At 38.5% G+C, this 72,089-nt stretch overlaps 4 protein-coding genes across 4 annotated transcripts in view; 2 read left to right on the top strand and 2 right to left on the bottom strand.

Moving 5' to 3' along the window:
• Window positions 1–7,584, bottom strand: part of KLHL42 (kelch like family member 42) — a gene marked incomplete at its 5' end in the record, with an annotated part of 12,785 nt that extends 5,201 nt beyond the window's left edge. The window contains one exon of the mRNA XM_084306246.1: window positions 6,704–7,584. Coding sequence (XP_084162372.1) covers window positions 6,704–7,584 — 881 coding nt within the window. The remainder of the gene's footprint in view (window positions 1–6,703) is intronic.
• A 10,290-nt stretch (window positions 7,585–17,874) lies between these two features.
• Window positions 17,875–24,429, top strand: MANSC4 (MANSC domain containing 4; the record flags this gene model as incomplete). The annotated part of the gene is made up of 3 exons (XM_084286518.1): window positions 17,875–18,131; window positions 22,820–22,954; window positions 23,741–24,429. The coding sequence occupies exons 1-3, from the start codon at window positions 17,903–17,905 to the stop codon at window positions 24,427–24,429; spliced, it is 1,053 nt and encodes a 350-aa protein (XP_084142644.1). The 5' UTR covers window positions 17,875–17,902.
• A 10,613-nt stretch (window positions 24,430–35,042) lies between these two features.
• Window positions 35,043–59,529, bottom strand: MRPS35 (mitochondrial ribosomal protein S35). Its single transcript, XM_084283084.1, has 8 exons — window positions 59,354–59,529; window positions 57,677–57,720; window positions 56,620–56,787; window positions 56,041–56,101; window positions 53,566–53,705; window positions 50,968–51,077; window positions 49,435–49,504; window positions 35,043–35,547 (listed from the first exon to the last, which is right to left on the bottom strand). Exons 1-8 carry the CDS (start codon window positions 59,481–59,483, stop codon window positions 35,281–35,283), a joined length of 990 nt encoding a protein of 329 aa, XP_084139210.1. The 5' UTR covers window positions 59,484–59,529; the 3' UTR covers window positions 35,043–35,280.
• A 9,386-nt stretch (window positions 59,530–68,915) lies between these two features.
• LOC311215703 (potassium voltage-gated channel subfamily KQT member 1-like) overlaps window positions 68,916–72,089 on the top strand; it is a gene marked incomplete at both ends in the record, with an annotated part of 528,691 nt that continues 525,517 nt past the window's right edge. Inside the window, one exon of the mRNA XM_084297010.1 lies at window positions 68,916–69,298. Within this exon, the coding sequence (XP_084153136.1) occupies window positions 68,916–69,298 (383 nt within the window). The remainder of the gene's footprint in view (window positions 69,299–72,089) is intronic.

Here is a 72,089-nt window from a genome sequence, read left to right as displayed (position 1 = left end):
AAGAGGAAAAAGAATCCTGTACCTTATACAGCATTAGTTTAAACCACTAAATATACCCTCTATCCCTCTGAAGCAAGATGTATATGTAAATTAACATTCCATCCTGAGTTGCACAAAACACACTGCACTCTATAAGCAATGATCTGTTCTTTTATTTATTATTCTATTCAATTATGTTGTTGTGTTTCACAAAGGGTACCTTTCCACTTACCGAAGTACAAGAAGCCTCACATCTTAAACTTTTAAGATAATACAGGCAGAAGCAATTCAGAAACAAATGGCCTACGGATACTAGAGGTGCAAGTGTGTCGGAAGAACTAGAAAGGCTTGAAGTTGAAGGGCTTGCATGTTCATCTATTCCTTTTAGCTATGAAAGATAGTCTAATAAGAGATCAGCTTTTCCTCTGTTTAGGAAACAGTCCTACTTACAAGTCATTGTCTTTGCCTAGCAAGGTTATTACTTCTGTACTGCTCATTTTGAGCTAAATCAATGAAATTTTACCATGCAGTATCCTGATTAATTAAACGTACAATCATTGGTGTGCACTACATCAGCATAAAACCAAACAGGGAACTGCAGTTTTACTGACACAGTGAAGTAGTGCTTTAGCCTTGCATTGGCCTGCTGAGCAGTACAGTGAATTTCACTTTGCATGAATCCAAGATTCAAAACTTACCGCTAAGTAGTTTTGCAGGTTTTTGTCTGGACAAAATGAACCTTGCCTAGCAGCAGTCTGCCCTGCAAGTTCTTTTTATTAAATGTATTTGGAAAAATAATTTTTTTCCAGATGGAATCATTTTGTTCTTGATATAGCTTTGGAAACTAAAATGCTCCTTTGAAAGAATTCATTGCTTTTTTTTTTTTTTTTTTTGCTGACATTTACGATTAGGTCACTTTGTTCATCTCCTCTGTACAGCAGTTATGTTTTCCATCTTAGAGAATCCAGAATAACATGGCAATCAGTAGCGGGAATGAAATGAGGATAGTTACTCACAAAACATTATAATTTTCAAAGCAATATACCTGTTCTAAAAGTTATGGTGGAGGGAAAAAAAAAAAGACACAAATTAGCAGAGACAAAAAGAAATGTAAATTCATTTTCCAAACAATCTTTTAAAATAAAAATTAAACTAGAAAGTTTGTAACTCTGTGTCTATGATGGAGATAGTACAGGATTTTTGGCTTACAAAATGAGCTCATATGCACGTTGGTAAGTCTTTCATTAAGATCTCCTAGCCATATAAACTACACAAATATATTGTGTCAGAACATAAAAGAATTCAGGTTTCCTAATTCACACTTGCTTGACTAATTATCCAATTGTAACTACTATTTATCTGAATTGAGTTCATTTATACAGGTTTTGCTTGATTGCCTTTGCATCTCTGAATTGCTTCTGGCAGAAGCAGGAAAACTACCTGGTGAAAGACACAGGGCACAAATTTCAACTTCAATTATTCTAGAAGGCCACGTACTTGTGTGTCAGTTGGCTGAATCATTTAACCACTTCCAACACCTGTTAAAAGGAATGATATTTGGTGCAAGTATCTCAGATTTATGGAGCACATTAACTACATGATTCATTTTACTCAAAAGTAGCCACAAGTGCCCATTAGCACAGTTTATTTGAACGTTTGGACAACGGCTCAATATGTTATGAATAACTTCTTCTACCATTCACCTTTTCATGCCAGTAACAGCAGGTGTTTTTATGGAGAGTGAACATTAGGAAATATTTAGTGTATTTTTACACTCTTCTGATGTGTTGGAGCAGCTGGAAACAAGAAAACCAAACACGGAGCAACTAGCCAGCTCTCCACAACTAACAACTGTTCCATGGACTACAGCTTGGAAACAACTGAGCTTAACGGTATGCTAAGTTCAACTGAACTCCACTCACTTGATGTGAGTTACCTAAACTTGGGGATCTGAAATACTCTCCAAATGCCAGGTTGGTGTGAACTCTTCTTGGAGAGACAAGACCACATATGGGCTATGTCTTCTGAAGTCCTTCATTTCCTCTGAAAAGAACCCCAGGAATACAAGCAAGAACAAGCTGTGCAGTTTTACAATAGTTCAATTTACACCATTTTTCATTTAACAAAGGCAAGTGCGAAGCACTACGTGAAGGAAGGAAGGATGGATGTACAAAATGCAAAGGAACTAAGGGTCAGAGTGCATAACTTTCTGAATACAAGACAACATGCAAGAACTTCTGAAAAGCATAGCGAGTTCTAGATTGCATTAACAGACATATAACATACCAATAAGAGACCACTATTAAACTGGCTCTGAAGAGGACAGCAAGCATTTCCTTGTTCACTGACTCTGCTCATTTAGTATACAAAAACAAGTTAGTTTAGATATTAGACAGGACTTTCCTGATCAGAGAAGTAGATAAGCATGGAAACAAGGTACCTGGGGGGAAGAAGGTTGGAATTTGCATTGCTGGAGGGCTTAAAGAACAAGTTAAACACATTTGCAAGGTAAGCTTGGTCCTCTATAGAACGGGAGGGCTGGACTAACTAGCCTGTGTTTTCTTCATGCCAAATTAAACAACTTCATCCTTAAAAGTTTTCACAAATCAGATGACGTATTAACTCTAGATTTAAAGCATTTGCAACAAGGATCAAGAATCATGAAAGTACATTTACAAAGCATTTCCAAAACATTTTACATTTCTTGCATGAACCACTCTTTTTCAATCCCTTATATGAGTCTGCAGAGCACATTGCATCCAACCTTTAGCTTTGGAAGCATGGGTGATACATTTGTGATAAACTTGACATGGGTATTTCTAACTTAGACAACAGACTTTTTGAAGATTTATGTTTTTCCCCCAACACAGAGGATCTTTGAGTGGGAAAAAAATAATAATAATAATAAAAAAAACACAGAAAAAAACAAAACAAAACAAACAAACAAACAAAAAAAACAACAACAACAAAACAAGGAAAGATCTTCTAAAACAATACCATTCCCCAGGAACATCGCCTCTTGCATTTTTGTGAGAATCCTCAAAGTGGCAGCAGTTCAGGCACAGATTGCTGCTCACAAAAACCTTGTTCCACATGCATATGTATAATCTCAGCCAGGGGCTTATAAGGGTCTTCCAAGCCTGGAAGATTTACCTGCCATGACTGTGCTGAAAGAAAATAAAAATGGAACATACAGCTCTAACTGGCACATGCAGTAGAAATCTTATATTATTTTTAAATGGTAAATTTCAACTGTCAGCATCAATTTAAAGAACAGTATGGAAAGGTATTCAAGTATATGATTTGAATAGCCCTCAGATCTCCTTGGTACCTTCCTATCCCCAAAGACCACAAGTGGTCTTAAGCAACCTTTACATGAGGTTTCTTCTTCAAAGAAGTCCAGGTAGTTGTCTGAAGACACTATTCCAAGTACAGCAACACCTCTAGAATGAAAAAAATAATAATAATAGAGAAGTCTAGAAACTGTGATCTGCTGTGGACTACTTGTGACTGGTTCCAGATTCAGCTTGAGACAATGAGAAATTCCAGGCACAGACACAGGCTTCCTACATGAGCCTGAGCAAATTATTTTATCTACCTCTGTATGCATGAACAGGGAATAATAGTTTCTCAAATTTACGTGTTACCTATTGTGAACAAATTTGAAATGACAGTAATAAGATCTCTTTGCCTAGACAGAAAACCAACAGCTGCAGTGTAAGCCAGAATGACTAAGTATTCAGTCATTGGGAATACTTTATCTATGCTTGTGTATAGAATGCCAACATCCTGGGTTTCAATATAGTAATAATGCAAATAATCAAAGATAAAAATATCATGGGATTGTTTTTTTTTTTTTTTGACTGCAGAAGACTTCTTATATTAAATCAACAGAATTGTTTCCATAATTCCTCATTCTCCTCTTCAGATCAACACATGAATCCAGTCATATAGGCCAAATCTTGACAGTGTTAAAGTGTTGTCTGAAGTCAAAACAACTTCAATGGGAACTAGAACCGTCCCTCAAGGTATGTAAAAAATGCATTCATGGGATGTAATTACATCAGCTGACATCAACTCATTCGGCAGACAGACATGTGACCCTATTCCCTAAGTAGAGCTCTGGGCAACTACCCTGCTTATTTTACTACAGCACAACAAACTAAAAACACAATGCCAAGCAAACTGCAGTACATTTCATCCACACAGCAGAAAGGCATCAGTACTCTTGCAGTCAAATATGGACTCTCAGTCTAAGAATTCCCCTGCTCTTAGTTCCTACGGCACAGGCCATCCCTTCTGTGCTCTGGCCACAAAACGTTAAACTGGTCAATCCAGCATCAGACAGGTGAAATGTTATGTCAGATATAAAATAAATAAATAAACCAATAAATCAAACCTTCAGAGTTGAGACTCCATGAAGATGTTAAAGTCAACAAAGTGTTTTGTGAAGGTGTCAGAGTTTCCATGGGAAAAATTTCCTGTTTTGTTTTTCAGAGTGCCTCATATTCATTTGCTGCTCCCTTCTAGTCTAGAGACAAACAAAATTCTGGTCCTTTTTAACCTGCAATCACTATGGTGAAATATAAGACTAGAGACTATTCCAGAAATATCAGTTTGCATACCACTTTTCTGCCGTAACTTGCCAATATGAAATCCCATACTATGTAATGCCTTGCTGTCATCTGTGACGGACTTAAAGATTAAGTTGGTATGGCAACACAGATGAAAATAACATAAGGAGAAAATAACAACTTATTTATTTCAAATAACCTAGAGGGAAAAAAAAAAAAGCAAAGTGAGGGGGGGAAAGAGGCAGTTATGAGATTGAACAGAGGCTGTAAGGTAAAAAAAGGGCCATGAAAAAGCATTTAAAAAAAAACAAAAAAAAACACACAAACCTCTCCCCCCCTCATTTGCCACGCTGAAGAATCATTGCACACAGCAACATCTACCTTGCTATAGACATCACACAAACCAATACCGACATCTTCTAATTTGATCAATGTTGGATTTCTATGTTTAAGCACAATTCCATGGGAAACATTGTGTGGGCTGACCCCACCATCCTTTTTGACTGAGGACACTGTGCCTTCAACCATGCTCACACAGACAAGACCACAGAAGGCAGGTCTATCGAAACAGCTCAGTTCTCAAAGGTGCCTCAGTAAGGACCACTGATAGGGTCAGGCTCAAATGAATATGCATGTAAAAAGAAGCATTTATGATGTTTAAAAGCTGAAAAATTACAGCAGGTAATTTTTACGATATCTTTCCAACAAGACAGAAATGCCCTATGTTTCCAGTCAATTCCAATGACTGATTACAAAGGTGAAAATCTCACAGTAATACAGGAAGTAAAAAAAAAAAGGGTGAAGTAGGAAATTAATAATTTTAGGTCAAATCCCTGTTTTGAGGCATTTTAGCATGTAAACTCAAGTGGAATACAGACTACAGATTTACTACACCAATACAAAGCATTTATGCCAATGGCTGGGGTCTCTGGACGCTACTTGAATTTGCTGGATGGAGAAGAGAATTTCTGTTCTACAGCAAGCTCTGGCCTCCCTACTTGTTTTAGCTTTGATACAGACAGAGAAGACAACAATTTAAATATTTTCTCTAAAATGGAAACAATGAAAAAAAAAATCTTGGATAAACAGAAATATTTTGTTTCAGTGAAGTAAAAAGTTTTATTTTGATAACTCTGCAACATGAATAAGGTAGAGCAACCATAACCTTGGCCAGGGCGATGGACTCTTCTTGGGTACCACCCAAAGCTAAGCCCACTGTTATCCTTTCAAACACACAAATGTTTCTGGATACTAACTTATACACAAATGTCAAAAATTTCAAAAAATAGAAGAAAAAGCAAAATGGTCAAAATGCTGAATGTTTACTGGATTAAAATTTTCTCATGAAGTGAGAAGTTTCTGCAAATCTTCCTTCCATTTTTCTGTTACATATTTCACTGAAAGGCAGGCCTATATAACATTTGGATATTTATAAAAGTAAAAAACAATGTAAAACTGCTCCAACTTGAACATTTCACCCATCTCTAGCTCTGATAGACTGTACACCCCCAGAAGGAGCAGTAATACTTCTCATGACATAGAGTACTGGAGCTAAAACATATCTCAAAGTGATTTTTTTTTTTCCTCTTGGTCAATTTAAGGAGAATTTCTACTTACAGCAAAGTCAGCTGTTTGAAGAGACTGGCTTCACAGCCCTCCTAGAATAATACAATTTAAAGGAAAAGTGGTAGCCCACCACCATTTTACATGAGATGAACGATCACACATGGTAGAAGGTCATAGCATGGTGATCTCCTGATGCCTATCTCACATTCTCCTGCAGCTGAGGCCTTTATCACCAGCATTTACTCAACATAGTCCCATCCTCCTCATCCATCCCTTGCTACAGCAGCTCCCTGTGCAATGCACAGGGGCCAACATGCAGGAGAGCTGCTGCAGGGTTGTTCTGCAGTTGGAAGACGCTACCAGTACAAACAAGGTTTGCCAGGCCTTTTGGTGGCCCGCTGCTAAGCTATTGCCAAGCCCTTTGGCCTTTCCCATCACACGATGCATAAGACAGGTGATTTATGGCACAAAGACAGGTCTGAATCACTTCTTGCAACTCAAGCCCAGTCAACACCACGTTACTCAACAGGCTCTATTTTGACAACAGATGTGGACACACGTGCATATCAGGGAGTAGGGGTTACCTCTTCTGGTTCATTGAGGCCAGCTGACTCCATTCATTTAGGCAAGGATTGTAACAGTGGGCAGCTGATATCTCCTGGCTGGTGGTGATCCTGTAGCCCCCAACAATGAAGAGGTAGTTGTCCAGCATAGCCGACCCATAGCCTCGGACGTTCACCAGATCTGGGGGCAGGTTGTTGGCCAGGGGCAGCCACCTCTGTGCCTCCTCCTCATACCTCAGCATTGACCATGGGGCTTCTGCCTGAGGGTGACAGCCTGGAGGCAGGCCCAGAGAGGAGGCACCCATGAAGTCCCCAATGGCCACGAGGGTGGCGGTGCCCCTCATCCGTCTCTCCTTCAGGTGCTGCTGGAGAGCATGAGGCAGGTGGAGGTGCGGCCGGGCATCAGGCCTCCGCAGAACCTGATGGTAATGGGCAGCCATGAAGTCTAGACAAGCATCATGCAAGTCCTGGAGGCCGTAGACCTGAGCCAGGCGGTGCAGCTCCAGGCAGTTGCCCACCCTCACCTGGGAAAGGAGCAGGCGGAGCAAGGGGGTGACCTGCAGGTAGGAAGCAGCCTCCACCAGCTCCTCCAGCAGGGGGGGCTCGTCATCGCCCCCCTCCTCCTGCTCCAGCCTGGCCAGGCAGGAGGTGTTGATGAAGTCCAGCACCAGCTCCAGTCCCAGGGCGCTCAGCCCCCCGCGCAGCAGCTGCTCCTCCTGGCCCTGCCCTGCCTCCCTCATGCCCGAGCGGTAGAGGGCTCGGAAATAGTCACTCTGCTCAATCAGCTTCCTCTTGCACACCGGGTAGCACTTGTCCCCCAGCCGGATCTGCACCACCTCCTCCCCCGCGCCATCCCCTTCCCCCTCCTCTTCCTCCTGCCGCTGCCGCTCCGCCAGGGACATTGCGCTCCCCCTCCCCTGACCAAGCTCCGGCCCGGCCGCTGCCGGTGCGGGCTCCTCCTCCTGCTCTTCTTCCTCCTCCTCCTCTTCCTCCTCTTCTTCCTCCTCCTCCCTCCTCCGCCCCGTGCCGGCTGGGAGGAGCCGGGCCGAGCCGAGCCGGGCCGGCAGAGGGAGGGAGGAGGTGCTGCTCCGTCTCCGCGAGGAGAGAAGGGGGGGAAAAAAAAAAAAAAAAAAAAAAAAAAAAATCAGAGAGGGATTAAAAAAGAGTTCCTAAAAAGGCGATGTCGGAGCGGCCGTGCCCCCGCCTCCCCTCTCGCAGTGCCCGAATTGGGCCGGCAGCGCTGGGGCTCCGGCCCTGCCATAAACGCGGCGGGGCGGCCCCCCCGGGGGACTCGGCTCCCCTCCGGGGCGGTGTGAGGTCTGCGGCAGGGCTCCGACCGACCCCGGGGCGCTCCTCGGCACAGCCGCAGCGGCAAGGAGCGTCCCGCACGGCCGGCACAGCGCTAGGGTGTGGGGACGATTGGGACCCGTAATTCTGCTGGGACCTTCCCGACTCCTCCTGCACAAGCACTCGGTGTCTCAGCTCCTTCTTCGGCTTGTAGAGATACCACATAGCCTTTTCTGCTACTCTATCCTTTTTATTTAAACTAAGGTCCTGGAAAAGGAAATAAATGCTATTTACAAGTCACGTAGCAGGGCTCTGCTTTATTTGACGCGAGAAAGGAAAAAACTCAGATGCTCAGTAACGGATAACGTGGCTGTTCTGCAGTTTGCCCAATTACTTTTCTGAAGAATAATAATTCATTTCACATAATGAAAGTGATTTTTTTTTTTTAACTGATGAAACAGCCAAGGGAGTCTGCCATTGTATGTATTCTTATATGATGATGCTTAACATAGAGGACGGTACAATAAAAAGACTTTAGCAATCTTGCATTTTTATTTTATTTTATTTACTTTTATAAAGACTTACATCACCCCATGCTTTGCTAGATTATAGGAAGTCTTTCCCTTTAACAGTAATGTGACTCAGCTCCAGCTATTGCAGATAGCTTAGCTTTCAGACAACTCCCTGCTTCCTCTGCTCAGAAGGGATTGTTTCCCCTAATTAATAAAACTCTTCAGTTTGTTCTGGGGACAAGGGGTGTTTGTTGTTTCTTTTTTTTTTTCATTTGTTTTAGTAAAAGGTGTTGTTTGCTTCTTAGCATTTCCTCTGTGAAATGATCCTCTCTCAATTTTGTTGAACTTCAGCTTCTTAATTCTTGTCTATACAAATGACAGCAATGTCAACCTCAGAGTTGAACAGTCACTCAGAAAAGGTGTTCTTTTCTGCCAACTTCTATAAAAAACATTTGTTGAGGTGGGGTAGATTTCTCTGCATTTCTGTTTTATCACCTCTCTTCACAGCATCTTGCTTTTGAATCCTGTTTTCTGTTTTGAAATCCTTAGAAATAGGACTTCAAATGTTTCCAAAAAGCTCTCTTCAGCAGCTTCAGTCCCTAGCTAGGTCACTATCACCTCTCATTTTTTTCTTTCCTACTAATGAGTTCCACTGTCTGCTTGTTTTGTGTCCCTCTTTCATTCCCACTCAGTATTTCAGTTATTTTCATATACACTTTACTGTATTCTGGTCTTGGTGAAACACTGCATTATTTGGCTCTCCAAGCTTCTTACACCTAGCAGAAACCTGATTCTGACCACTGGCCATTTTTTATCTGCCTCAGGTTCAGCCTGAAAAGATGTCACACACAACAAACAAAGGTTCTACCACTTCTGTAAGACTCTAACCCATATGTCCTGTTTGCACTTTAATTCCCACAGCCAGACATTTCAAGTAACTGTAATAATTTATACTCCAGAAGTAAACAGAGAGCTCATGCTTGTCATGGCCATTAAGCTCCCCTGCTGGAATACAGTATGATTGCCAACACAGTGGTATGATTGCCATCTTTAGACATCTGTTTTGGAAGCTCATGTTTGATGTACTGGTAAGTTAGCTCCTAATTGGTGAGTGATTTTTTCCATGTAGTCAGTTATGATAAGTTCTGTTCCCTCAAAGCGTTGACACCACAACCTGGATAGTTAGAATATTTCTGCTGCTGCCTTAGTGCCTTCCTGTGGCCTATGTGCCTGCACCTGCCACACCACCAAGGATTTCAAATCCACCTTCATCACATTTCATGAGGTTTTTAATAGGCTACTAAAAACCGTTTTTCCCAACAGTAAACTTTTGAGAGTACTGACTTGTATAGCTCTCATCAGGAGCTGTCATAAGCACAAGGGGTCAGCAGTACTCTTTGTTGGATGGCCACTTTTGCAGAAAGCTTAAATCTGTTTCTTCATCCAATTGTTTTTACTAGACTGATTGTCAGCTATCTGTACTTTATCCAGGCTTAGGACTGGACAACTGTGTTAAGTCAGAGTATGCTGACAGGGCAGATCCATTGTTCTTTTACTATGCTAATCAGTCTGTATGCTGTGCTTACATTGTACTTACACTGCAAAAACACCAAGGCAAGGACTACCTTTTTGTTCCATATTTGTACAGATAATTTTGTACAGATAATCCCAGTCCACAGCTATACTGCGGTATATGCTAAGATACATATACATTATTATACTGGAGTCAAATAAAAGGTCTTGTGGTTTCACCAGCAGACATCTTAGTTGATCTTACGAGAGTAAGCAATATATTTTCCACAGCTGAAAATGGAAATATCTAGTGCTAGAGCTACTGTGTCAAAATCTGTAGGCAAGACCCATAAAAAAACTTGCACTTTGAAACAAATATGAAAAAAAATCTGCAACTCATTAAGAACATGATGCAGAATGGAAGAACACAAAAACAAGTTTGCATCATGGCAGGTATTAAACAAGTGTGTGTTAAAAGAACATACCCTGAAGAACAAGACATTTACATAGAGAGGAAAACAAAGGTAATGCTCTCAGCTTTTCAGTGCCTAGCTTCTCGATTTGGCTTCTGGAGTGAAATCTTCAAGCCTGTTTTAGATATATTTCAGGTTTCTCTCTATAGTGAAATTATTCTCGTGTGCCAGCAAATGGAACACAGCGGCACCAGAAAACGTCAGTAAGGGCTCTCTCGCTCTGGAGTTGAGATAGTCATTTCTGGTTGGGTTAGCCTTCTTCACAGGCTAGACACTTTTCCTTGTACCTAAACTATTCTCTTGTATTTAATGACTAAATTATTTCCAAGGCTGAAAAATGATCACTCTTTTCTTTTAGAAAACTTGGAAATGGAAGAAGCTTTTTTATACAGCAGCCACATTGTAACAGACCATTCAACCATGATAAGGAAAACCTAAGCTTCTGCCCCTTTCTCTGTCTAGGCATGCATTTCTGTAGCCCTTTGCATAGCAAAAGTGAGGAAACAGAGAGGGAGTCAGGAGGAGTTACTGCTGGAGAGGACAGAAGAGGGGAAGAGAAAGGAGAGGAGAGGAGTACTCTTTATGTTGTACATGGCATCTTGGTTATGCTTCCTGACTGGCGTTGCACAGAGCATGTAGGCAAGGAACAGCTAAAAGACTGATTCAAGGCTGCTCTGTGTGCTGAGGCTGAAGCCTGCTTAAACTATATAATCATCTCAAGTATATAACACTGTTTTAACTTAAGAAACTATGGCCATTTGTTTTTCCTCAGTGAACAACTTGATGGCTTAGCATGGCAAGCTGGCTGGGTTTCCAGTTTGATTCCCTGTACAGTCACAAGATGCAGCAAAGTGAGTAACAGAAGTACCAGTGACTGGGAATCAGAATGACAAATGCTTTTCCTGGCAGGAAACCTGATTTACATACACATGAAATACAGCCTGAATTTCTTTGTGGGTCTAACCCAAGATCATACAAAAAAAATATGCAGCAGCAGAGAACCAAACCCTTAAGCACCAGCAGAGTGTCTAAAAGAACACTGCAGTGGTTTTGTATTTGTTTTAGGCAAACCTTCCCTAGATTCAACACAGAGAAACTGGATAATATGTGGGCATCAGTAAGAAACATCAGTCTGACTGTTCTAAGGACCAGACCTCATAGAGGGCAAAAAACAATGGAATTTTTGAATTCCTTTCAGTTGTATTAGACTAAACCGTGAACTGAAACAGAATCGGGATACTTAAAATACACATGCTACTTAATATAAAATATAAAGTGCCACATTCTTCCCTCTGAGATGCCAGGGAATTGTACTGTTCTGCCAAGGGACTGTGTATTGGGTAATAGTGGAATTACTCAAGAGAGGAATTAGTCTTTTGGAAACGATTCACTAGCTGCTGCCATTGTTTAGTACTTTCCTTGTCACAGGATACAAAGTAAGCATCTGTGGAACATAGGAAATATTCTGCAGCATTTCAGCATTAAAAATATCAGTGTTCTAAAGGATCTTGGCATTTCTAAGAGCAACTGACTGGAGCATAGTTTTATTTCAACAATCTCTATCATTTGTGAAAGATGAGCTGCTAAACAAAGGTAATTTTTTTTTAAGAATCATAGCCAAACAAAGCACTTCTTACACAATACCATTAACAGTGCTATTCAAAAATAAGTACGTAAACCACTCCTATTTTTAATAGCACTTATTCCGACTTTATTCCCTATTTTCTGATTATTTTTTCTGCTCTTGATGCGCAATATAATATTTACTGCTTGCAACACAAGTATTTTGTAATACCACAGAAAAAATACTTGAAGTGGTATTTTTGGAATTTATTAACAAATACTTCTCCCCAATTTAGTCAAATTTAATGAGTGATTAATACTCAAGTGTGTTTCACCAAGCTCTCTTCAGGCAGCAAAGCGGCTGTTACAACTGTCTGTGTGTTAGTGGACATTCTCTGTGGATCACAAGAAAGTTCAGTCACCAGACAGCAGAATGGAGGCATGAGTGTGTAGTTACAATGACATTCAGTCTAGTCTGTTTTTTTACATGAGGAATTTCCTTAAAAACTCTCAGGTGAAGTAAGTGTTCCCTGATAAAACTTCAGTGGGGGTCTGGCTGCTGGAGCATCCTGCCTGCTGCTGAATCTCCTGTTCGGAATGTTTGTCCTGCACAAAAGCATTGTGCATGCCCAGGCCAGAATTTTCTTTTGTAGCATTGTCTAGAGGACAGTAAACTGGGAGCTTTTAAAACAGTGTATATTTTTAAATCCTTGTGCAAACAGGACTGAATATTAGTATGAAATAACTAGGTTAGATAAATGGTATCCCACATGGAAGTTTTTTCACTGAGTATCCAGCTGTATAAAATTCATCACAATATTGAAACTCTATCTCTCTGCCTAGTCTTAACTTCTGTCATAAATCAACATTCATACATTAAAGTGTTTGCTAAACACTGTACCCTGTTGTCATAAATCTCATCTCAAGTTTATACATATGTCAGTAGATTTATATTTGTATAATCTAATCTGTTCAAGCCTTCTGTTACTCTTTGCTTGAATACAAAGACTCCAGCAATCATATATAAGTTTTACCAGAATTAGTTTGAGGCCGAAGTCTGAGAGAATCTTTGGGCCTGCTAGCATCTTTGAAACAATGGTTTGAAAATGTTTTTTTTTCACAATGTCTCAGGAACAGGAACAGTAAAGTTTTACTTCTTTTTACTGTGTCCATGGGTCTGGAAGAAGAATTTTTAATCCAACTGTCCGAAGATATGGAGAAATTCAGATTTATTAAAAATTCAATTTATTGTTCCAAACCAAAATTTTATCACCAATAGCTGTATTTAAGAAAACAATTCTCCCTCTCTCTCTCAAAAAAAATAAAAAATAAAATAAAATAAAATAACACCACAAGAATGTTTTGATTTCAAGGAAATACTAAAGGAGAAAGTGAACAAGTGAACACTATTTCAATAATAGAAAGATTTACTTTGATAAGTGTCATAGCACTTATATTTCATTATTTCATGGTCTACTATTTTAGTATTTTACAACTTTTATACTGTAATAGGGTCACAGTGACATATTCTGGCATTATCAAAACATTTAGGATTAGGTAAAATTGTGATCTAAGACAAATGAGACGAAGATTTCAGCAAAGACATGCAATTTATTCACATAAAGTGCAACAGAGGCACTGAGGTACACTGACTTCAGCAGACTACTAGTGTTGATGTTACATGGGATTATGCTGCACATGTTTGGTTAAATAAGCTTATTGATGGTTGTATGAGGACAGACATGTTCATAACTCATCTGGGAATCTGCAGGCTTTGGTCTTGCTTCTCAGCTGGCAATTGCCAACTTCCAGTTGCTCTGATGGTCAGCCTAAAAGTCAGATGGTTTAAGCTAACCTGTTACTAACCTGACTTTAACTGTAGCAGAGAAGTGCTTTATACAGCTGTGGTCTCTTCCCCTTTCTGAGACAGGCTGGATCTGTGTTAAGAAGCAATCATTTTCTGTATACTTCTACATCATCATAGCAGCATCAAGAACTGCTTTGCCACATCTGGGCCACAGGAGTATGTCTTACTTATCTCCTGTAATCTGCTTGGGAAATGGAAGACCCAGACATGATTTCCAGCTGTCCTCTCTTGTCTAGTCTGCATTCATATGAGGGACGTATCCGTCTCTGATCATACCGGCTTAACCACGGTTGACAGAACAGGAGACAGAGAAACTTTCAAAGACATGCGCTAGTGTCAGCTGTGAAAGAGCAAGTAACAGCACTGTATTTCATAGCACTTGAAACAGCACGAAGACCTAAAGTCATATAGCCTTCGACTATCCTCTCACCTGCTGACATTCAAAGAGAAGCATGGGACAACAGCAGGTAACCTATGAACAAAACCAAACTATTTGTAGAGTGTAGTTTTAGACAGGCTGACCTGTCTACAGGATCAAACCCTTTACACTTTTAGTCTTTTTCAGGAATACTTTCCTATACCATATAGATCTTCTTTGTGGTCTTTACACATTTCAAGTACTAGAACCACGTATTCCATACAAACTAAATAAAATAACATATATTTGGAACTGTAAGTGGAAAAAGTGTCTGCTTTTGTTTATATTTGGCAAAAAAAGAGTTAATGCCTGATGAATACTGTGCACTAGGAAGTTCTTGGATTGTGCCACTGTCAATGCCAGCCCAGGTGGAAAACTTCAGGTACTATTTCAGTTCATAACAAGAATTGATAAAAAGATCATTCTCTTCCCTTGTGTCAGGTACATTTACATCTCTTTTACTGAAAGATCTGTAAAGACATCCATGTTCTTACAGAAAACAGGCAACTGCCAGTTTGTTTTCCTGGAAGAAATTTGAGACGACCATGAAAAGAATTGCAAATAACATGAAGTGTTGGTTTGATACTGGCCAGAGATTCCATATTAACAGCAAAAGTCTCTTGATCCCTCCTTGTGGGGCACATGGAACAGTTGGTCACTGGATTGCAGGTAAGATTTATATATTTCCTTCTTGCAAAATTTTTATCATTTAAAACTTCAGCATTAAATTATACATATGTATCTGCCATACAAGAATCAAAGTGGGCAAGTTGGCAAATTATGGGCAAGCTGGCAGAAGACCCTGAAATTTAAGCAAAAACTTTTAATCTTTAAAGAAAACTGCTTAAAGCAGTCATTTACTTATTTCAATCTCCTTATATTTCTTTAAACAAAAAGTTTCCCTGCAGCTGTTCCTGGTCTCATAATTTATTCAGAAACAGAGAAGAGAGAAATAATTACAAGTAATGAAAAAGAAAAAAGGCTGCTTGGTTGAAGCAGACAGCAGAAAAACAGAATAAACATGCAAAGGTACTGAGAAAGATCAGCAGCATGCCTATTGGCAAGTAGAGGCAAACTAAAAACAGATTTAAAATATGCATTGTAAACACACAGATCTGTAAAGAACATGACTGGTTACCAAAGCTCAGTCTTGTAAAAACATACTTAAACATGAGGAGTAACCTCACTTACTATGTTTGGCGATTGCCTTAGTGGCAGCAATAGGTATTTGAAAATTTGTTACTTTATTCAAAACGTGATGTCAGAGAAAGACTTACTGAACAATCTGAAAGATGCTTTGATACTCAAGCATGTTTACATCCAGTGTTGCACTTTACCTAAATAAATCCTTACTGAAACTGAAGAAATCATCTGGTGTTTCAGGTCCATCTAATTGAAGTAAGCCATGGGGCTTGTCCTTGACTTTATTTTTTTCTTCCTAGAAAGGAAGAAACAAACGTATTTGTTATATACAAATTTGCAAGGCACCAAACATATAAGAACAGATGAATTGAGACAGTGTAATCTTTAAGTAACCACAAACACAAGCCATTACTGTTAAAGCTACCTATTACATCTAATTTTTTGTTCATGCAAGTAATCTAATTTATTTCAGTGGACTAAAGACATGTTTAGTTTTACCTATTGAAAATGCTTGTTTTGTATGAGTTTATTCATTTCGTTCCATGTTTTCCCAAATTACTCAGAATCTTCTAGATTTTTTTTATGTTGAAGAAATGTGAAGAGTTGGAGTGATGAAAGCAATCAGGAATCAACATTTCTGTACACCAGTCTTACAAAACAAAATAGATACAGAATTCATATTAAATGCTAGAGGTGAAGCTACAGCATATCTTTCAAAACTATGTGGTCCATATTAAATGGTATCTTGGAATATTTGGAAAACTGAAAAAAAAATATTTCAGAAAAGCACAGTCAGTAATGCTCATGTCAATGGCAGATAAATGCCTAAAAACATCTCTGTGCATATTTACATATTTAAAATATAACACTTAAAATTTTAAATAGCAACATTCAGGCAGAGATGAAAACAAAATAAAGCACATCAGACTATAAAAAAAAAAAGAAACAAAAGAGTAACACACAAATATCACGAGTTAGTTTTCAAGACAAAGGCTTAAATAATTGCCCACACAGGCTCTTTCTTACAGTTTAATTCACCTCTCACAACAGACATTCAGTCTGGATAAAAACAGACATTAAAATATATATTATAATCATGGCCAGTAGTTTCACTGAATAAAGAAATGCCTTGATCTTGCTATTACACCAATATGAATTAACCTATGCTGAGCTCCATTACCTTCTAAGGAGCTCTTTTAGGAATAAAATTCTGTAAATGTTGCCTCATTTTCAAAATGGGGGCCTTGTTTTGCAAAACAAATACTAGCTATAGTGCTTAAAGCATTGAAATATCTTTACAGCCCCCATCGAAGTCACAGATCTACACTTTATATGGAATTGGAGAAATTACTAATTGTGAAGACAAAAAAATCTTGTCTAAAACATTGTTATATATTCCATGCACAATCTTTATTGCGGACTTTTTTCTACTTAATTCCCTCAGCCTCTCTGCACAGTCCATTGAGTGTATGAGCTCGTGTATTGTAATATTTTAGATCCTTTCTGCATGCTATCCTGCATACAGGTGTGGGAATCAGAGATCAGATGCATCCTTTTAAGAAACAAAACACTTGGGAGTTTCAGGTTTCAGACCAGGTGCTTGAAAATTTGCCTTCCTATATGCCAACAGTACTTTCTTTCTTGCACAGGCTTCATCCAACTTCAGTATAAGCATAAAAATCCATACAGACCGTTCGATATTTTTGGATTTATGGAAGATTAAGAGCAGGCTTTTGATTAGCTATCTAGTCTGAAGACAACTGTAGGTTGTAGCTTTCTCCAGTCATATTCATCTGTTGCTAACACAGTGGGGAAGGGGAACAAATTTCCGCCTCTGGCAGGCTGATAAAATTAGATAATTCAGTTTGTTAATCAAGAAGGAAACTATATTTGCAACCACTAGATAATTCAAAAAGTATTAAGAAATTAAATCAAGCTACTTCTTCTGTATTGAGTGTAGTACTGAGCTTGAACAAAGTGGCAGACCCACCTGCTCTCAAGTGACTGGACTTGCATACTTTCTGAGCTGAAGTGAAACAATACGCTGTGCTTATCATTATTCACCACATACTAAGGTTGTCTGCATGGTCTGGTGTTAGAAGGATAAAAGACACAAACTTGAGATCACACAAGCAAGCTCTCTGAATGACTAAAAGCAGCATGTACCTGCTGTCTCTCAAAAACTGCTTCTAAATAATGTAGAGAACAAAATAACAAATAGTTATTTTGTATAAATCATAAGTAGCTCATAAAATGGCTGCTTCCTTCTAGCAGTTGCACAAATAACATCATGAGAATTGTTTGGAAAAAACATCCCTTAGTTCATTTCCCTGGCAAAATTGGCAGTATCCTCACCACTACAGAGACTGTCTTAAAATGCCAGTCCAAAATTTAGTGCATCCGTGGAGGAGAAAGCGTGCTCACCAAGCCAATTACATTGAGGAGATGGTCCTTCTGGTGGCAATATCAGAAGTGCTGTTGGTTCTGGATTTGGTGGTGGAATCAGACTGTCTCTGCACACCCACTACGTTTTACAAAAACTGCTGGATCCGACGCTTCCCAGGTCTTCTGATTGACCTGCAGGAATCACAGAAAAGGGGAGCCCAGGTGCTGAAGATTTATGCAGAAGTCTCATCCCAACAGTGCAGCAGAAACTGCTGTCTTCAGAGGAATGGTGAGTGTTTATTATCAAGATTGCAGCATACATTAAAATCTGTATCATGACACACGAGGAAAAACATTTTGGGTAATTTTTATACAAACATCCTTTTGTTTGAAGAAGAAATAATGCCTCCCAAAAAAGAAAAATATACATGTATATGTAGTTTTTGAGACAGGAAAACAGAGGCACATCTTAACTGTCCTCCCATCTTCAGTCCCATAGAAAGGACTTTGATAATCTGGTATTTGTGGAAGACCACACTAGCACCACATGAAAACCTTAGAGTCTGCTTTAAAATTTTAGACCTCTGTTACCGAACTTGTGAGTAATACTAACATTAAAACAATTCTTTAATATCCATCTCCATCTACTCCTGTATGGAAAATTCTATACAGTGGTACAAAGTGACACAGATTACAACAGGACTCTTCTTCATTAGATGAGAAAAAAAAGAGGGAAGGCACAATTTGGCCTTCTCCAAAATACAAGAATATTAATTTTCTTTGAGAGCACTCTCTTGTTCTGTGCTTATACTATATTTGTGGTCCAACCCACATATAGTGTTAATATGAGCAATAAAGCTTTGACGTAGTATTTATTCAGCTAGCAACCTCTCTTCCCTAGTCTTATAAAGACTCAGAATAAAAATGAGAAAATTTCATTCCTTATCTTAAATCCAAGACTATACTTTTACTGTATCACACTGCTCTGGTACACTCTAGCAGTGTATTTTAGGGGTGTATGTGATGTGTGTGCCTGTGGTGTCTAACTTAACCAAAAAACTCACAAGGCTCAAAAGGTTTTTGGATAGAGATGACGGAAGTAAACTACCAGTTACTAAATAAAGAAAATATAAATTTTGATGACAGTTTGAATTATACACACAGTTACAACCCTGAAAACTTGACACCAAGATAACTAACATAAGTGTCATCTGCATTCCTGTGAAGTGTCAACTTCAGTTTAAACATTGTGAGTAAAGAGCAATTATAGGCATTTTAGTAATGTTTTACCTATTTGGACAATAAATTTTTGGTCATAAAACTCAAGACTAGATAGCTAATGAAGGTAAGTAATGGTAATTTGGAGCTTTGTTTTTATAGTGTTACACAGTCAAGTGCAGATTTGTTACAATCTTACCTAAAATACAGAGACGTTAGATGGCATTTCAAAGATATGCTGTTATATCAGATTGTGGTTTCCATACAGTCCGGAAGAAATAAATGTAGTCTACCACAGACACTATTACTAATAAATGTCCTAATTAAGATTTCAAGAAAGTTTGGTATGAAAATTATCTTTTCTGGATTCTTAGTAATAGTACAGTTACTGAAAGCTAATCTTAAAAGATAAAAAGAAATTCTGAAATTATTTTAAATCAGAAGCAACCTATTTAATTGCTTAACTCCTCAAAATATCTTACAGCATGCTTTTGAAGTATTTTTCCTGACCAGAGAGCTATCCTTCCCTACCAAAACATAGGCTTGTGACTTTTCTTACCTGATTCTATGCAGTAAAATCCATCACATCCCCAAAAGAAGATATGCACAGAAGCCAATTTCTTCAGAGGAGATTTTTTTTTTTCTGCTATTTAATGGTATTTTCTTAAAGTTTGCAAAGTAACCACTGAGATGAAAAATATTTAGAATTGTGTTGTGCTGAAAATAGAAAATTTTATTGACAGTAGAACTTTGCACAAACTTGGAAGACAGAAACATTTTTGAACATTCCACTCCTCCCTTCAAACAAGTCCACATATTTTCAGGTATTTTCTAAATTCTTAAATAAGAATTTATCCTTGCTCTGTATCAACAAAACTGAATAGTGTTCATGTATCATACTGAGAAACAAACATAAAATATACAATTAGCACAAAACCTCTATTCTTTAACAAAATCTAGGACATTGTGTTATCAAGTGTGAAGGCAACAGGATGTGCTGAGACAAAAGCGAAGAACAGTTTTCTCTTGGAAGAAAAATCATCACTGTGAGCACACATGAGAAAAATGTTGATTTAAAAACAATAACAATATTCATATGACATTACTGGTGTTTTCAGAGTCTTTAAAAATCTTTCAGTAAAGCATATCATAGAAAAACAACTATTACTTAGATATTTCATAGAAATATTCAAAGGCCTTTGTCTTTTAAACTGTTATCTTATGCTAAAATTGAAGCAAGATGTTTATTCATGCCTAGAACTATCTAGAACTATTTATATATATATATATACATATATATATATATTTATTATAATATAATTTATTATAATTTATTAATATATATATATTTATTAAAAACAGTTACTGGATTTTAAGTTATCTTATTCATGGAAGCCAATGATTTTTATATATGACCTTCAGAAATGCCCAAAGCTCTCAGGAAATATATCAAAATTTACTGGCTAAACTGTAATGCTTCCTGAACATTACAAAATGCTTGTAATCTTTTAAAGAAAGATGTAAATTAGTTGGTATAGAACAGAGTTTTGTACAGTCCCTGTAAGATTATCATTGTCTCTCTGACAAGTTATGTTCTTCTATTGTTTTAATAATCATAGACTTCTTTGTACCAGTTTTACTTTTATAAAAGTCTACTCTAAGCTCAACTGGAATTTTCATAACTGGAAACTGATTAAACCTAAGTAAAGGTAGAAAGTGGTATCGGTTAAAGAAAAAATGCTGATTAAATCCTTTGATTTAGATTTGATGCCAAATCCTATCCTTACTTGCTATTCATTATAGTTTATAATCCCAGTTTTACTTGTAAGTATCACTATTTTTGTTTCAGATACACAGATAACTTAGATCTTTGTATGTGAGTAGCTAAAAAACACAATGCTATATAAATTTGGTAACAGCACTTCTAGTATGCTTTTTTCATTCTATAAAGTTACCGAATTTGCATTGTTCAGACAGATTATGTTTTCAATGTACTTTTTAAATTGCATGATATACATATTTTGAAAACTATGCTTTTCTCTTAGGTCAGACATGTTCATTATGAAGGAAAAACGTTTTCTATTTGTATGTTTGCAGTGTTATTTTATGATGCAGTATTTAGAATATTAAGTGAAAAATTACAATAAATACAGAAAAGATAGTAAGGGTAGACATACTGCATATTCTTCCTTTTTCTTATTTGTTGATAAATTAGGGTAACTTCCTTTAGTTACACATAACATTGAAAGAGCTGCGTTATTTTTTTAATTATTTGTTGCATAAGAATTAGATTACTTTCTTTACTTACAAATACCAGGCATGTTTGGAATAAATACCTAAGTAAATGGAAAACATTTTTAAAGCCAGGTAGTTTCCTAGCAGTTTATGTAAAATAAAGCTTTTTCATTACTGTTAAATGAATATCCTGCAACTAGAATATTTTTCAAATTTATATACATAAATATTTTAGAATTGCTTACTTGAAGCCCTATTAATTCACATTTTTCACATTATTTACAATTCACATTAATTAATTCAGCCCTATAAATTCACATTTTCTAAACAGTCACACTATCTAATACAGATAAGCATCTTAAGATACTTCATATACAAATTGTCCCATTCAGGTAAATGGAATACTACAATTTTCTGAAGTGCAAAGCCTGGAGAGGCAGGTATCAGAAAATTCTCCATAGCTTTGTAAATAATCTACAGTATTTTCTGCCGTTGAATGTGTCTCCTGTCCCATTAATACTTTTTCTAATTGCAGGTAGCCATATATGAAGTACAGGTGGGAAGGCTACATTCAAACTAAGCAAAACAAGCCCACAAAACTTCATACGACTAAACCAAAACCTTACACTGATCCTACTTTAAGCACACTGATATAAAATAAAATCAACTTTTGACTTGGTATTTTGTATTTGACTGTGACACCATAAGTATTTAAACATATGGATGAGCACGTGACATAAATTTTTCAAAAGTATCTAATGAATCTGACTTCTGAAGCCCTATTTTCTTGCTTACAGATATCTAAAACCACTAGGATTCAAACATCTATATACTTTTGAAAATTGGTCTTCAGTAACAATTTGTTCAGGCATTTTGTCATTATTACTTTAGCCTTGATTCCTCAGGTGGGAAGACAGAAATGAACCTCCAAATATAAATGAAGAATTGTCTAAACTAGTATATTCACAGAAATACAACAGCCCAAAGGCAAAATGGAAAGGACTGGAAACTAGGAAAAAGGTTGGATGCCACTTACATATTGTACATCAGGATTGGCCATCTGATGGTTTTCTGGGTGAAAGGATGGTTGCTGTCCAGTTTTTAAGTAGACAGGTATCCATTACACAAGAGCAAACACTTCAAAGTTGCCTTCCTTGATAGATTTACTTTTAGAAATGGCCCACTCACTGCAACAGAGATATAAAGGAAAGAATACACAAGTAAGAGGACTACAGGCTACAGCATATGGTTTTCTTTAATCAGAGGTTCATTTAGAATTCAGGAGGCTATTCTATTTGTCTTCTCCAGACGTGAAATAAGAATATAGTTACAAGTAGTTATGCTTTTCTGACTGGGTGTTTAAGTAGTTTGCATGACAATGAGAGAACCACAGATTTACAGTACTAAAAAATACTGATCAGCTGCTCAGTATTAATGCACTTTTGATGTTAAATAATGTAATAACATGCAAAATACAATGGTCATTATGCTGATAAATTCAGCTTTATTCCTTTTGTGTTATAGTCTCCTGCAACCTAGCAGTGTTCTACCATGGAGCTACTCATGAGAACATGAATTGCTTGCACATGACTTGCCCATCACTGGAAAGTTGTATAATAAAGGCTAGAATCAACGTTGTTTTGTACAACATCACAACAGGTAATCAAGCTTTACATATATAGTCTGAAAACAAAGCAACTATAAGAAACGTTAAAATTATACCATGTCATTTGCTTTGCTAAAAGATCTGCAGTAACACACAATGATAAAAACGTGTAAGACACCTTTTCCTTTTTCATAATGTATCTACTTCTGGGAATACTCCTCCACTTTCTTCCATTCAGTGTTTGAAAAAGGACCTTTACTGTTTTCAAGATTCACGGTCTGAGTATCTAATGAATACTTTATTAAGGGAAAATACCATGCAAGATCTGACAGACAGAGAGGCGAGGCTGTTGCTGCTCCAAACACTAGCAAGGTTGAAAATGTGTTCCCATCAGGCATATCCATACAGACCACATGTATACACATATACACAGCTAGACACACAAGTAGCACAGAGAGACACACAAATCAGACACAAAGGCAGCACAAAGAGCCTCATCCTCTTTGTGGCTGCACAGGATGGAGATCTGCTAGTGAGAATATATATTTATCCATACATATTTATAAACGTATATACATATAATGTATGTGTGTTTATGTATATATATATGTATATATAAAATGCACATAGCCAAGGTGAATCCCTCCAGCAAGTGGGCTCAGACACTCATTTTGACCAGTAGCTGCCACTGGATCCCAGTCTACCCTATGCTGGCACCTGGACACCTGACCCCCCAGGGGTGCAACCACCCTCCAGTTCCTGGTACAGATTGACTGACTCTTCTCTCGTATGCAGATGAACTTTTATCACATAAACTAATAATGTTTATGATTTAACAGGGATTGATCCTGATCTTCTTATTTTTGAAAAAGCAACATCCAAAGAGCTACATATGCACTCCTCACCTAATAAATATGAAAGACAAAACAGCACAAAGACCACTGAGTGGGAAAGATGCCAGCATGGTAATGTCACGTCAAGTTCTCTTCTGCTCCTAGCTCCATCTTCTACCACTGGCCATGGCTTAACAGCAAACACTTACACTTCCAGTACAAACCTGATGGTTGAAAAAAATAAAGTTATCACATATTCCAAGGCAGAAACATCTCCTCTGGATGACCATTTGGCTAAGAGGACTTATACAACTTCAGTAAGCACTAGGTCAACTACTATCTCAGACAAAAGAACTGTACGCTCAACTTTGATATCTAAATCTGCAGAGGTGTTATCCCACATGCCCACTCCTCCTCGTCTGAACAGCAGCAAGCAACACTTAAATGAAACCAAAGGCTACAGTGGTAGGAATTATACTTCAGACAATGAGGTACCTGCTTGGGATGCTGCAGCTCTGGGTGTCTGGTTGATTCCAGTTGTCCTTTGCTCTTCTCTCATCTTCCTTTGCTGTTGTACTGTCGCTCTTGCAGCAGGGCGTTGCAGAAATAGGAAAGGTCAGTACAATCCCGTAAGGAGAGGAAGAGCAATGTCTAGACGAGTCATAAAATACACTAGAGTCAAAGGTAGTTTGTAAAATGCAGTCACCATTTTTGTTTTGAAACAAATAGCCTTTAAAAAAAAAAAATGAATAGCATGTGTTGGCCTAATTCTTTTCAGAATCATTTAGTTGTATTTTCATTCTCACCAGATGAAACACAATTTTTTTTTTGGGTAAGAAGTATATACTCTGCACTTTCAAAGCTGCTTGAGCATATTTTGATTTATAATCTGACCCAGGCTAATACCTGATACAAACTATACACTTTTCCTAACTTAAGAGAGCAGATTCACTACAGTTTTACATATCCTCTCCCTCGACTTTGACCAAACTTAGAAAATTAAGTAAAAATGCAATCAGTAAAACAGACTTAAGTTTTAACAATCATAAAATCATTTAATTCTAATAATCCTTTAATTACCTAAGATCTAGTTGTTTCTACAAAAACTACGTATTCATTTTCTCCCGTTATATTCTAGATTGTTTTTCACTATTTGTCCCTTATACTGGAACAAAACAATTTCACCAGGACTATTTACTTCTTCAAAGAAAAACACCTATAAAAAAACTAGTCCCTGAAACTACCGAATTCCATTAACTCATACCAAAACATCTGATTATTCAATTATTTATGCTTTACTTTAACCCCAATCTTCTGATAACAATTATTTCAATGTTTTTCAAGTCCTCCTAGAAGTACCTTTAGACTTTTCCTGTTTTTTAAGCTTACTTGCTGTGCAGTACATTGCAGATTCATTCTACTATTGGTTAATGCAGGCACAAATACAGCTAAGAATTGTTCATGCATTACAGTCAATTTGTATTGCCCTCACTGACTTACTTTTTTGTGCCTAATCACATTTACCATTTACAACATTTGCTTTTTTTTTTTTTTAATAGGGACATTCAATGTACATTGCACATAAATATACAAAAGGTTTTGAAAGGTCTAGAAGTTAGCATTATAATTAAAAATAAATACATATTTTAAAAAAAGAAAAAAACACATTTGTTTCTTTATCCTTTTTACATGCTTCATAAAAGTGCCCCTTCTGAATATAAATCAACTTATTAGATCAATCAGGTAGGAAGGTATTTCCTCAGCTTACCTTGCTCAGGAAGTTTGCTTAGCATAGCAAACATTTTCAACAGTAACTGGGATTGCTCTTCCTCTTTTAAATTTGTTGATGTCTCAGAGTTTCTCACTTTCTTCACTTGCTGTAAAAAAGTTCCTATTTCCCAGATGAGTTGAAATGTTATAAAAGGAAACAATCCAAAATAAAAATGATTGCCATATGTCTGTATAGAAAGTTATTTCAAAACTAGTACAACAAAGTTTAATGACTATAGTAATGAGGGTAGAAAGCCACATGACTACCTAGTTACAGTTGAGTGGGTTGGTTTCAAAGGAAAAGGCCTAAAATTATATTTTAGTGCACACTGATTAGCACTGTAGTTTAAGAAACTGAAGATTTAAAAAAAAAAAAAAAACACCTAGTTTATTTCTTGATTAATCTTGTATGCTAATTTATATGTAATAGGAGAGAGACTGACAGCCAGAACACCTTAAAGGACTGTTTGTTTTGTTTTGCATAATCTGATAAAATACAAAAGCATTTTTTTTCCATTTTATCTAGAAAAAGTAAAATTAGATACCGTTTGTTTTTAAGGGGAGTTCTGTGGTTATCTTATACAGGCTCTGGAGATATACCTACTGCAAGATTTACTTCAACTTTGATTAAATGACTTTTACCTTCAAATTACACTTTTCTGATTCATCATGTGGCTGAATCTAGCACATAGTTAAGCTATCACTAAAAGTATTTGTAATGAAACATTCAAATAAGAATGGTAAGACCTCAAGAACTCTTCAGCAGAAGCTTCAGAGGAAGCTGACATTCTTTTCTAGGCTTTTAACACCAAAAAGAAAGAAACTAGGAGAAGAACCAAGATACTCTATAATGTATCAAAGAACAAATGTGGTGGTATTGTTAAAGAAGTATGTATTTCTCACATGTTCATCATCTTAAGTAATTTTATTTACTCTGACCCTGCAATGGAAAACTTTCAGGTTTGATTCATTTCATTAAGAAAACAAAGGCACATGCATGTCAGGGGAGGAACTCAGTTCCTCAGCCTGTTGATTACTGGGATGTGTGTTATTTTTCACCACAACTTACACTGGAAATGGTGATATGCACCAAGACTACCAGTATGATCTTTTTTTTTAGACTAGAAGCTGCAGACCATGTGCTTCAGGATTCTCTTAGCTCTAACAGCCACGTTCTGCTCAAGTAAATTTCTGAAGGAAAAGTTCATGGCTCAGTGAAGCACCTTTGTGTTAAAGAAACAAGCAGGCATAACCGATTAATATTTACAGAGCCTTAATGAGAAGATGAAAAGTTCTCTAAATTTGTATTTAGATTTCTACCACATTTATCATTCAGGTGTACATCGTGGCAATTTGAACAAATACATTAAATAAACTGATGAACCACATGCTCCAAATCTCATTTCACTTAGTACTAATGAAAAGCACAGTTTACCATAGGATTCTCCCACACCTCACCCAGCACTGTCAAACCATTTTGCACTGAAAATGCTTTAAAAATAGGTTTCTCCTCGTTTTTGAAGTCATGTAACCAAGGAAAAAAAATTTAAAAACCAACTTGCATCTAAGATTGCATCTAAGATGTACAGATACATCAAGGGCAGAGTTACATCTAGTTACCTTTCTGCCTGTCTATTCACTACCAGATGAATTAATATGCAATATAACACATTAATAAGTACTCTTTTATAGGAAACTTTTTGTTTAAAAAGGTCAAAAAAATTACAACAGTGAAGTGTATGTTTGCTGCCAAAAGGATGACTCAGTAATAAACACACTTCAAAGAACATTATGTTTATATAGGATTACGAGATAAAGTGTCTAAACCTAAACTTGAAAAAAAATATATAAGTAAGTAAGTGAACTAGATCTGCACTGTGCAATGCCTTTCTTCAGGCTGAATGGAGCTATTAAATTTCTGCTTGTGTTCACACTAGAGGTTCAATAGTTCCCAGCCAAAGAGAAGCCATTACTTCAGAGACTAGGACATTTCAAACTGCCCAAACTTTATTTCCAAGACCTTGCAGCACTGAATTCCAGATATAATTTATCCTGAAAAATCAGTGAACATGCTAAAATTATTGTTATTCTAAAAAATGACATGAAATTATGTAGTGGAGTTCACATGCAAGCAGCTTAGTCCAATTGAAATAATTACATTGTTTACCTAAAAATTCCTCCACAACTTCAGTGGAATCAAGTGTTTTACTTTTCTTAGTTTAGAGTCTTGCTAAGTATAGTAGTTATAATAATTCATTTGCTAAGAATACTAGTTATCTTCAATTAAAGAGGGATATACGATTTGTTTTGTTTCATACTTTTTATTTGAATGCCAATTTTTTTCCCTTTTCCAGGTTTCAAAGAAAGTATACACCTCTTTCCATCTGCTCCACATAATAAATAAGATATGCAGAACTGTTTGCATTGTAATACAGTGTCCTTTATTCATTAATTTATCATACTGAAAATAATGTATTTTGGATGTAACACAGTATTTAATCATACATGGAAGACAGAAGACTCTGAAATCCATACCACACGTTTAAAATACATTGCTTACATGGGCCAGACCATTGCATGTCTGACACAACATAGTTCTTGCGGTATCAATAAGGGTTACATTCAAGACAGGAAATACCAGAAGTAAATGTGAACATGAAACATCCCCTCTCCTTTATTACTGTTCTCAGATAAATAGGCAGGAAAAAAGTTATATAAAGCACAGTAGGAGCAGGACCACTTACTAAAGACTAGGAAAATAACATGAAAGTGAGTGCATAAATATAAGGTATGAGAGAATGGGCAGAAAGATGTTTTGTTCAGATAGAACACACCTCTTTAGGCTACTGTCCCTTTATCCCTTAGCTCTGTTTCTAGCAACGCTATGCACAAAAACATGGCAAAAGTGTCAACTCCAGTCAGGAGTATAAGATACTTCTCTGAAGACCATAAGATCATCTGTGGAAGTCACAGACTTTTCATGCATAGCCAGTCATGTTCAGATCTTAGCACTTCATGAAATTCCAAGTAGTTCTAACATCTACCCTCCTGGCTAAATTATAATCGTATCTCTCTATAGACCTTTTTGTCTAATCTAAACAACAGATAATGCTTAGCGTTCTAAAACCCCCTTTTAAAGGGCAAAAGTATGCTAGAATGTAGACAAACAACCTCAAGAGACTATTTAGCAACACTGAACATTTTACTTCACAACTCTTAACACACTGTTTACTAAAGACGTCTTATGTCAGTGATTAGTTTCTAGATGCAAAAAGAATAGCCAGAAAACTGACAAAGCAAGTTCTAGTTTGACCAAGCACTAGATCTCAGTCTTTCTTTGGAATGTTTATATGAGAGATAAAAGAAAGGTTAGTCTCCTCAACAGCACCAGTAAAACTATGCATCACAACTCTTCCAGATGGCCAAGAGCTTAATTTGTGTGATTTTTTTTTTTTTTTCCATTGGAGACAGCTTATGTTTACCTTGCCATAAGAAACTTACTTCTCCAGCTTGTGGGGGCAGGTGTTTGGATGTAAAATGAGACATCTGCTACTTGGAGGTTAGAACAGTGACCGCAGAGAAGCAAATATAGTAGCTCTCCAGCTCAAATTTCAATCTATGATGGACAGGGTTGCCTGAGGTCAGAGCTGTCATGAACTAACGCCATGTTCCTCTTGGCCAGTAAACACCAGTAAAATAATTGCCTATGGAGAGAGTTAATGCCTTTAGATACCGTGTGTGGTTTTCCGTTTCTCATTGCTTCCCAATTTATGTTCTGGGGGGCCTAACTTGCTTCCTTATTTACACGTTAGCTATTGACATTTCTACCTAAAAGTAATGAACCCCCAAGCACTACCTTGCAACAGAAGAATGCACACATACACATACATTACATGTTTAGAGTGTATATATGTATATATATGATATATACAAATGTATATAATCACAGAATCACAGAATTTCTTGGTTGGAAGAGACCTCAAGATCATCGAGTCCAACCTCTGACCTAACGCTAGCAGTCCCCACTAAACCATATCCCTAAGCTCTACATCTAAACGTCTTTTGAAAACTTCCAGGGATGGTGACTCCACCACTTCCCTGGGCAGCCTGTTCCAATGCCTCATGACCCTTTCAGTAAAGAAGTTCTTCCTAACATCTAACCTAAAACTCCCCTGGTGCAACTTAAGCCCATTCCCCCTCGTCCTGTCACCAGGCACGTGGGAGAACAGACCAACCCCCACCTCGCTACAGCCTCCCTTGAGGTACCTATAGAGAGCGATAAGGTCGCCCCTGAGCCTCCTCTTCTCCAGGCTGAACAAGCCCAGCTCCCTCAGCCGCTCCTCGTAGGACTTGTTCTCCAGGCCCCTCACCAGCTTCGTCGCCCTTCTCTGCACCCGCTCAAGCACCTCGATGTCCTTCTTGTAGCGAGGGGCCCAAAACTGAACACAGTACTCGAGGTGCGGCCTCACCAGAGCTGAGTACAGGGGGACGATCACCTCCCTAGCCCTGCTGGTCGCACTGTTCCTGATACAAGCCAGGATGCCATTGGCCTTCTTGGCCACCTGAGCACACTGCTGGCTCATATTCAGCCGACTATCCACCATCACTCCCAGGTCCTTCTCTGCCTGGCAGCTCTCCAACCATTCCTCTCCCAGCCTGTAGCTCTGCTTGGGGTTATTGCGCCCCAGATGCAGGACCCGGCACTTGGCCTTGTTGAACTTCATGCAGTTGACCTCAGCCCATCGGTGCAGCCTATCCAGATCCTCCTGCAGAGCTTTCCTACCCTCAAGCAGATCGACACACGCACCTAACTTGGTGTCATCTGCAAACTTACTGAGGGTGCACTCAATGCCCTTGTCCAGATCATCGATGAAGATATTAAAGAGGACCGGCCCCAGCACCAAGCCCTGGGGGACGCCACTAGTGACTGGCCTCCAACTGGACTTGGCTCCATTCACCACGACTCTTTGGGCCCGGCTATCCAGCCAGTTTCTAACCCAATGAAGCGTGCGCCAGTCCAAGTCAAGAGCAGCCAGTTTCTTGAGGAGAATGCTGTGGGAGACGGTGTCAAAAGCCTTGCTGAAGTCAAGGTAGACCACATCCACAGCCTTTCCCTCATCCACCCAGCGCGTCACTTTGTCATAGAAGGAGATCAGGTTTGTCAAGCAGGACCTGCCTTTCATAAACCCATGCTGACTAGGCCTGATCGCCTGCTTGCCCTGCAAGTGCTGCATGATGACTCTCAGGAGGATCTGCTCCATGAGCTTCCCTGGCACTGAGGTCAAACTGACAGGCCTGTAGTTTCCCGGGTCTGCCCTCCGGCCCTTCTTGTAGAAGGGCGTCACATTTGCTAGCCGCCAGTCAACTGGGACCTTCCCCGATCGCCAGGACTGCTGATAAACGATGGACAGTGGCTTGGCCAGCTCCTCTGCCAGTTCTCTCAGTACCCTTGGGTGGATCCCATCCGGCCCCATCGACTTGTGCACATCCAAGTGCCGTAGCAGGTCACCAACCATTTCTTCATGGATAGTGAGGGCCACATCCTGCTCCCCATCCCCTTCCACCAGCTCAGGGTACTGAGTATCCAGAGAACAACCGGTATTGCCGCTAAAGACTGAGGCAAAGAAGGCATTGAGCACCTCCGCCTTTTCCTCATCTCTTGTAACTAAGTTTCCCCCCGCATCCAGTAAAGGATGGAGATTCTCCTTAGTCCTCCTTTTTGTGTTGATGTATTTATAGAAACGTTTTTTGTTATCTTTAACGGCAGTAACCTCAGGGTGTGTATCATTACATACACTCAGGGTGATGCATTTACATTATAACATAAAATACATTAATAAAAGACCACTGATAATGATGTATTTACTACTGTACTCTATTACTCTTAACTCTTCACAGCATTTACACTACAATGGAAGTTTCCAGTGAGGTAGTCTGCAAGTGTTATACAGGAAAATTAAAGATGTGTAATTTATCTCATAAAAACATGCACTGTATCATCATCAATAAGGTTGGGAGGACTTGCACTGGTGTAGCGGGTTTACGTGCCAAGGTTTTGGTAGCAGGGGGCCAAAGGGGTGGTTTCTGTGAGAAAGATCTAGAAGCTGCCCCGTGTTTGGGAAGGGCCCCATTGTTTTCCAGAGCTGAGCCAATAAGCGATGTTGTTTTGCGCCTCTGTGAGAGCATATTTAAGACAGGGAAAAAAAAACGCTGCGCCACACAGCAGCCAGGAGAGTGAAGGGAGTGAGAAAACAGCCTTGCAGGTGCCAAGGTCAGTGTAGGAGGAGGGGGAGAGGTGCTCCAGGCGCCGGAGCAGAAGTCCCCTGCGGCCTGTGGTGAGGACCATGGTGAAGCAGGATGTCCCCCTGCAGCCCATGGAGTACCACGGTAGAGCAGGGTTCGATGCTGCAGCCCGTGGAGGAGACCACGGTGGAGCAGGTGGACCTGCACCGACGGAGGCTGCCGCCTGTGGAAGACCCCTGCCGGAGCAGATTCCGGGCCGGACCTGTAGCCCGTGGAGGGGAGACCACACAGGAGCAGGTGACCTGGCAGGAGCTGCTGCCCGTAGGGGAGCCAGATTGGAGCAGTTTTCTCCTGAGGGATGGACCCCATGGTACGGACCCATATCTGGAGCAGTTCTGGAAGAGCTGCTGCCTGTGGGAAGCCCACGCCGGATCAGTTCATCAAGGACTGCATCCCGTGGGTGGGACCCCACAGCACAGGGGACGAGAGTGACCGAGAAGGAGCGGCAGAGAAGAAGTGCTGTAGACTGACCATAACCCCCATTCCCCTGCGCCACTTGGGGGGAGGAGGTGGAAGAGGGTGGATGGGGGGAGAAGGTGCTTTTGGTTTCTTTCCTTTGTTTCTCACTTCTCTAGCTTGTTAGTAATGAGCAATAAATCTTACTATCTTCTTATGCTGAGTCTGTTTTGCCCGTTACAATAATTATTGCGTTATTTTCTCGTCCTTATCTCAACCCTTGAGCCCTTTTCACATACTTTCTCCCTATTCCTCTTTGAGGAGGGGGAGTGAGAGAACGGCTGTGGTGGAGCTCGGCTGCCCACTCGAGCGGAACTACGACAACTGGATTTAAGATTCCAGTGCTCTAGGTGTTCTACAAAATCACAGCAGATTACTGACACTCTTAAACACCTAAACAATTTTGAGGGAGAAACAGAAAATCAGAAACATGTAAGATGACAGCTCAAAATATCATCCAGCCTACCTGTGATTCAGTCCACTGCACTACAAATCCTGCACTGTAACATAAACCATTAGTTAACACCACAAATTTGCTAACACCACAGATTTAACTTAATTTGATACTTCCTTTGATTTTAGCAGCTTGATTGGGCACTTACAGGGTTATAAAGGTTTTAGTCTTGCTTGTATGTTTCTTAGCAAGAAGAGGAAGCGATAAAGACATTGAAAATTAAGTTTGGAGGTCAACCTCATAGGTTTTTGAGGCCAGCTGGCCAAGCATTCTATAGCCATAGTCATTAAGCCAGATATGACTGGAAAACCAGCATCTACGACTGATTTAATGGCAAGTGTTGGATAGGATTATGGAACACAGTGAATTAGTCTCAATATTGTTCTTACTTAGTAAATACTCAGAATGAGGAAAAAAAATCTATTGCTGGTAGACACTTCAGTGTCCTGGCACTTCGGAGACAGACACCTTCTATCCTGTCTGTATTTCATGGAACACATAGAACATAAATTCTGCTTGAACACTTTGGAGGGAACTTTCTAGAGTTCCTGGTTATTTTAGATTTTTCATTAATTAGCTGCCACATTAATAAAATACTAATGCAATCAAATGAAAAATCAACTTGCCTTCCTGTTCTGTTTTCTACCATTAAGTCAAACTTATTTTAACTACAACTTTCACAGGCATCTTCCTAAGTCAATTTAAAGCCTATGAAGAACACAGAAAAAAAATGAATTGCCCTCTAAAGCAAGAAAGACTATCAGGTGCCCATATGTTCTGAGTACATAAGGACAGTTTTTATGGAGAAAAGCAAGCTTGTGGGTAATAGATTTCTTACAATCTCTAAAGGGCACTCACAAGCATCTGGTACAAAACATGTCACTGCAAACAGAAGTTCATTACATATGCTTGCTAGTACACCAGTCTTTATGCAAGCACCGACAAAACTAATTAAGGAAACAATTTTCTCTTGTGTATATACTAGAAGCAAATCTCCTCTGGACTAAAGCCAGGTACTTCTCCACCATCCATACCATTCTCTGAGTCAAATTACAGTTACTTCCTCAATGATTTTGGTTACATGGCTGTTCAAAGAAAGATTAGAAATTACACAGATGTACTATTTCAAATGAGAATTTTAAACACTTTCCCCATTGTTCTTGAATTAAGGAACAACTTGATAGAAGTAGGAACTTTTCCCAGCTTCTGATAAAAATGCACATTAGTAAGAATTTAAATGAAAGGATCACTAAATAATCAAGTTGGTAAATGCAGAATTATGAATGCATCACAAGACACAACTTTTTCAAACGCATCTTCAGGTAGGGCAAAACTTTCATAGGAAGGAAAAAAATGCATTAAACTCAGTCTCCTTCCAAAATAATGCTTACCAAACTTTCATTACTTTAGAAATGGGAATAAATACACTCTTTGGCTATATGTAAGCAAAAAACAATGAGAAGCCTTAGCAGCAAATAAGTTAAGACACACCAAACACTGCAAAAATCAGTTCACTTCTTCCATCTTTAATGTTCTTATTCTAAGGCTGTTTCCTCTCAACCAGCTGCTGGCAACGCCACATGCTAGGGTCTTTTAAAGGCATGCAGAATCCGTTAGTCTGATGAAAACTCCTTCCACCCCTTCCAGAAAATGAAGGCTTTCTCTCTAAGCTGAAATCTTAGCAAGCTGAGGAGATACAATAAAAGCAACAACAGAGTTATGTACTTTCACACTGGTACTTTTAAGGATTTTTTATTTAATTGTGAGAAGGCAATAGAAGTTTCTTATGATTCTAATCTTTCAAATCAATTCCTTTCAAATATAAATTACCAAATATAAGCATCCATTTTATTTCCTCCTCTGTGCTTCACAGCAGAGTGGGAAGCTACTTTTTTTTCCTTGCCAAACCTGGGTACGCTCAAGAAAATACTCAGCACGCATCAATGTACAAAGACTCAGTCCATTCGTATTTAGGCAATGTACTCACCTCAGTACTCACCAACTCAGCATAGTACTCACCATTCAGCATACTTCAACACCTCTCCAACAGTTAAAACTCATGGAACACTACCTTTACTTAACAGATGGGGCACAGACGTAGAAAAAATACTGAGTGACATTTGGAAAACATTTAGAAACTTTAAATCTCTTAACTAAAAGCCTCAAGGTTAATGGAACTTGGAGCCTAAGTCATTTTATTGTTTTTGAAAACTGTTTAACTATATGCCAAGAAGTTGTGTGAGAAGTCAGAATGTGATTAAATACAGAACTGTGCCTGGATCTCCCATGCTAAGAAAGCACAGAATAGAATGTTCAAGTTCCCAATATGACTCAAAATATAGTTTATTCAAAGAACAAGATTCATGAACAGAAAAATTATGTTTACAAGAAAATCCAACAATAAAGAAATATCTGACTACTTTTAAAATGAATTTATCATCAAGTTTCATAGCTTTGGTTAAGGTTCCAAATAATTACATATCCATATCATACAGAGCTATTAACTATAGTTTAATATGTCTATAATAATCAGATGTACCTGCAGAATCTTTCATGGTAATGCTTATATATTTAATAATTTCTTCACAGATTCCTTATACTGAGACATGTTACTTTCTGTTTCACCTTCATTTTTAAGTGCAGTTACAGAGTTTCTGTAATTCTTAACTACTTCAGATGCAAGCAGCTCCTCCTTAGCTACATTACTAACATTCTCTGTGGCTTTTATTCGAAGTAGTGTATCCAGGGCATTTTTCTGAGAGCAGCTATTTTCCCAGATATACTCCTCCATGTCTTCTTCAGTCTTCTCACCCTCCCACATCTCTGTTTTCTGAAAGAAAATACACCTTATTTTAAAGGCTACTGAAAACTGAAACAAAGCTATAGTAATTTGTAGAAACATTTCCCTCTCATTCCAATTCACTTATAAAAAACAACACACAACCTTCTATTCTGGAAGACATTTGTCCTCTGAAGTATAAGTCTTGTAACTCCAGCCTCAGAGTTCAAAGAGATGCCCATACACCATACGTTTTCTGTGCACAGTGAGTTTCTTCCCTCCCACTTACCAAGTTATTTATATAGCTGACAGATATAACAAGACCAGTCCGAATGAGAAGAAAACTTTATGGATTATATATACATAATGAATAATAAAAAAGGTTCTAGAAGTAGTAAATTTAAGTCAATCTAAATTCTCAAGCTTTCTAAATAGTCACCTAGCTATTATTGTCCCTAGCATACGATTTTGGTATGTTTACATTGGCTATAATATGCCAACTGAAACAGTTCATACCAAGTAACCTATGATGAGAGAGAGCAATCCTTTAGCATTTGGGAAATGTTTAAATTGTGACTCATAAGGAAAAACACCAGCAATTAATCCATTTCCTCTTCCTGCAGAACACTGCTCCTCCAAAGAATCTCTATCCACAAGGTGCTTTTTTGTTTTTTTAAACCTAATTGGCATTGCAGGATTAGACAGGATCAGAAGTTGAGTACACAAGACATCATCCTAGTGCCTGTAAATACGTAGCTTAGGCAGTTGATACTTAGAGTAAATTTTGTATCTAAACATTTCCCTAATTTAGTGGGACCTCCTGCTATTTAAGGGATGTTTCAATGTCATAACGTGCTGTTTTAATTTCATTTTTATTGCACACTTGCAAATATGTATATGTAGATAGTTGGTATACTTACATATTTTAAAAATATACAAATAAGTATTGTGTATTATTAATGTAAACAATGCTGACATTATCTTTTTTTCCAAACTATGTAAGAATCACAAATTGATGTACTTTTTTTTTTGGTGGTCATGTTTTTCCTTACGTAGTTGTTGTATAAATCAAAAGCTTATCTCTCTAGAAGTAAGCTTAAAGAACTATTCTACTAAAGCATTCATAGCATTTTGTGTTTGGTTTGCTCTTTTTTTTTTTTTTTTTTTTTTTTTAATCCCTTGCCATAAAGGGTTCTTCAGTAAATTTTGAGCTCTGCTATGCTAGTAACAACTAACTCCCATTACTGACACATGACTGCAGAATTCAAATAAACTTGACAATCACAGGAGATTTTCTTTATTTAATGAACTATCCTGTCCATTAGTCAACAAGGCTTTTGCAGCTGAATCGTAATATTTAACAAAGTTTAATTAATGCCTGAGAATTGTTTTCTACCTATAACCCTGTGTGCTTGGGTCTGTCTATCTGAATTTAAAAATACTTCAATAAATGCTGCATCTGGTGAATGGAATCTCTTGTCTTTTAAAACAGAGTCCAAATGTTTAGTCAGAAACAGTAATTAACATTACTAAAAGGCTCATATGACTGACATTAAAACCTGGACACAATACAACACAGAAGTAAAAGAACTTCATTTTCTAGAGGGAAATAAAGGACATACTCTAGTCTAGTCTACTGCTTATTGCTAAAACAGTAGTAGAGCAAGTTAGTAAGTTATTCCTTGTATGTTTGAAAAATAACAGGAATCAAAATGGAGACTGACACATTCTTAAAGTTAAGAATGACATCCTATTTTACATATCCCTCATTTACCTGCACAATGGCATCCAAGACATTTTTTAAAGCAAAACTTCTCTCACAGGGATTGGGTTTCTCAAGAGTAAAGGAATATGGATATCACCCCTGGTCAGTCTCTGGACCATTTGCCAGAGTCAAGTTTGAAGTTCAAACAAAAGATCACTGTGAGGCTTTTAAAAGCCTTCAAGTTATAGAGGAGACAACAAGTACTAACCACAGTTATTACATTTATCTCTATTGCTCCACAAGTTACTTCTGGGATTTCAAAGATGCATGCTGATAAACAGATTAACAGTTTCCCTGACTCTTTTGAGCTACAGAACACACACAAACCCCCCCCCCCCCCCCCCCCCCACACACACACAAGAAAAAAATGACTACACTAAGTATTTCTTCCTTGGAATCTTTCCCAGCAGAATGGTGTATCAAAATGGATTTTAAAACAAAATCTGACTTCTGGGGGGATAAGGGAGCCAGGAAGTGATTTGATGGTAGGGGGGGATTTCAAAATCTGTTCCCCAGCCCTACTACAAGCAGCTTGTATCCACTACTGCAATGTTGGTGGCCATGCCTCAAAATGAAAAGTTATCCTGCTGTACACAGGTCCAGACATACATCACAAACAGGAAACTGAACAGAATCCAGATTTTTGCAAGCTGAATGTATTGAGTGAAACTTAAATACCTTTTCAACCAGATTTATTGCGAGAGGGGGAAAAAAGTGAAGTATATTTTCATTTGAAAAAGCACACGAGGTAGACCAGTACCCATGAACTCTGAATCGTGGAAATACTGCAAATGTTGTAGTCTCAGTCTAAGGTGTTATGAAGAAAAATAAGACAAAGAAAGAACCTTTGAAAAGGAGGTCTCCACTCTGACTTTTATTAGTTAGGTATTTTTGTTCCCTGCAAATTTAAAATGTTAGTAAAGAATGTAGTAAACAAGAATAAAACAATGAGAACTGGAATACAGGTGTGAAGGTGTGTAACATATTTCGAGAATCCACACTTTAGGAACTGGGTTAAAATTCATGAATAAATATTTCTTTATAAAATCAACTAAAAGCAATTGCTTCATTCTATCACACAGAACACAGTATCTCAGTAAATACTAACCAGCCTGGCTGATAATGCACTCAGCTGGTAACTTCAACTTTCTCTCATTATAACTTCCGATTAGAATTTGGGAGGGGGAGGGAAGGTGACCACAACAAAACAAACACCTTTTCATCTAAAAATCAAAGGAGTTAAACCTACTGCTAAACAAGATATACTTCCTAATGCAAATACATAAATATCGATGTCATAAACAGAGTAAGAATTTATTTCTATTTATATCTAAGCAAATCTGCTGTGCTACAGTTTAAGCACTGGAAAGATTTGTAAACCTCCCAAAATGAAGGCTTAATCTGATGTGCTGACACAGCATATATACTCCAGTTGTACTCCAGCCAATGAAACTGCTTTTTACATAAGAGTCATTACCTAAGAAGCATCAATACAAACTGAAACTTTATAGAAAAATAGGAAATCATTTTTGATCACTTCAGTATCCTTTTCACTGTGTCGTGGTTTTTCTGCCAGCTTATCCTTCCTAAACTTTGTCGCAGCCACATGGGGGTTTAGTATTATTACTTCTCTGGTGTTTCTTTTGGGGAAGACATTTCAACTGAAATTGTATTTGGCACACATATTTAAAAAAATAAATAAATAAAAACATGACGCATTCTAGTCAATTGACAGTTGACATGTTGGACAGTTTAAAAAATAATGCTGTTTAGCAAAGAACAAGTATTGCAGTGGGATTTTATTTGAAAGGAGGAGATTTCCTAAATTGAAAGTGACATTTCAAATTCTATATAGGCTGGATATAATATACTTCTTCCTTAGTACTGAATGGATATAACAAAACAAAACAAAAACCTCTGTGGTACAATAATCACAGATTTCAGATTTTCAGGTAAGAAATGCTAGGATGCTCCAAATTACTGGATACCTCTTAGCCAAAGAGGAGTTGCCAAAATAGATATGTATATTTTTAGAGATATTACAGCACTGAAGTGCAGTATTAAGTTGGCAATTTAAGAATAAATATCACTGTAAATTTGTAAATAGGGCAAGACATGTTTGTATGTGAAGAGATTGGACACAATTTTATTTATTTTTTATTTGCTTGGTGACACAGAATAGGTTAAAATACTTTGGTCGGAACTCACGAAAGTATTCTCTATAATGCAGCAATGGCACAAGGCAGAAAGGACCTCTAGAGCATGAAGGAAAATTTGGAGGAAGACTGTGAGTACTAAAGATTTCAGTAAGGGACAAGTGTAAAATAAAAAAAGGAGAATAAGCAGATAGGAAAGAGTAGAACAACAGAACTTTGCCTCAAAAAATAAAAGTGGATGTAAGAGATAGCTCCATACTTCATGAAATTCAATAGACTTCATCTCTGATTCTGCCACTAGCTTTGAGTCTCCAGTAGTCACCATAATCTAGACTACCTCTTCAAAAAACAGTAACAACTTTCCTGGGCTGAAAATAATGCAACAGACTTCTATAAAGTCAGAAATATTACGTAGACAATTTTTAATTCAACCACTGCAAGCTACAGCTTTGTTTCAACTTTGGCTTCATGATAAATGTTTGCTTCAGTGTTCATCCCCTGTGGTTCCAAGCAAAGTAGTTTAACTTTTTTCACTGCAATGCATATTTCCTGATAGTATATTTCTTTCATTTGATTTTAAATATTTTAGTTCAGATATTCAAAGAGAGTTTATTAAATTGAAAATCTATTATGCTACCTAACTTTATCTTTTCTGACAATAATGATAGACTCTTTGCAAGTTATTAGATTTTGATCATTGGTGAGTGCATAATAAGATATGATATACTTTTGAAAACAAAGTAAGTACCTTTATCTGTAAGTATCTTTTTAAGTATCACAACATTAGAGATCACCCTCACCTCAGCGTCAGGTTGTGTTATTTGTACTATATATAAGGTATGGTATTGAAGGAACACTATTGTACGAAGGACGTAATTATATCACACTTCGTTATTCTAAGAGACAGGAAATTTACACTAAGAAGTCTTCAGTGATACTAAACAGTGTCCAGAGCTCAGTATCCTTCTCTCTCAGGTACATGTACAGGTACAATCACTGGGTTACAGCCCTCCTTTTCTTGTCACACTACACATTTTACTTAAGAGGTACACTGGAGAATAGAAAATGAAAGGGCAACTTTTTACTAATTATCTTACCAGGTCTGTGTAATGCAGGATGATTCCTCCATGCTGCATCAACTTGTATTTGTATATGTTGAAAATCATGTGGAGCAGGACCTCGTTATATTGCTGCAACTTTCTGCAGTCTTGACTAATTGAAAACAACTCTGTTTTATTTCCTTTTCACTCTATCTTTTTCAGATCCCTTCCATTTATAAACTACTATTAATGTTTTTCCTTATTGGAAATTTAACTGTCTGCTCACTTGGCATTCCCTCCTACTTTAAACTCATAACACAATTTTACTTTTTATTAATAAAATATTAATCCCAGCTGAGTGCAAAGAAATCAGTTTATGCTATTTTCAACCACTGGAGGGCAGCAATCTACTACTCTTTAAAAACAACTGAATACCATTAAAATGCATTAAGTTTTTAAGAGCTGCTGTTACAGTATACAAGAAGTACCATCATGTAAAGCAGCAAAAATACAACTGTTTGAGCTGCTGGTTAACAATCTACCTAACATATCTCAACCTTTCATTTGGAGAATTCACTCCAGGCATAATCCTAGGAAGTAATTTTAAAAGGAATTTAAATTTTAAAAAGAAAAATCCAAAGGAATTTTAAAGGAATTTTAAAGAATCCCATGGAGTTTTTTTTAAAGGACTTTAAAATTTAAAAAGGAAAGTCCCAAACAAGTTTGATTCCTTGCCAGATGGTGCAAGTCAGATATCTACTGAATAAGTTCTAAAAGCTAATAAAAACACAAACATTTTATTAACAGCCTGAAAGTCATTAAACATGAAGATCTCAAAGCATTAAAACATTTTTAGATCAAAAGTATTTTTAAAATAGTGAATTTGCTTTTCAAATCTGAATGTTTTAAAGGTAACTGGACTCACGTGTCTGACATCTACCTGCATTTACCAAAATCAAGCTGCCAAATGCATCAGCCTGGAATCTGATGGCATATTTCTTGCTACTTCAGCACCTTTTTAGGTAACGGATTCCAAAGAAATTGAGCTCTTTATTAGATTTAGACAACCTCATTAGCCAACCTGTAATATGAATGGTTGAACCAAGAATGCAGTAGGACTTGCAGATGCAAGTACTGCTCCCCCTGTTCAGATCCCTCTCAAAAATCAGCACGCTGTCTTACTGTGGTGGTTTTACCCTGATGGGCAGCTGAACACCACAACTGCTCTCTCGCTCCCCTTCCTCAAAGGGAAAGGGGGAGAAAATATGAAGGGAACAGCTCAAGGGGTGAGATTAGGACTGGGACATCCTTCAACAATTATCATCACGGGCAAAACAGACTCAGCATAGGGAGATTAATATAATTTATTGCCTAACACTAAAAAGCTAGAACAGTGAGAAACTAAAAACAAACACCTTCCCTCTCTAAAAATACTCACCCTCTTCTACGTCCTCTCCCTGAGCAGTGCAAGGGAATGGGGACTGCAGTCAGTCCCTAATGCTGTATCTCAACTGCTACTTTCCACGGGATGCCGACCTTCCCAACGTGAGCCTGCAGGGACTTCCCATAGGCTACAGCTCTTCAAGAGCCGCTCCCACATGGCTCCGTACCACGAAGTCCATCCCCCAGGAGCAAACTGCTCCAGCATGGCCCCCCACGGGTGGGCAACAGCTCCCCCCAGACTCCCTGCTCCTGCATGGACTCCTTTCCATGGGCTGCAGCTCCGGCCCAGGGCCTGCTCCTGTGGGGGCTCTCAATGGGCCGCAGCCTCCTCCAGGCCACATCCACCTGCTCCACCAGGGGCTCCTCCATGGGCTGCAGCATGGAGATCTGTTCCATGTGGGACCCATGGGCTGCAGGGGGACAGCCTGCTCCACCAGGGGCCTCTGCACAGGCTGCAGGGAAACTGCTGCTGCGTGCCTGGAGCACCTCCTGCTGCACTGACTTTGGGGGCTGAAGGGCTGGTTCTCACTCCTCTCTCCCAGCTACTCTTTTGCAGCAGTTTTTCCCCCTTTCTTAAGTCTGCTCTCATGGAGGTGCAACCAACATCACTTATTGGCTTGGCTGGGTTCCTTTTGGAGCTGTGTGGAACTGGCTCTTACCTAACTTGAAGCAGGTTCTAGACTTCTCACGAAGGCCTCCCCTGCAGCCCTCCTGCTACCAAAACCTTCCCACATAAACCCAGAATAGTTACCAAGCAACACCTATCAATCCACCAGTGTGCTGCCAGTATTTTGAACAACTTCCAATAGCTTTTCTACATTACCATGCATTTCATTTGAAACCATGATAATAAACATAGGTCATGGACCAGACAATTAATCCACTTTTTTCCTCCTCTCATCCTTCACTTCCTCTATTAAAATAAGCAAGCAAGCAATCCTGCCTGCCAGAAAGTAACAAGGACTGCCAGAAAAAAGCAAGATACCCCTTGCCAATAGTAAGGGCTACACTATTAATTATATGAATGTCTACTAAATAATGAAAAAATCATCACATTTCCTGCTTCCAAATAAAGGGTTTCTAGTTGTCTAAATACAGATTAAATGCCAATTGGTAACACTGCATTATGTTTTCATAAAGTCATAACACAACCCTGAAAAGTCCTGAATACCCTCAGCTTTAGCAAGATTTTGCTGAAGTCCATTGCTTATGCTTACATGTGAAAACAAGAGACAGGAAAGAGAGGACAGTTTCAAATGCAATACTCTTTAAAAACTACTAATCACTAGGGTTTATAGCCCAAAGGCTACCCAGTAGTATCCCACTTTCCCTAAAAGTAATCATACAGCCTTAGCTACCTTCTCTATTCCCAGGCCATGAATGGACTTTTTTTTGCACTCCTGTCACCTTTGTCAGCTTCTTTATCTTAACACTTACCAGCAGTCTTTCTACTCGTTTCCCCTCTCTTCTCTCTCAGTGTTAACTCTGCTTTTTCCTCTAAAACTTACCCCCACACAAAATCCAGTAAAGTTTTCCTTCATTTTAGTTCCTTCTCTATGCATTCAAAAAAGGGAGCTCTCAAACTTGTAAAATATGCCTGAATTTTCCTGCAAGATCCTCTCCACCTGACAATATCCTCCAGCATATGGGATGGCCTACACAACACCAGGCCTGCTGATGCCTGACAGGTTACACATTTTTTCCAGTGGGGGAAAAGGACTTTTGCACAGGGATTATAAGGGCTGATCAACAAAGCTTTATATTTGGAGGAAAAGAATAAAACCGGGCCCACTGCTGCTAAGGTATGGGACAGCACGCCAAAACTTGAGCAACTGTGTACTACTGAGATCCTTCAGTCTGCTCATGAAGGTGCTGGGTACAACAAAGCACATTTGAAATATTTCTACACCAACGCACATGGCATGAAGAACAAGTAAGATGAGCTAAAAACCTTGGTTCAGTCACAGATAACTTCTTGGTACATGAACTAAGAGAGACAACTAGGAAACGTATACTCTTGCATCTATTGCTTGTGAACAGCGGTCTCACGGGTGAAGTGGTGATTGCTGACCATCTTGGCCATAGCAACCACAAAGTAGCTGAATTTAAAACCTTCAATGATAGGAGGCAAACTGCTACAAGAACTTCAACTCTGGATTTGGGGAGAACAGACTTCACAGTACTAGTTAGTAAAGGTCCCCTGGGAAAGGGCTTTGGAAGACACTGGGGTCTATCAATGCAGGACAATTTTTAAGCATCACTTCTCCAGAGCACAGAATAGGCAATTCCAAAATGTCAGAAGTCAGGCAAGCCAGCAGAAGTTCTGGAACTTAAGTTGAAAAAAAGAAAGTACATGGCCACTGGAAACAAGATTGGGCAACTTGGGAGGACTACAGAAATGCTTCTCACCATTGCAGGGAGAAAAATCCATGCAAAACAGTTCAATTACAGTTGAAGCTCACCAGTACTGTAGGGAGCAATAAAAGTTTTTTTTTTTTTTTTTTTTTTTTTTTTAAAAAAAAAAAAGGTATGTTAACAGCAGAAGGAGGACCAGAAAAAACATTGGTCCATTTCTTTATGAGGACTGTCACGATACAGGAACACAGACTAAAACAGAGATACTTAAAGCTCTCTTTGCCTCCGTCTTCAACACCAATGATGGTGATGAAGTTTCCTTTTACAACATGGTCACCCACATAGTTGACCAAGGGAAACCAAGTGATGTAATCTTTTTGAACTTCTGTAATGCCTTCAATACTGCTTCTCATAATATCCTTCCGGACAAAATGTCCAGCATACAGATAAACACATACTACAATGGGTGAACAGTTAGCTGATGTATCAGGCTTAAAAGGTTACAGTACATGGGGTTACACCAGGCTGATGGCAAATCACTACATGGGTTTCCCAGAGCTCCATTTTATGGGCAATTCTCTTTGATGTTTTCATAAAAGACTTGGATGCTGGACTTGAAGGTATAGTATTCTAACTAAGTTTGCAGATGACAGCAAAATTGAGAAGAGCTGTTGACTTCATCAAGGGTGGAGACGTCTTGCAGAGACATCTTGACAAATCAGAGAGCTGGGCAAGCACAAACAATATAAAGTTTAACAAGAGCAAGTGCTGTATTCTGAACTTGGGACAGGGGAACCATGGCTATATGTACTGACTTGGAGAGGGTGGAAAGGGATCTGGAAGTTTTGGCTGACAGCAGATTGAACATGAGTCAGTGTGCCCTGGCAGCCAAGAGGGACAAACATATCCTGGGGTGCATCAAGCACAACATTGCTTGCCAGTTGAGGGAAGTGAACGCCCCTTTCTACTCTGTACTGGTGCAGCCTCACTTTGAGTACAATGTGCAGTTTTGGGCACCACAATATAAGACGTAACTATTGGACTGTGTCTAGAGATGGGCTACAAAGATGGTGAAGGGTGTAGAGGGCAAGACATATGAGGAACAGCTGAAGTCACCTGGATTGTTCAGGCCAGAGAAGGAAAGCCTCATCACAGCCTACAGCTTCCTCATGAGGGGGGATGGAGGGGTAGGCGCTGATCTCTTCTTGCTGGTGATCAGCAACAGAACCCAAGGGAACAGCATAGAGCTGTGTCAAAGGCTCAGGTTGGATGAAAGAGGTTCTTCACCAAGACGGTGGTCAGGCACTGGAACAGGCTCCCCAAAGGAGTGGTAACAGCACCTAACTGTGACTGTTACTGTAGTAACAGTGCTGGAGTTCAAGAAACATTTGGACAATGCTCTCAAACACTGTCAGATTTTTTTAGGTGGTCCTGTGTAAAGCCAAGAGTTGGACTTGATTATGCACATAAGCCCCTTAAAATACAGGATATTCCATGATTCTGTGGTATCTTCAGAGCCTTTCACTATTTGGCTACTGTTTTCTTGCATCATCCATTAACTGCTAACAAGTTAGAGGAGAAAAATGCTTATTTCAGTGCACTAACCAATCTTCATGCTTCCTTCACTTTGGCTGTGGTACTTCTCAGAAACCAGCTAGCCAAATTTGTTTTGGATAACCTTTTATTCATTTATTTAAATGCAAACAAGCTCCCTTCTCCAAATCCCAAAGCAAGAAAAAAAATAAACCACTATTTTTAACCATATTCTTAACCATGCTCTGAGGATGAGCAGTACACATTGTTGATAATTTTCCCTCTTTCCTTTCTGTCTCAGACTTAGTGCATATTTCAGCTGTAAACACACTACAACTAGGATTCTTCCAAAATAATTCCATCCAAACTCTACCTGCTCTACAAACAGAATTGCTGAGATGTGGATGCCCTTGATTTTAATTGAAGCTAAGAGTGGAAGACCATACTAGAAAAGTTGTACTACAAAGGATACTGTTGAGACACAATGGTGAATTCTGCCTTCTAAGCACATATATGCAAAGACAGACAAACCAGAGCTAAACTCTTCATACTCATTACTTTAAGAGCAACTTCCTGCTGGAAACGCCTCTCTCTACAAAACAGAGCGGTATATAGCATGTAGTTCACTACATACCCAACAAACCCACAGACATTCTTTTAAAAATAGGTTTCAGATTCCTAAACCGGTGCTCTGGTTTTGGTGCTCTATTTTATAACCATAATAAAAGAATCAGTGGCAATTCAAAGGTAATTACACTTGAAAATCCAACTTCCTGATGTGTATCAGCAGATGATTTTTCTTTTTAATATATTTACATGATTGCTGGTTCACAGAATCCAGAGACCACTATAAATTATAGAGTTATGCCATGTTTTAGAGATAGCAGGCAAAATTTTCAGGATTAACAGCACAATTTACATGCCATCAGCATTGCTTTCACTCAGCAAGAATGGAACACTCCTTTCATCTTTTTATTTAATTCCATAAAGCACATGCATGAAAACCACAGTGTGGCACTCTGCTGGGAAAGTCAGTCTTGCAATTAGTTCTGTAAATGGGATTGATGTTACTGTCTACGTGGAAAGCTAATTCTCCCCAGCCCCCAGTATTTAAAGTTCACACAGATTAAAACAAACCACAGATTGTTTGCATATGGTTTACAAAATGCATCCAAACTATCTTTCAGCAAATTATTAAAAGGGATTACCAGTGATCATGGAAAAACAAAACAAAACAAAACAAAACATGTCACAGCAGATCATCAATTTTTCATGGAAATCAAAGACAATTACAACTGATTGATGAGCTCGTCAAATATTAACATGCAAGCTGAAAGGTAATAAAAGGGAAAGAGACTTGTGTGTATTCAATACATACTGAACACTACCAAAGCAATATCATATAGCCCTGTCTTCTATCACTAAGTAATGCTAGAGCAAAGGACAGATGTGGTGGCTGCCTGGAATTAATAAAGAGAGTGGTGTCTAGCTTTCTTGCCATTGTTAAATACTGGAAACCGATCTCTCTCTAATTTAAGATTTGTAATGCAATGTAATGCTGTTCAGAAAAAAGACATCCGTGCGTACAAAGCACTTGAAATAAGGCAAACAAATTTTTTAAGATGTTAGCATAAGTTGAGTTACATTTGATGTACTCTACCATTCCAAACATGGTCAAGGAAACTTCTAATGAGCAGAAGATACAGCTCAACCTCCTTATTTCCAGTCATCACTGTAATGATCAAAATCAAGAACAGTAATTCCTCAAAATATTAAATACCTACATTTAATTCAAATACTAACAACTGAAAATAGTAAGTTTGAATTTTCTTAACTAATCAGCTACAACTTAAAGAGTGCATCATAACAGAGAAATCTAAAAAAATCACTGTAAAAGAGCTAAGGTCTGAAGATGTTTTACTATTTTGAGAGGACTACCTAAGAAATGTAATCCTAAGAAATGTAATGAAATATCAATAAATTGGAATAGTGTCTTTAATACCTCTATGTTAGTTATTTCACTTATATAACAATTTAACAAGATGAACTACTTGAAAAAAATCCAAATACATCCTATACTGAGTGATTACAGAAGAGTTTACAATGTATTCATTTATTTAGGAATAAATATTTTAGTAAAGAGATGCAATAACTTTATATATATTCAGGACACTAACCATGACACAACGAAACCCTAAAACTAACAGATCAGCATGGCATCCCTTTTCTGAGCAAAAACAAAGATCCGAAAAGGAGTCTCAGTCCTCACTCCTTCCGGCTTGAGAAAAAATTTGAGAGAGTACTTAAGATGCAGAACGCTTCCAAATTGCAGCTACAGTTTACTACAGACCAGGAAAATTCCAAGAAAAGATAGACTGTACAATACATAGAAGATTTTGGAATTGGACAAGATCTAGACACTACATTGTATTTCAGTTTTTATAACTTCCATGTTGAAAATAAGCCCTTCTGCTTCTTTAAATAGACTTGTTTATCTTTAAAGCTGGTCATTTTATCAAACGCATAGGCAAGAAGTGACAATCACAGAGTACACCATTTCTCTGGAATCACCTGATTTCTATTTGAATACCATGCATAGGTAGCCCAGCATGTTGCCAAACTAAAAGAATCCTAAGAATGAGGGTGTTTTCTGCTACACTTTGAGTCAGTTTTAGGCTCATTGTTAGAAAGGAAGTACTAAGGTCAGAAATTAACTAACTTCAGAAAAGAAGTAAACTATGAAGAAATAAGTCACAAGGTTTATTTTTTCCAGTGTATTATTTCACTGTCCAGGTAAGACACTAAAGAAAACAAAAACAATTTCAATCTGCTTAGCTACTGGGAACCAACATCTTCTAGACCATAAAGATTTTAACATACAGTATCTAATCTTGACTGTATTTTGTTCATGTGTGTCTGCTTTGTTTTCTTCCTCAATAGTAACATTTTTCTAGTTACTAAAGCTAGAACACATCCAGTAATTCCCAGATACTTCAAGATGCTTCCTCATATGCTTTTGCTTCAAGGTCTTTCTTTTTTGTTGAGTCCAATAAAAACTGTACTACAAACATGTTTACAGATCCTTCCTCTAACTACCATGCCTCTCTATACCGGTTTCTTTTTCAGCCTGATTTACATACATACTTTCACACACATCAACGCTCTTCTCCTAGTGAATCCATTCCAGCAAACAGACAACATTATGACAAATGTGATATTCAGTTGCTTGTGAAACTTAATTTGCATCAGCTTGCTTTGCTAGTTCAGATAAATTCAAAGCTTATGCCTTCCAAGGAAAGTTTACTTCCAAAAATGTTAAACTTTCTGATATAGCATTCTATGTATTAGAACATATACATACATACAACAGAACATACAACATATACAAGAAACAACATAGCATTGGTAAAGTTAGAGAAATGAAGTCTAAGATGACTGTTGAATATTCAAACATCTCCACTGAATTTGAAGAAAGGTGGTAGGTAAGAGGAAGAGTCTGGCATAATTTGTCCTAAGTTGTGCGCAGTCACAGAACTTTTCACAAGTTTCAATTAATGTTTATTTTATGAAGATGTGAGGAAGGTAGGAGAAAGGGATGAAGGGACTGAGAGCAACAACATGTGGGAGATTTTTCCCAACTGCTTACCCAAGATTCATGGTACAAAACTGTGAGGAGGTGTATTCCATAATCATAGTTCTGTCTTCTTAGTGGGCACCTGAAAAAAATATATAAACAAAGCTAGCATTTCTGAAACCAAATCACTTTTGAACAAAATACTAGATCTACCAAATTTTCTGATCTGTAACCTAGGAAATACATGTATTACAGGAATGTGTGTTTCATTCACATACATTTCTGAATTACACATAACCAAGAATAACATCACAATAGAAGCATGACTATTAAGGACATGGAAGAATGAGCATCTGCAAGTCTGAAGGAAAACGTACAAAAAAGAACTTACAGATCTTCAGGAACCATTAAAAACCACATTAACCTATCTTGGATTCCACTTTGCCCTCTACCAGAGATAGCCAAAGTTGAACACAACATACATCAGTATGTACAGCCTAAAAATCTCAATTTTTCTGCCAGACCCGAAGGGAGGAAGACAGTGAAAAAATCCATTAGATATAGTTCAGATCAGAAGATCTAGTCAATTAACTCAAGAAGAAGAGTTTAAGTCCATGCATGTAGCTGTATGTCAAAACAAAATCACAAGTAAAAATGTGTTGGGATAAGATACAGCACTACAGGAACACGGTATTTCTTAAAATTAGTCATCATAATCAACTGCTGAGACTTTGATGACATTAATCTCTTCCTTACGTTGATCTCCAATAAGCTCTGGTCTTTTTTCCCCTCACACACACTTCTTCCAGCAGGCTGTTTTGTTTCACATCTTTTTGATAAGCAAGAGCTCCTCTCTCTCTTTTCTAGAGAGACTGATAGCAAGCACAGAAGAAAACCCTTGCATTCAGACTTAGGAGACTATTTGTCCTGCATGCAACATAATTTCCCAGGTATTGCTTACTAGCTCACCAAGGAATCAAATAGCAAGCAAAGTCAACAGAATTCAGTTCAATTCTAAACAGAAGAGACCTACACCAGTAATCCCAAATGATTTTATAGCTGTATAATGAGTTTAATTAGACAAAAATTGGCACTGCTACTCAGAGAACCGTTATTGGCATTGCTACTACTAAGAGGAGCATTCCTACTTCCCTTTCTCCTCCCTGCTTTCCCTCTGGTCAGTTCCAGAAGCCCTGCAGTGAACTAGATCAAGGACAGAAACTGATTAAAAAATTCCTTTTGTTTTTCCATCTTTACACCTTCAGGAGAAATCCTTTCAGTAGCAGTACTGACTTACAATGGATTAGACTGTCTATGGTAATATATATCTTATAATATTAATATTACTATAATCTTATAATATGTGTATTATAATATTAAGTATATATTAGGTTTCACATTATGTAATCTGTCCATTAAATTTTTAACACATGAATAGGAGTATTGGTACATCTAAATATATATTTTAGCCTGGGAAAAGACAAAAAAAACACAAAGACGCAAGTTGCAAAGACATTAAAATTAACTGATATACCCAGAAGAGATACTATGCTTTCTTTACTGCAGCCATTACTAATGGCATTTTTTTCCTTTCTGCAACCATACCTGTCTGTTGTAATAGTGAGTATATCTGTATCCTTGCAGTACCGCTCTTCTACAAGTTTAATAAGCTTCTTCTTTGCATGGTCATCCAAATTCAGGTTAGATAGTTTAACCTTAGAATACAAGAGAAAATACTTTTAATTATTTGGAGAAATTCAATCTCTTCACCCTGAAAAATATTTTGAGATATGGTTAGGCATATCTTTTATCAGGAATTAAAAATATAGCTATTAAATATGCACTTACAGAATTTCTTACAATTATATCACTAGTCAAAAGCTTTTCAACACAAGGCATGTATAAATCTGAATATTCAATTAATACATTTCTTCTCAGAGAAGCTGAGATGGAATATTTCTACTTAAACTTCTTTCATAAGAAAAAAGCTGTCAGTTTCATTTGTAGCTTCATACAGAAGCTGTGTTTAAGCTGAGACACTCAAGACTGAGTCTTTGCCTGAGCCACAATGCAGCTATGCCTGCGCCTGGCCATGGCCTTCACTGATCCAGATCCTGACCAACATCTTTAACTCACTGGCCTGACCTCACTCGTACTGCATCTCTATGGATTTAATTAAACTGTTGACTGACTCTGGGTATTGTCACCACACTTAATCCCGGTCCCTTTTTGACCTCAAGCTTGCCTTATCACAACAGACTTGTCAGGTGCTTACTGGACCATCAAATGGACAAGGTGACTGTTACCAGGCCAGTTCTACTACCTTGCCCATGTAGTAACTGCACCCTTTTGGGGAGGTCACTTCCCTGCTTGCTTTGCTGCTTCTGTATCGCCTTCGCTTTCAGAACAGCCTGCCCTCACTGCTGTCTGGCAATGCTCACACAAATTGCTGAGTTTTTGAGAAATACTTTAACGTTGTCTAATATTCACGTAAAGAAATAATGCTCCGATGGGTTTCAGACACAGCTCTGTGGCAAACATACAACATTACGATCATGACTTCTGAACTTAATAGGATGTTTCAGCACACTGAAAAACACCAACCCAGATCTCCAGCATTAGTTTGCTTTATCTGACAAAACAATTTCATTCACCAAATCAGAAAAAAAAAAAAAGAAAATCACAAACAGGCTGAGGGTGACATATTTCTAATTCATATTTAAAAACAAAGAAATCTAGAGATGCTCTAATTATGTCATAACTCAGCACAAAAGCAAAAATTCAATTTAGACCACCTTTGAAATAATTATTAGTGTTTAAAAAAAAAGCAATGCAAAGAAGCCTATTGAGGCTCTTCTTCCTTATCATCAGCAGCAGCTTAGGAAAAACTGCAAATAATCAATTTTCACAAGTCAATTCCAGCTGATACTGAAACAAGAAATACTAGCTTGCTTTACCTGGGTTAGTACTAAACATGACTAAAGTATAGAGTTAGGGCCATCCCTCATCAAAAAACAAGAAAAAAATCCACAATGTACGTACACACATTTCACAAATTCAATTTTTTCACAACACTGCTTCCTAGATTTTTAAAGTTATTCTTCCCTGATATTATTATCATGGGTTTAGCTGTACCAAAAATGTATAAAAGAACACTATTCGTTAATACAGATATGCATCTACAAATATGACGGTTAGAACAAGTAAACACACCATTTACAACTACTTAAAGTAGTAATACACAAAAAGAGGTGGTCTTGGTTTAAAAGTATCTACATGACCCCACCAAGTTTAAGTAAATCCTGACAGAAATGCATAATGTCTTCACTAAGTAAGTATTTTAATGAGGGCTCGCTGAAGTGAAAAAACAACCAGATAAACAGGTAGCAGAAAAGATTTTCCAGTTCCGCAGGGCAAGTATAAAGCAGAATTAGAAAACACACTCTCCTTTTCCCTTTGGATCTTAACCTTCTGTTCCTAACACTACCGTCTCTTCCCCCACATTTTGCCATTTCAAGTTAGGAATTAAATATTTAGTATGGTTTTGGACAAACTACTGATTCCAGATTTGTCTCCATCATATTCTAGCAAATTAATATTAAGCATCATAAGTCACAATAGACTGAATCAACAGTATCATGAAAGACTAAATACTTGTTTAGACAATGGTTACTTGAGATTCCCATAACTACAGCACCAGTCAACTACTGGTGCTGTAGTCAATGGAACAACTTCTGATATAATAATTCTCTGAGTACATGCAGTGTAACAGCCATGGACAATGATGAAAAGTCAAAGCCAAAACCAAGGTCCTCAGACCTCAGGTATAATTTGACTGAGATTTCTCACCAAAAGAAAAAAAGATCTCTTCAGAAAAAGTTGGTGATATTTTCAGTGAAGCATGCAGCCCCACACTAAGTGATAACTTACAAGCGTCTACATACGGAAAAGCCGATTTTTCAGAATGTATGCTATTTTGCCTATATCAGAGCTCAATCTTCATTTATAAATACATATCCATATCACTAAAACCTCAATTTTAACGTGCTGCAATATGAAATTCACCACTACTTTTTCTGGACATTCAAGGAACTATTTCCCATACTCCCTTACAAAGTATCATACTTGTAAATGTTTTTGAAAAGAAAGCCAAGCATTTGGCTTTTTAAAACAAAGGTTGGTGTTTACCAGAGTACTACTTACTCTTAGAGTCACCACTCTTGCTTTGGGATTACGAATAGATGTCCCTGCAGAAACATAATCCACTGTCTCAATTTCAACAGGAAAATGCTGTTCACATTTCTCATCGCTGTTCAAAGCACTTGGCCATTCAGTGCAGAAATCTGTAAAATAAAAGGAAAACAAGTAACATATTTTTTTCCCCCTCAAACTTATTGTAATATATGTTTTAGAAGTAGTTTTTAAATGAAACCATACTCATTCAGATAATGACAGGGTCTCTGCTAGACTTGCTCCAGTATCTCAAAAGTCTTATTTGTACTGGGTTTCTCAGAACCGGACACAGCACTCCAACTGTAGTCTCATGTTCCAAATGAAGTGGGGGGAACAAAAATCCTAAATGTGCTGGTTATTCTCTTGTTAGTACAACCCAACATGCAGTTAGCCTTCATTGCTTCAACATTTCATGCTCAACTTTCAAAAGCTTGCTGGGCCCCACACGTCCTTTTCTGCTAAGCTGTTTTCTAGTCATATGCTCCCCTGCAGCCTGTACAGCTACATGAGTTATTCCATCCCAGACCCAAGACTTTATAGTTGTCTTTGCTTAACTTCATGAGGGTCTCACCAGCAGATTTTTTTCTGCATGTTGACATCTCTCTGAATGGCAGCTGTGTCACCTGTTTTGCCCATTACCCCCTCTCTACCCCCAGTTTGTAATTATCTGAAATCTTGCTGAAGTAGTGCTGTCATCATCCAGCTTTTTGTAATGCACATTTTCCACATACTTGGAAGCACGTCGCTTACAGTAGAGTTTCCTTCATAACCTTCCAAAGACTGCAGTAAGGCTGACTGACCTGCAGTTAGTTGCCTGCATCTTCCCTCTTGTCCTGTTTCCTTTGTCAAGGAAAAATATCCTCTTCCTCCTTGGCTATCTGTACTTGCTTCCACTTTCTGTGTTTTTCATTTTTGCACCTTAGGTCACTCAGGAGTTCCCTGCTCACCCATACTGTCCTTCTAACATACTTGCTCAAAGTCCTGCTGACTAGAATGGACCATTCTTGTGCTTTAACAAGACTGTCCTTGAACATCCACCAGCTCTCCTTGTCCACTTTGCCCCGCCAGGACAGTCTCCCATAAGATCTGCCAAAACTACTGAGCAGGCAAAACCATTCTCCTGAAGCCCTGGCTGTAATTCCACTGTCTGTTTTGCACACATCTCTCAGGATTTTTAACTCCACAGTTCCATGACCACTATTACCAAGGCTGTCATGTATGCGACCATTCTTCCTTGTCTGTGAACGATGAATTCAGATCACCTCTCCTCATCAACTGGCAGATAATTTGCATCAATAAATTGATGTCAATATGCTACTTGCCTTCCTTACTTCTGTCAGAATCTTGAACCTCATCATTTTTCACAACCAAGGACTGCCAGCAGCTTTCACATCCCCAACCAGCTCTTCCTTATCTGCACATGCAACAGAACTTTCCCATGGTCAGTCTGACCAGGATTTGCATCAAAATATTATCTATAAATGTACCCCAGAAGTCTCCTTGGTTGTTTCTGTCCCATTCTGTTACACTTCCAGGACATGTTTAGATGGCTGCAGTTCCCCATGAATTAAGGCTTGTAACTGTGAGGGTTTTTTAATCTGTTTCAAGAAACGTTCATCCACTTCCTCCTCGTAATTAGCCAGTTTGGAAGATGCCCACCCATACATCCTTCTTGGCGTCCTCTGATACTGATTCTCAAAATCTCAGCCAGCTTGCCACCCATCTTCATAGCAAAGGTCTGCATCCAAACTGTACTTTTTGGCACAAGTCAGCTCACTCTTCACACTGCATCTCAGTCAAGCAAGCTTTCCCTCTGTTTCTGACTCCTCAGACTTCTAATTCCTTCCGTTTCCTATGCTGTGTACATCTGTATACAGGCAATTCAAGACATCTCTCTTATCACCTCCTCCATACACTAGCTTCCACATCTAGTTCTCTTAAATGGCTAGCTGGCAGAGGTGCTCTTGTTCTTCACTGAATCCTCTATCTCCCCTGCATACCTTGTTGTCACACAGTCTCTCTTTTATTAATGTCATTTTTTAAATGCATACCAGAATGACTGCCCATTAGCCGTGATTAAACCAGGCTTTAATCTTCTCAGAACTGAATCATATCCATCATTCATTTTCCTTAAGACTCTAAACTATGAATTCTTCACTACAAGCACTTTACCTAATAGTCTCACTGGTATACTGGAAACCTCACAAGACTTACCTGCCCATCACCTGTATGACTTTAATGAAGCAAAACCAAAGTACAAGACTAACCAAAGCCTGATGAATAACCAGCTTCAGAGGTGGATCATATCTCACTTCCTACTCCGTCACACAATTACACTTTGAATTGTCTTAAAAGCACCAGACATTGTTTTAAACAATGCCCCTCCCCCCCCCCCCAAAAAAAAAAAAAAAAGATAAAGAAAACAACTAAAAACCAAATCCTCACCTTTGAGAGCTGCACAGTGTTTCTTAATTGCAGGAGGAGTAAGATGCAAAAAATTGGGAATCTAGAATAGACATACTAAAAGTTACCAAAATAACAGCATTTTGTTCATAAATAAAGGGGTATTACTGAAATCTGATTACACTTTCAACATTTGTTAATGTAATTCAATACATTAAATATAAAATTAAGGTAAGAAGGCTCTCCTCAAGTCTCATTTAGCATAAGACTTAAACCCAGTTATAAAAGTCATAGGCATGATAACCCCAGCCAAGTCTGCTGATTTGGCTCACTTGTATTTCTTTCTTAGGTTTGCTACTATCTAACTAGAATAATATTCTACTTTTTATAGAAAACATTACCCAATAAAATAGATGTAGATAGTTTAGATGTAGAGCTTAGTGATATGGTTTAGTGGAGGACTGGTTAGTGTTAGGTCAGAGGTTGGAAGAGACCTTCAAGATCACCTAGTCCAACCTAGACGATTCTGTGATTCTGTGAAAAATATTCCAAATCAAAGCAGTGCAGTCTTAATGAACAACAATTCTCAAAGTTAAAACATACCAGTTCAATGTGGCTTACCTTTATAAGCTCTAAGTTGCCTTCTTTTGGTGGAGGTACACCTCTCTTTACTGGGTAACCCATTCTAATCGGGAGAGGCACAGATGCAGCTTTAAATGCAGCTGCTGTTGGATAAACACTGCTCCAGTCCTGGTTGACAGCCATTCTCTCAGTTCTGGGAGGTGCATGCTAACAAACAAAATTATGGAAGTTGATAGGAGAGATGTGGTTTTGTGAGACAGCAGGAACACACACACACAAGAAGTTATTAAAATAATATTTTCAGGAAGTCCCATCACTAAGAATTTCAAAACACGCCTTAATATCAAACATTATTGTTCATTTCCAATGGAATTTTTAAAGGACAGCCTCTCAAGATTCAGGTGGCAGGCCTCCCTGTCTCAATATAAATAATAAAACTGCATTTATTTCAGAAATGCTTAGGAAGAAGATTTGGCCATTATCTTGTGCTGTGTTAAATTGAAGGAGGGTGGAATCAAACCAGTATTTCATAGTCGAGAGAGAAATTAGCTCTTTAAAGAAATAAAATAAAGCACCACCGTTTCTCTTCCCAAAGCCCCCCCTCCGTTTTTTTTTTTTTTAATCTAGAAGGGCATAGACATAGTATATCAGTCTAGAAACAGACATACTCATTCAGCTGGTCTGACTGCTTTACTGTATCATTACATCTACACTTGGAAGTTAACGGAACAAAAATTTACACCTGGTCCACTTTTACTACTTGCCTTTAAAATCATATCACATTACCACTTTTCAAATCCTGCAAATTCGTACTGAAAACAAAATTAAGATTTTTGGTTTTCTTTTAAATGCAGCTATATACTACTTTTAAGACCTTGATACATGTTAGTTTTTTTTGTTTGTTTGTTTTGTTTTTAAGAATGCAGACTGAAGACAGCTAGGAGATTAAAGAAGTTAGGCGTGCGTTCTGGAATTTCATCACATTGGATCATTTCACCTTGTTTTGAAGGTGTTCCTGTAGAAACTATTAAAGTTTACAGCTTAGACTAGTTTCTCAGACACCACTGAGTTAGCTGCAAATAGTGTCAGTTCTTACCGATCTTACAAACTGCGATGTCCTGCCTCTTCTCCTTATTGAAGCTGGAAGAAAAATTAAAAGGAATATTTTTCATTACAAACTATTATATGGTTTTCTGGAAAAAAAAAAAATATAATGTAATCAGCATGCTTTTTTTTTTTCCTTTTACCAAAACAATATCTATTAATACTCTTAAGTAATTCCAAATCTCTATATTGCTACAGACAAAAGAAACAAACAACAACAACACCTCCTGATAAACATTTTTCAAATCAGGACATGAGAAATAAGCCAGATGTCCTTAATAGTGCAGAGTAATCTTTCTGTGGAAATAAGAAGCTTTTCAAAGATTTTGTTTCCTTGCCTTTATATGGAAGAAGGAGAAGATCACATACTCAGATTGCTCACTTGTTTTGTAACTTAAGATAATAAAGGCTTTGAAGCCATTCAGATTGAGTTTATCCTAGAAACACATCAACAACAATTTCAAGTTTCAAGCTAACACATTGTACTGTTTTTCTTTTTGAATTTTATATGGGGAACATACTGATGAGTTTCTTTTCTGCCATTTTACATTGCTCATTGTGCATATTGAGCGAACACAGAGAAGAAGCAGCATACAGTAACACAAAGTTTACTCTCTTTTAGCAGGCCTGAACCATTAGACTCTCTCTCTCTTTTTTTTTTTTTTTTTTTTTTTTTAAATCAATGGCCATCAGTTGGATCTATGGGAAGGGATTCACAGAAATACAGAAGCCACCAAATCCCACTGGATTTTTGGTATAAACAGAAATCTTCACTTTCTTGTCTTCAAACACATGCACACAAAATAATGATTTGCAGTGCTTTTTTAAAATACTTAAAGCGTATTCTATAGTACCCATACAAATTAAATTTGTTTTCAGCTATTGGGGGTGGGGGTGTGGGGAGAGAGAGAGTAAATTTAATGTATTGTTGCTGTCCTGCATAGCTATCACATTACTATGCAGTGCTTATTTAGCAAAAATCACTGAATGGAGTTTATGAGTGGATGCTTTTGTTCTCATTGACTTGTTAATTTGTTTTACACCCCTAACCCTCATAAGTCTCAAGAAAAACTCCTGAATTTGACAGTTCTTTTGTCTTCCTTATCTGCATGTTTTATGGACCTAATTCTGTTCTTTCTCTTCTTGCTATACAGAAATCTAAAACAAAAAACACATACAGGTCTCTGCAACAGCTCAGCTGGAGTTCCTTTACCTCTTATTACCCCTTATCATTTTTTTGCGGTGCATTCGCCCACAGACACACTTCACTCGTACCGATCATATTCTGTTACAAAGATTTCCGACTTAGGCCATTTTTCACTCCTACAGCGCCCTGAGGCTCACCACCTGACAGCACCCAAAGGCCCTCTCGGTAGCCTGGCCTCCTGAGCCTGCACACAGCAGACGTCCACGCAGCCTCGAAGGCTGTACCTTGCTGGTACAACCCTGCCCAGCAGCGTGCCGCGCGTTTGGACCCATCTGGGCTCAGAACAAGCAAAACCGCCCAGCTTGGGCAAACACAGCAAAAGCACACGTCCCTCGGCAACCCATGGCACCGCCGCTCAGAACACACTCAGACAACGCACTGCAGCTCCGCTGTAACAAGAACACAACACCTCGCTTGCAAACGCGAGGCAGGCGCAGCCCGAGAGCCGCCCCCCACCCTCACCTTCCCGTTGCTGGCCTTCCCCCGTGCTGCCGGCGGGCACGGAGGAGTAAGCCGCCAGCCCGGCCGCCCGGCAGCAGCGGGCAAGCACGGCCCGCGGGCCCGGCCCTACCAGTGCCGCCGCCACCGCCATCTTAGGGAGCTCTGCGCCCGTAGAGCGCCCCCGTTCCTCCCAGCGGCACGGAGGCTGCCGCGGGCCAAGATAGCTGGAGAGCGTTCTGTGTGGGGTTTCCTGCCCATAAAGGGGAGGGGACGAAGGAGCAGGGAGGAAATGCTTGATAAAGCGCTGAAAAGAGTTTTTATCCCTTCTGGAGAAGGGGGAGGAGGGAGGGGGAAAGGGTAAGGAAAGCGAAGTGGAGTCACCCTCTGTAATCATCTCGGCTTCTCTGCTGGCATCTGCCGTCTTAGCGCCACCTCTGTCCTAGCACCAGCGGTTCTCTGGCCCAGGGGTGCTGGGCTGCATCTCGGCTCGCATTTCTTGCCGAAGGCAGTTTCTCCATTTCATAAGCAGCTATATATACCTTCTCAGCGCCTTCATATGATCTTTTCTGTGTCCTTGTGTGTCTTTGTGTCCAAAGCAGGGGAATCATAGAATCCTAGAATCACTAAGGTTGGAAATGACCTTCAAGATCATCTGGTCCAACCAACCCCCTACTACCAACATCACCCACTAAACCATGTCCCCAAGCACCATGTCCAACCTTTCCTTAAACACCCCCAGTTAAGGTGACTCCACCACCTCCCTAGGCAACCCGTTCCAATGCCTGAGTGCTCTCACTGAGAAGAAATGTCTCCTCATTTCTAACCTGAACCTTCCCTGGAGCAACTTGAGGCCATTCCCTCTAGTCCTATCACTAGTTAGTTATCTGTGAGAAGAGGCCAACCCCCAGCTCCCCACACCTTCCTTTCATGTAGTTGGAGAGGGCAATAAGGTCTCCCCTGAGCCTCCCCCAGACTAAACAACCCCAGTTCCCTCAGCTCCATGTCATAGGACTTGTGTTCCAGGCCCTTCACCAGAGAAGAGAGGTAACACAGGCACAAGCAGCTGCGGAGATACATGAAAATGGTATTAAAAAGCAGATGTCAGCAATGTGGGATGAGATAGGTCAGATGTAAATGCAGCTACCACCAGCACCACAAGCCTGTAAGCAGGATGGAGGCAACTAACAGCTTCAGCAATCTGTGAGGACAGGCTCCTTCAGCTACTCCTGTAATTGAAACCACTTTATTACTGTGTTGGAGCAGAATTTGAAATCATTTGCTTTTAGAGAGGATGAGTTTCTTCCCACTGGTGCAATCAGAAAGCGCCATGCACAACTTCCAAGTGTTTGGGACTGTAAAGGACACGTGCCCAGCCACAATAAACTATTGTTTCATAGCAGTCCTTCAGAAATCAATTGTTCCTTCAACAAAATGTGATTGGGTTCTGCCCTGTGGTAGTTCAAACTGGAAAGCAAATGATCACACTGTCATATCTGTAAATCAACCTGTAAATGGCTAGATTACTTAAATTTCAGGTGTTTTTCTGCTTCTCAGAACCTGCTGGGTGCGGATGCATTAGAGCAGGTTTTTTGCTGTTGTTTCTGGTTTCTTTTGTGTAGCAATATACTTGTATCCCTGGTCACAGTCAAGGTTTCTGGCTTTATTTGCTTCAAATTACCACGTACCCATAATTTTGTTTACCTTTCTGATTTTTAATATAGCATTTCACAGTGACTTCACAGTTATTTCATCAACAGTAACATAATCATTGTTCAACATGCACTCAATAATGGAAAATTGTTAATAGCTGAAATTAATTACAATACAAACTTTTCAATAATAGACTTTCTGCAAGATTTGTATTAATTTTACAAAATTTCAATTCTGGGATATCCATCCTATTGCTAACAAAAGCTGGTAGAAAGACAAGAAATGCAGAAATTCTTAATAAGTGTCTAGTAGTTGCTAGAAACTAAGATTAATTAATTGAAGTTTATAAATCTTCAAATTCTCAGAAAGGTAATTCTAATGCTAAGACGATTAAGGATCAATGAGAGCTAGGCATCAGAGAGAGGACTGGGGCTTGAGTGCTCCAAGAGGTTAAATCTATCCTGAATTACAAAATTGAATATTAATAATAAGAATCACATACATACCTCTGGAAACACAGAATATATATTTTTCATGCTAATTACATGGGCTATATAGCACTGATTATAGCACTGCATATTGCACTCAAGAGCATATAATAGGTTCAGAAATATCCCTTATAGATAGTACCTGCTTCTCCAATTTAAAAGAAAGTGTTGCTGCATTTTCAGTCTCAGAGTATTTGTTATGCACACCCTGTTGCCTTCACAATGATATGTCATTGTCAAGGTTCAGAGAAACACTTTCTGTGTTCACACACACCTATGCTCCTACCTATTTCCTCATGACAGAAACCTTGCAAGTCAGCTTGTGTATAAGAAGATGAAATGGAGAATAATGTTTGTATATAAAGTTTGATAAATCTTTGGTTATAATAACAATATATTTAGTGAATTTCATGAATACTAAGCAATGATTTAGGCAACATTACTGAAGTCCTGCTGTATATTCGTTAAAGAATGTTCTTGTTCTTGCTGGAACACACATTTAATTTTATCTTTCCACATTAGGATAACATAAGGAGAGATCTTTTGTTGTTGAAACCATACAGTGCCAGGAACAGAGCCAGATCCAGCTGCAAGTATTATATGTTAACTAGGAGTTCTTATTTCATGACTTTAGCATTGGTCACTTGCATGTGTTGGACTGCAGTATGAAAAGTTACTGACTTATTTTAAAAACATCTTAAAATTTTTAATGCTTTTTCTAAAAAAAAAAAAAAAAGCATTTCAGTTATTCACAATTATTGTTTAAACATTAGCTTTCAGTGGAATCTATGTTCAACACATTGCTGTTCATGTTAGATTTTCTTCAAGAAAGTGAACATCCAGTGTACTTTAAAAGGGTGTTTTAAAGAAGCATTGGAGGGGGGGTTAGTTGCTAGAATAAACTAATCTCAGAAATCCTGACTTCTAGATTAATTTTTGTCCGGGCAGAATCTTTTTTACAGCTACTTTTAAACAGATCAATCTGTCTTGTCATAGATTTCTTTGTTTTTATTGTGTTGGGTTGGTCAAGCTAAACAAAATTACAGATTTCTCCAAGGTAGACAAAAGTAGATCGAAGTGATGAACTGAAGTGCTGAAGTGCCTCAGATACAGATTTTCATTGCTGATCTCATCATATTCAGCTTATTCATCACCACATTATCACTTGTTTATATTTGTGATACTCTGAAAACCGCTGATGCAGAAGTAATGCAGGGTTATATGAATAGGCTACAAAATCCACTGGAGTGAAACAAAAAAAAATAGCCCACCCAATCAGAGCTGTTTTCTTATTTAAGAAAAGCAGAAAAAAAAAACACCTGCCAGTACTATTATTAGTGTGTGTGTGGGAAGGGGGGGGAACACAACATGACATGCCAACTCTTTAAAATAACATCCTTTGTATCCTATTATTATACATGAAGAATTTCAGAGTAGTTTTCTTGTCTTTAATATCAGCTGAAGTGATCATATTGCTTATTTACATTACATTTCCCTTAAGAAAGATTGCTGGGGCCTGGGTAATCAATTGAATGTTGTGTAGTAGAGCCTACAGCTTACAGAAAACAGCTTTACAGAAATCTTTAACTAAATTAACAGAATATCTTAATCAACACTTTAAGCTCGCACATATAAACGTATGGTGCACAACTGTACTTATCCTTAAGAGAGCATTGTTATCTTTCAATATTTTTCTATTACAACACACAGTTCCAATGAAAAAAAAAAAGTCTATCCTGAATCAATAACTATATTTTTATCCATCTTTTAAATACTTATCATAAACCTCCACTTTTAATGGCATTCTTTTACTATAGTAATACTGACAACAGTATCCTTCTCCTCTAATGCATCAGTAATGATTTAAACAAACCCAATAAAACAATGCTAGGACACTTAATATAATTGAAGATAGGAATCAAGTAACAGTTGAGGTTCACTATAAAAGAATTTATATTGTCTCTTATTATTTGAAAGCTCTCCATGACTGCTGATTGATACCTCTTCATCATCTAGAATAGGTACAACATTTCAAGCTGTAATTTTGTCTTCATTTAATGCAACATAAACATATTATCAAATACTTTGCCCTTAGTTCATACAATTTATTTAATGTTTTTATTCCCATTTATTCAGGTATTAAAAATAATATGGGTTTCTGTAAAGATATACTATAATTATAATGTAATTATTTTAAAAATTCTGACCTAGTAAATAACGCTAACCTCAAAGAACTGCACTCCAGGCTGTTCTCTGTGGTCCAGGTAGATCTGCAAAATTTTGCTCCAGCATTATAAAAAACATTTCTCATGTAATGCATTACTATTATTGCTTGATTTATGACAGTGCCTAAAATGGCAAACAGGATCAGGACCCTGTGTTGCTGGCTTTCAATAAACAAAATATTCTTACTTACCATATAATGCCAAGTTAAAAAATACACTCATGATATAAACTTATTTTCAAGATTTTTGTTTAACAATTGCCTTCTTTCCAAAAGACTACTGAAATGGCAGAATAATTAGCAAGGCTGTATGCTTTGTCACATTTGTTTCATCACAATGTAAGGTTATTGCTGTGCCCAATGAGATCAAGAATGGTGATGCCTGAAGCCATGACATCCCAGGATTATTTTCTTTCTGGTATGGATCTCCTGAACTCTTTAATATCAGATCTGTTTTTACCAGGGCCAGCACTGTCCTTACCATATAGCTATTAAACCATACAGATCACTGCTCTGTGAAAACATGTGTGACGTATACTTCCCATGGCACATAGAGTGTGTGATAGCATCAGCAGAAATCAATACATTTGAAACATGGCTGAACTATGGAGTAGAAGTCCTGGAACGGAATGCTTTTCACAGTTCCTTCCTATAGAGGAAATCACACTTCTTTGCCAACTGTTTACCATTATCTTCCAGCTTTTATCTCCCCCCTCCTTGTACTGGATAAAGCACATACAGCATAAAGTACCAAAAAGTTACATGAAGTACACATATATTCTTTGTGGAAAGTTTGGAAAAGACCTCTAAGATCATCTATTCTAACCTTTAATCCAGTACTGAAAAGTCCACCACTGAACAATGCTCCTAAACTCCACATCTACACATTTCTTGAAGACCTCCAGGGACTCAACCACTCCTCTTGGCAGCCTATTCCAATGCCACACGACTCTTCCAGTAAAGGAGTTTCTCCTAAAACCTTCCCTGGTGCAACTTGAGGCTATTTCCCCTTGTCTTATTACTTGGTGCTTGGGAGAAAAGTCCTATCCCCACCTCACTACAACCTCCTTTAAGGTAATTGTAAAGTACAATAAGGTTTCCCCTGAGCCTTTTCTCCAAGCAGAATAACCCCAGCTACCTCAGCTGCACCCCAAAAGACTTGTTTTCTAGACCCTTCACCAGTTTTGTTGCCCTTCTCTGGAAATGCTCCAGCACCTCAATATCATTCTTGTAGCGAGGGGCCCAAAACAACACAGTATTCGAGGCGTGCCCTCACCAGAGCCAAGTACGAGGGGACTCGTACTAGTCTTGCTGAGCATAATATTTCTGATAGAAGCCAGGATATTGCTGGCTTTCTTGGCTACCTGACCACACTGCTGTCTCTTTCCAGATGCTAATGACCAATATCCCCCAGTCCCTTTCTGCTGGGCAGCTTTCGAATTCATTCCTCTTTGGGCCCAGCCACCCAGCCAGTTTTTAACCAAGCATAATATACACCTATACAAGCCTCGAGCAGCCAGCTTCTTCAGGAGAATGCTGTGGGAAACATTGTCAAAAATGTTACTGAAGTCTAGGTAGACCACGTCCACAGCCTTTCACTCATCCACTGTGCGTCACCTAGCTCTAGAAGGAGATTGGGTTCATCAAGCAGGACCTGTCTTTGATGAACCCATACTATTTGGGCCTGATCACCTGGTTGTCCTGTGAGTGCTGCATGATGGCATTCAGGGTAATATGCTCCATGAGCTTCCCTAGCACTGAGGTCAGACTGATAGGTCTGTAGTTTCCCCGATCCTTCTTTTGGCCCTTCTTGTAGATGGGCATCACATTTGCTAGCTGCCAGTCAATTTTAAGCATTTATTGAAGAACCTGTATTTTCTGTTTTTTTTTTTCTGTTTTTTTTTTTTTTTGTTTTTGTTTTTTTTTGTTTGTTTGTTTGTTTTTGTTTTTGTTTTTGTTTTTGTTTTTGTTTTTCCAATAAAATATTTTCATTTCAAACAGAGAAAAAATCTACATAACTGAAGGAGTCAATCTTGATTTCTTACAACAATTCCATCATGGAAATGAGGAATTTACAGAACTGTTAGATACTGATCTGGAACAAGCAGTTATCCTTGGAGACTATCTACTAAAATAATAATTATTGCCAACATGCATAAAAGGTAATTTTTTTAATTTACCTCAGTTCATCCCTTATATTATAAAATGCTACAATATATTTTAATTGTCAAGTGTTTCAGAGTGAATGGAAGCCCAGTGTCACCTTTGGCCGTCCTTCTGATATCATAGTATACAAGTCTTGATAATTTATATTCAGCATGTCCTTGCAATGAAAAATATTGGTATTCATAGTGCACATTACGTGGATTGAAAACTGTCCTATGGCTGATTGCTCTTCTTAACATATTTGCTAGAAAGGTGTTTATCTGGAGTTCAGAAAGGAAAAGTGCAGAGAGAACTGTTAAAAACTAAACACAAAATCATTTTCTTTTGACTAGTCAAAAAATAAAAGTCAGATGTCCCATTTTCTTTTTTTTGTTTTTTTTTGTTTTTTGTTTTTTCAGTGATTTCAGACCAGCTGCTCATATGTTGAGTTTCCACATTTACATTAAAGCTGTAAATGTATTCTACTTTTCCCTCAGAATAAACAGATTTTAAACCATAAAATATCCAAGTTGTGTATTGGTTATGTTGGTTGGTTGATTTGTTTGTTTTCAGATTTTTTTTTTTTCCCCTGCACACTTTGATTAATTATTTACAGCTTGAACAGTTATATTCGGGAGAGGTCAGAGGTTAGACTAGGTAATAGTTTTTGCATTTAGGAAATTATCATCAGGAAAAGTTAATACAGCAGAGAAGTTATTAATTGATGTGGAAAACATTTCAAGGAGGAACCATGAGCAAAAACCTAGTGGAGGATTTCTCAGGCTCCAACTGGGTATCAGTCCTTTTCAATGGCCCACTGGTACTATCTGGAATATTATATTCTGGTGCTGCAGAGCCTCCTGCTAGCTTGAACCAACACCAAATTCAAATTGTAAAAGGTGTGAAGTAAAGAAATGCTAATATTAACTAGTTGCAATTACGTGTATGCAGATAAGAAACAGAGTGGGCAAGATGATCCTCAGTAAAATTAAGTTGTTGCTTGTGATTGCTGGTTTTGACAACAGGAAAAAGCACAAATAAATTGTCAGAAGTGTCGTACAGTTCTTTCTTTGCCTTTTCCAAGAGCAGCCATATACGGCAGATAAAAGGGAGGGACCCTGCATTAGTCAGGGTGGGACTTGATAAGCCATGAGGCAGAGTCAGGCAGCAGCTCTGCCTGCACCTATCCAGAGAATCTTCCATATGGAGCTGAAGGAGCAGCAAAGAAAAGGAATAGAGGGACACACAACAGGAGAGTAGGTACTGTTGCCTTTTTTTTTTTTTTTTTTTTTCTCCCCTGTGCTTTATTTCTGATTTTGTGGGATCCCCTGTTGTGATTAAGCAGGCTAGCAAATGTGTTTTAGGCAGTTTTGTTTGCAATAGCTGGGTAGCCAGTAGCTAAGGCTGCATTGACAAGTGCTGGTAACTTGTTAAGGTAGCCTCAGCACCATAAAACAAATGACACAGAGGGAGTGAACTTCTGACAGATGTTATTTTCTTGCTTTAGGTCAGCTTGGCTGAGGGGCTTTGTGGTTTTGCTTTATTGTTTATTTCCTACAGTTTTTCATTGTTAACAGATGAGGGAAAGGAAGCATTTCTCTATCTGCTGTAGGATTAATGTAGAAGCACATCAGTCCATTTTACCATTACCGGTGTTAAGAAATGAGCACATTGTAACAACCCCAGTACCCCATGTAAAAATTTTATAGAGTAATTTAAGAGGACTTGTTTCTATGTACTTCAGTGGAAGTTTATCTGTTATGCAAGAGGATGTTTAAGCAACAGAAAATAACCCTAACTTAAAACGAGGGGACAAAGGAAACTTTTCTCTCTCCCTCAGTTTTGATGAGGCTAAATAACTCAAAGTATGGGTGTGAGTCTCTTCTGATGGCAGAGCAGTCAGATGCAACCCCTAGGTATAGATTGTGGATGACACAGTACATTACAATATTACATTACAAACATAATTTTGACATTAGCATCAGCAGTACCTGGTGCTTTGAAGTTAAAAGTATCTTTCATTATACCTATAATATTTTTAAAACTTTCATAACATTTTCATTTTACTGAAGCATTTTGAATACGGAAACTTTTCATGGTTGTGTGTAAGAAACGAGGCAATACAAATACTGACACTTCAGAGAGAGCTGCTCTCAGTCTGTCAAAAAGATTAATATTGCTGCTCATATCTGTATATTAGCAGCAATCTAGGTCTGTCCCATGACCAATATATACTGAACTATAAGAGAATTATTTTCTGTTCTATTGTCTCAAGAAAATACCTAGAGAATAGCAAAGCTGGCAGCAAACTTTAAATGGCTTGAAGAAAATCAAGAATCAGGTCAGACATCTTTGATCTTTTCCCTTGTAACAATATTAACTTCCCAATGATATTTAGCATTAATGGCATATTCCTGTTTACATGTGAGGAAAAATTGTATCTGAGTACAGTGGATTGCAAGATCAGCTCTCATGAGGGGATTGAAATAATTTATTTTATTTTTAAAATCTTTCTGTAACATTGGCTTTCTAGGTAAGATATCTTGCTATGTAGGTGCTGAAGTTCAAAACCTCCATCTAGTGTGCTTCAGGCAACAGTAATTTTATAAATGCTGGGAAAATATCATAGTTCCATGTCTAAACAGGACAATTCAAGATCTGCTCAGCTTAAAATAATATCATGGGATCAGTTCTCAAGACAACTCTGCTGCAGTTTGTGATGTTGCAGCATTTTAATAGTTTTAAGATTTTTCCTTTAAAAATGTAACTTTGATTCTTAATTTTCTTTTTCTCTCAAAAAATCTTTCTCTCTTTCCTTTTCTAGCCCATTACATCTGGTCCCTAGCACATGTAGTTTGTCTAATAAGTTGTCCTTATTTAATTTCAGAGGTTCTCAGTGACAGCCGGTGACAGGCTGACAGCTCACACTCTCGTGTCACAGAGAAGCTCCATGATAAAAGCAGAAAGTCACCTTATCAGCTGCTGGAGAACGCCCTGGGCAGGGAGGACATACAATACCTTCTTCTATGATTTTAAATATTGATCAGGGTTAGTAATACCTGCGCGTTGCTACAGAATGTCCTGTGATAATGGAGAAACCATTGGGCACTCAATGTACAACCTCTGTGGACAGATCCAAGGCTCCACTTCCCAGTTTAGTAGTCTGAATGGAAATAGGAAATCTGCAACCTTGCTGAAAGTCAGGGGGAGCTCAAGCAACACGCAGTACTCTTCGGTGGCGCTGGGTCCAGATGCCCCAGTGAATAATGGATCTGGAATTCCCTGTAACCCCAAGGAAGGCATGAAGGCTTCAGTCGTGACAGCAAGTGAAGTCCACAGGGCCTGTACAGCAAAGTGTTTCCACAGCCGTTACTCAACTAAAACTAGTACACAGGGAAATGTCTACAACTTCCTGGAGAGGCCCAGTGGATGGAAGTGTTTTATCTATCACTTTACTGTGTAAGTACCTAGATTTTTATGCAATCTTTGGTTTCAGAAAAATTTGAAACTGTCCTCTTGATTAGCTAGAAGTCACAGTACGTTAGCTCCAAGGCTGAAAACTGTAGTTCTATGAATAATCCCATTGAAAGTGGGAAAGGAAAAGTCAGTTTCACAAACAAACAGCCACTACATCCACTAACATTTCCAAAGGAGCAGTGTCTATTCTTGATATCTGTCTTCAAAGATGTACACTGAATCTGTGCTAATTCAGAGATGAAGTCTGATATGCTCATGGCAGCACTTACTGCTGCCTTAGCTACTTCACATGGTTCTAGCTTCAGATACTTCAGTTTTTAGCATGTGATATGATCAGACCTATCACATTTTTATGTGCGTTTAGCTCATGCTGAGGTGCCAAAACACATAATCTGTTGGTCAAACATCTAATCACAACATTACTATTTTAAATTAATTTACAGGTGTGAACATGTATTGAGTAGAAATTTAGCAAAAAGTTTTTCATTATACCAAGTACATAGTACATGCAAGGAGAACATTAAGGTTCCTATTAACCATTGTGAAGCAGCGGTTAACAAATTATTACAGCTACTACCTTTTTCTCTAAGCTGCTTATGTTGTCTGTTTAGCAAGACCTCAAGTACTATTTTGAATGTTACTAAACAGTAATGATAATTTATCATCTTTGCTGTAGAAAGGGTCCAGTCATGCTCTCACTGAGTCAAGCAAAAGTTTCACTGGCTACAGTGAATGCAAAATGTGCCAGAAGTCCTTGCTTTTCTTAATTAGTAATTATATGTCCTGAAGAAATACGGAGTGTTGAAATTATTCTATTCATTCCAGATATACTTTTCTATGGCCTGACTGCATTTTGGAAAAAAAACATCAGTTATTGCAATCAGAAACTACTCAGAGAAAGATACAGTAATTTTAAAAGTGACTTTTAATGCTTCTATTTGGTGTAAAATGGATGGTCCTGCCAATATTTGTTTCCTTTCATACCTTTTGGCTTTTTTAAAATGGTGTTTTGATTCATTAAATGTTATTCAAGGAATAGGCTTATACTATGCAATTATTCCTAGGGCTTAAACAGGTGCAGTTTCTGTAGATTTGAATATGTCATGATTTAAGCCTATTTCAGGTTAGGGTTTATTAACCTTATTAAAATGTCAATTGTGTCATCTTCTGCATTACTTTTATCTCAGACTAAAGATGACCTTTAATAGGTACTTATACTCTGCAAGGGACATTTAAACCCTAAACAAACAGAAAACTACACAAACACACACACAAACACCAACATCTCATCAATCCATACTGGAAAACTGGAAAAAATGTTGCTATTTTTAGCAGATTTTCAGTTTTATATTTTAAAAAGTATAAGGGCCGGAGGGAAGACCCGGGAAACTACTGGCCTGTCAGTTTGACCTCAGTACCAGGGAAGCTCATGGAGCAGATCCTCTTGAGAGTCATCACTCAGCACTTGCAGGGCAAGCATGCGATCAGGCCCAGTCAGCATGGGTTTATGAAAGGCAGATCCTGCTTGACAAACCTGATCTCCTTCTATGACAAAGTGACGCACTGGGTGGATGAGGGAAAGGCTGTGGATGTGGTCTACCTTGACTTCAGCAAGGCTTCTGACACCATCTCCCACAGCATTCTCCTCAAGAAACTGGCTGCTCTTGACTTGGACTGGCGCACGCTTCGTTGGGTTAGAAACTGGCTGGATAGCCGGGCCCAAAGAGTCGTGGTGAATGGAGTCAAGTCCAGTTGGAGGCCAGTCACTAGTGGCGTCCCCCAGGGCTTGGTACTGGGGCCGGTCCTCTTTAATATCTTCATCAATGATCTGGACGAGGGCATTGAGTGCACCCTCAATAAGTTTGCAGATGACACCAAGATATGTGCGTGTGTCGATGTGCTCGAGGGTAGGAAAGCTCTGCAGGAGGATCTGGATAGGCTGCACCGATGGGCTGAGGTCAACTGCATGAAGTTCAACAAGGCCAAGTGCATGGTACTGCATCTGGGGCGCAATAACCCCAAGCAGAACTACAGGCTGGGAGATGAGTGGTTAGAAAGCTGCCTGGCAGAGAAGGACCTGGGAGTGATGGTGGATAGTCGGCTGAATATGAGCCAGCAGTGTGCTTAGGTGGCCAAGAAGGCCAACAGCATCCTGGCTTGTATCAGAAATAGTGTGACCAGCAGGGCTAGGGAGGTGATCATCCCCCTGTACTCAGCTCTGGTGAGGCCGCACCTCGAGTACTGTGTTCAGTTTTGGGCCCCTCGCTACAAGAAGGACATCGAGGTGCTTGAGCGGGTGCAGAGAAGGGCGACGAAGCTGGTGAGGGGCCTGGAGAACAAGTCCTACGAGGAGCGGCTGAGGGAGCTGGGCTTGTTCAGCCTGGAGAAAAGGAGGCTCAGGGGCGACCTTATTGCTCTCTACAGATACCTTAAAGGAGGCTGTAGTGAGGTGGGGTTTGGTCTGTTCTCCCATGTGCCTGGTGACAGGACGAGGGGGAATGGGCTAAAGTTGCACCAGGGGAGTTTTAGGTTAGATGTTAGGAAGAACTTCTTTACCGAAAGGGTTGTTAGACATTGGAACAGGCTGCCCAGGGAAGTGGTGGAGTCACCATCCCTGGAAGTCTTCAAAAGACGTTTAGATGTAGAGCTTAGGGATATGGTTTAGTGGGGACTGTTAGTGTTAGGTCAGAGGTTGGACTCGATCATCTTGAGGTCTCTTCCAACCTAGAAATTCTGTGATTCTGTGAACTTAAATGAAAGAATATGTAAATTG

The sequence above is a fragment of the Netta rufina genome (assembly GCF_964035555.1).
Source record: "Netta rufina genome assembly, chromosome: 1".
NCBI lineage: Eukaryota > Metazoa > Chordata > Aves > Anseriformes > Anatidae > Netta > Netta rufina.
Note: the sequence above shows the minus strand (reverse complement) of the source record. Positions and strands in the feature narration are given on the sequence as shown.

Bases quoted from the DNA above. Each gene is read 5' to 3' on its own strand.
- MRPS35 (XM_084283084.1), bottom strand. From the start codon at position 59,483: ATGGCGGTGGCGGCGGCACTGGTAGGGCCGGGCCCGCGGGCCGTGCTT. The intron at 57,721-59,353 runs GTGAGGGTGGGG...TTTTTCTTCCAG, and splicing joins GGAAGGCCAGCAACGGGAAG to CTTCAATAAGGAGAAGAGGC. The intron at 56,788-57,676 runs GTAAGAACTGAC...TTTGTTTGTTAG, and splicing joins CATCGCAGTTTGTAAGATCG to CATGCACCTCCCAGAACTGA.